Here is a 72,089-nt window from a genome sequence, read left to right on the forward strand (position 1 = left end):
TCACTTATCTTGGGCACCGAAACATTCGCCATACAGCAGCCGATTGTGCATAGCAATCCGACTGAGCCGATACTTGCTATCGCGCCAAAGCACTCGGCTAATGACCATGAAGCAAGCACCAACAGAGTAAAAACGAGAGATCCTAAATACACTCAGCCGAAGTGGTGTCCTCCAGGGCTAACAAAGACACAAAAGAGGAAACTACAGAGGTTAAGGAGTCGAGAGATGGCAGAACAGGAGGCCGAGAAACAAAGGGATAAGTTGTCCAATGACACTCGACCCATGGTTCCACCAAAACAAGTGTTGAGGCCTAAACAAATACGAGATACAACAGCTTCTTCATCTATCACAGCAATACCTACATCACCAAAGGAGGACGATGCAACAGATATGGCATCGTCTGCGACACTTCTTACTTATCCTTCACTCGGACAAATTTCAGAATCGGTGGATGCACTCGAGGAGGAGGCTGATATGTTGGACTATGAGTCTACGCCGGTTCATGAAGGTATGGATATCAATATGGTGTACTACTTACCTGCTGAGTTTTGTGCTGTAGATGAAGAAGGGGAGGTGGCTCAGCTGGATTTTGGCCCTAAAAACGCAATATTCGAGAAGCCAAAAGAACCAGTAACGCATCTTAAACCATTATATCTCAGAGGTCATATCAATGGGTTGCCGCTCACTCGGATGCTTGTTGATGGTGGTGCTGTGGTAAATCTTATGCCCTATTCGGTCTTCAAGAGATTGGGTTTGCCTGATGAAGAATTGATCAAGACCAATATGGTGCTCAATGGATTTGAAGGCAAAGAGAAAACTGAAGCCAAAGGTGTGATGTATGTGGAGCTTACAGTCGGAAGCAAAACTTTGGCTACTGCATTCTTTGTCACTGAGGTGCAAGGTAACTACAACGTCATACTAGGCCGCAACTGGGTTCATGCAAACCAGTGCGTGCCATCCACTATGCACCAGTTTTTGATTCAGTGGGTTGATGATGAAGTGGAAGTTATTCACGCGGATAACTCGGCCATTGTTGCTTTGGCCGATGCATCGGTGGATTGGCAACATCCCAATGCTACTTGCTTGACGGGACGTGACTTATCAGAATTTGATTTTCTCAGCGCAACCAAGAATGGTTTTGTGCCCGTCTCTTTAAGCCGAGTGAATGCAATCGGCTCCAAGGTATGATATGTTTAAATGGATCCTAATTCTGAGTGGTTACAAAAACGTCTTGTAAAGTATCGGTCCAATGAGAACGATATGTATGAGTCTATAGAGGAGTTGGATGACATGGATAAACTTGGACAAGGTTTTACATCAGCCGATCCGTTAGAAGAGGTAGATATTGGAGATGGTTCAGTTACTCGACCGACATTTATAAACAAAAATTTGAAAGCCGATTGTAAGGCTAAGTTAATCGAGCTATTGAAAGAATATGTTTGTTGCTTTGCATGGGAATATCATGAGATGCCAGGATTAAGCCGAGAGCTAGTGGAACATCGGTTGCCTATAAAGGTCGGTTTTAGACCTTATAAACAGTCGGCCAGAAAATTTAGTCCGAAAACGTATGACCGGATCAAGGAAGAGATCGGTCGACTGCTTGATGCTAATTTCATTCGACCTTGCAGGTATGCCGAGTGGATTTCTAACATTGTCCCAGTGGAGAAGAAAGGGTCCGGTAAGTTGAGGGTGTGCATTGACTTCAGAGATTTGAATAGGGCTACGCCCAAAGATGAGTATCCTATGCCAATAGCCGATATGCTTATTAATGATGCTTCTGGACATAAGGTTATTAGCTTTCTAGATGGTAATGCCAGATACAACCAAATTTTTATGGCCAAAGAGGACATGTACAAGACATCTTTTCAATGCCCAGGTTTCCTTGGTTTATTCGAGTGGACAGTGATGACATTCAGATTCAAAAATGCTGGCGCCACATATCAAAGGGCTATGAATTTGATTTTTCATGATTTACTCAGTGTCATACTTGAAGTTTATATTGATGATATTGTTGTCAAATCGGATGCTTTTGAATCTCACTTGGCCGATTTGCATTTAGCTTTTGAAAGAATGAAAAAGTATGGACTGAAAATGAATCCTTTGAAGTGTGCTTTCGGCGTGTCAGCTGGCAAGTTTTTGGGTTTCATTATTCATGAAGATGGTATAGAGATTGATCCCAAAAAGATAGAGGCTATACAGAAAGTGGAGGCTCCAACATGCAAGAGAGATATGCAAAAGTTCCTTGGCAAGGTCAATTATTTGAGAAGGTTCATAGCTAATCTATCAGGGAAAGTTGATGCATTTACTCCTATCCTTCGGTTAAAGAATGATGCTGATTTCACTTGGGGGGCAAAACAGCAAGAAGCATTTGATATGATCAAGAATTATTTGTGCACTCCTCCGGTGATGAGAGCACCCAAGCATAGGGAACCCTTTAGACTTTAAATTGCAGCAGAGGAAGGAGTTATTGGTGTTGTTCTAACTCAAGAGACTGAAGGAAAAGAGCATGCCATCACTTATTTGAGCCGCCGCTTATTGGACGCAGAGACAAGGTATACATTTATTGAGAAATTATGTCTATGCTTATATTATGCTTGCACAAAACTGGGACATTATTTAGTGCCGAGTGTTTGTGTAGTAGCTTGTCAAGCCGATGTCATTAAATACATGTTGCATAGGCCAATTCTTAGTGGTAGAATTGGCAAGTGGGCTTATGCTTTGATTGAATATGATTTGGCTTATGAATCTCTAAAATCCATGAAAGGCCAAATTGTTGCTAATTTCATTGTTGAACATCGGGTTAATAACAAGCATGATGTTGATATGAACCTTGTTTCATTAGTACCATGGAGATTATACTTTGATGGTTTAGTTTGTAGCAATGGCCAAGGTGTTGGTATTGTTTATATATCTCCTCATGGTGCTGTTTTTGAAGCCTCATGCCGCTTAGAATATTTTTGCACAAACAATCAAGCCGAATATGAAGCATTGTTATTCGGCCTAGAGATGTTACTTGCTATAGGTGCTACACATATTGAGGCTTATGGTGATTCGTTACTAGTGGCGCAGCAAATATCCAAAGTTTTTCAGTGTTTGGACGAATCACTTAATGTTTATCTTGATAGATGTCTAGATATAATTTCTACTTTGGATTGCTTTAACATTGCTCATATATCTAGACATGTCAATTGGAAAGCAAATGAATTGGCACAACAAGCATCCAGATATCATGTTGATCATGGCATGTTTCATATCTCTCAAAGACTGATGTCTTGTATTGCCAATATGGGAGAGGCCGAACCTGAACCCACTAATTCGGCCATTAACAAAAAGTCTAGTGCAGGTGACAATCCCGACTGGAGGAAGCCCATTGTTGATTACTTGTGCAATCCGAGTGAAAGGGTGGACAGGGTTGTTCGGCGTATGGCTTTCAAGTATACAATAAGAGATGATGGTCTTTATCGGCGAACCGTCGATGATGTTATTCTAAAGTGTTTGGACGAGGACCAGGCAAGAGTTGCTATGGGAGAAGTACATGAAGGTATTTGTGGCACTCACCAGTCGGCTCCCAAGATGAAATGGTTATTGCGACGTGCTCGGTTTTATTGGCCGACTATGATTAATGATTGCTTCAGATATTATAAGGGGTGTGAGGCTTGTCAAAAGTTTGGTGATATTCAATTGGCTCCTGCTGCTATGTTACATCCTATTATCAAACCGTGGCCTTTCAGAGGTTGGGGTTTAGATTTCATTGGACAAATCCATCCGTCTTCCCCAAAAGGGCATCGGTTCGTATTGGTGGCAACCGATTATTTCACTAAATGGTCTGAAGCAGTACCTCTCAAGAACATGACGCATACAGAGGTAATTCAATTCATAACCCAGCACATTATTCATAGATTCGGTATTCCTCAAACGTTAACTACAGATCAAGGTTCATCTTTCATGTCACACCAAGTCAGAGAGTTTGCTGAATCTTATAACATAAAGTTGCTCAATTCTTCTCCATATTATGCCCAAGCTAATGGACAAGCTGAGTCTAGCAATAAAATTTTAATCAAGCTCATCAATAAGAAGATTGAGGATAATCCAAGGAGATGGCCTGACTTGTTGTCTGAGGCATTATGGGCACATAGAATCTCAAGGCATGGTGCTACGAAAGTGACTCCATATGAGCTAGTATATGGTCAGGAGGCTGTTTTACCGATGGAAGTAAATTTTAATGCTTTGAGAATAGCCAAAGAAAATGATTTATCGGCAATAGACTTCTATAACTTGATGATGGACAACATTGATGAGGTTGCTGATAAACGTTTGGCTGCTTTGAATGCCATAAAGAGAGATAAGTTGAGGGTGGCAAGGGCTTACAATAAGAAAGTCAAGTTGAAGAATTTTCAAGTTGGTGATCTCGTTTGGAAAGTGATTCTGCCGATTGGTTCAAGAGATAGAAAATCTGGGAAGTGGTCTCCAAGTTGGGAAGGTCCTTTTAGAATTACAAGAGTTGTTCCCGGAAATTCATATTTGGTGGAATCAATGCAAGGGGCATTGTTACCTCGAGCTCTCAATGGCAAATATTTGAAGAAGTACCACCCGAGTGTGTGGCAGGAAGCCTAAGTGGGTAATGGCCGATATATGATTATCGCCCTTAGCACAAACATGGCCGATACATAATTATTGCCCTGAGAAAAATAAATGGCCGATGGAGTGTTGATATCGTCCTTAGAACAAACACTATGCATATTATTTTTCGGCGTGCAAGCTTTGCCGAAAAACAGGGGGGCATGTGTTGACACCTGATTTTGGCAAGATACAGATTGCAATGAAGATGGTCTTGAGTGAATGAGTTTTCAGCATAAAAATATTCACGTCACCGAGTGGAACCACTTTGATGTTTCGGTTATATTCATTCGAATTTATCTTACGGACCGAAACTATATTCCGAGTGGCATAGTTCAATGTTCCGAGTGGTTTTTGGCCAATCACGTCTTCAAGATGACCTCGGATGAAGGAGCACTCTTAAGGAATTGTCTTCGTCTCGTCGAAGCAATCGATTTTGATATATAAATCATCTCAATACGAGTTCATATGCAAAAGTTAGAGGCAATATACTGCAGACTGAACCTCAACGGAAATATGGCGCGAGGTGCCAGACACTTGTCTGATAGGTTGCGCGAGTAATTCGGCCATCAATACGGCCTTGAATCTAAAAACCTTCAACATGGAGAAGTTTCGTCTCATTGAGCCGATCGATTTTCATATATAATTCGTCTCAATTCGAGATCATATGAGGCCTGGAGAGACAAATCAAGATCGGGCTATGTTTTCAGTCGGAAATCCGAGTGAAAAGTTTACCATCCGAGTGAAAGTTTACGGTCGAGTGAAATTGTACGGTCGAGTGAAAGTTTGCTGACCGGATGAACTTATTATTATCCAAGTGGAAATATAATCATCCGAGTGAAAATATGATCATCCGAGTGAAATTGTCGTCCAGGTGAAAATATTCCGAGTGAAAAGATTACCATCGGGACAAAAACTTGCCGATTGAATAAGATAGTGCATTCCGAGTGGAAATATAGTCATCCGAGTGGAAATATAGTCATCCGAGTGGAAATATAGTTATCCGAGTGAAAGATTGTTTTCCGAGTGAAAAGGTCCAATCGGACGATCCGAGTGAAAGTATCTAATATCCGAGTGGATGAGCTCAAGTCCGAGTGAAATTGAACATGTGCTCGAAAGTTTATCAAAATGACCTTGGATGAAGAAGTGTTCAATACAGAAGTTGTGCGTATCATCAAGACGGTAAATTTTGATTTTGGAGTCATCATCATCAGAGATAATATATAGCCTACAAATTCACTACGAGACTCGGATAATCTAGTCTACTGCGAAACCGAGTCCGACTGGAAGATAAAGATGACCTCGAAAAGTATTCAAGATGGCCTTATTTGAAAAAAATGATCAACATGAGAGTTGTTCGTATCGTCGAGGCGCACAAGTTTGATATTTGGGCCGTCTTGATCAAAGATCATATGCAAGCCCGGCGGCCCGCGCAAGAAGGAAGGCAGAGTTTGGGCCAGATTCAGACTGAATCCGAGTTGGAATAGAATTAGGACTCTAGGACATGAATTGATATAATTTTTCTTGTAAGGAAAGCCTAGATGAATCCTTTACTTGTACGGGAAGTCCAGCCGCCTCTTATATATGTTGGGGGTGACGGCCGATTGAACAACACACAATCGAACAAATCAATATACTACTTTTTCATCTACGTTTTATCTCTCCACCGTTTTTCTCTCTCGTTATTCGCTGTTCTTCGTGTTTGAGAGCTGCGAATTCTGAGGCTCTAGGGGCGAGAGAATCGACCTAGGGCAGCCCATAGCCGCCGCACTCCCTGACGGGGTCCCTCCCGGGGGTGTGGGGTTTTCGGGTCTACAAAAGCGCCTGTCGACTGTCTTGCGTATCATGCTGTCGGTCGGGTCTCCTTCGATGTGAGCTGCGGTGCATCACCCCCGGCGTCGAGGGTACACGTGACGTGTTCGTGTGTCAACAACGACATGTACTCCTCAGCACCCGAGCCGCCAATCCCCGTCGCAGCTTGCTCCCCTGCATCGTCACCTGGGGCGAGCTCGGCACCGGCAGTGAAGATGGGGACCACGATGACGGGGTTCTCGCGAGGCCCCACCAAGCTGACTGGGCGCAGCCCCCACTCATCAAAGGAAGGCATGTTCGCAGAAAATGTGGCTTTGTTCTCGCAGCGGTACAACATGCAGCTGTTCCTGGGCATCTCGACTGGCAGAGGGACACCTGACAGGACCTTGAGCACAGTCTGCCGCGCAGCGAGAGGAAGCCCCTCCTCCTGAAAGCTCATGTAGTCCTGGCTGCTGAGCAAGTCCCACATCAGGAGAGAGTGGCGCTAGAGAGGAGCAACTCGACACCTGATGAACTCCCTCACCACCATGGGCGTAATCACGCCAAGGTCCTTCAGCCGCCTCAGCCTGGCCCAGACGGGGGCAAGGCAGGGGCTCGTGAGCTTCTAATGACCCTAGCCGGAGTTTGGAATAGCAGGCACCACCGGAGCTTGGAGCAGAGGGTTGAGCACGCCAGCGTCAACAAACACCCAATGTGTATGGAACTCGCTCGTGGATGAAGGGATCTCGAAGTCGATACCCATGCCTGCTGTCGCAGCCACGGCCTGGAAACCCATGCACCTAGAGTTCTGCCGGGGACCGGTGAGATGCAGTGAGAAGAAGTGGCGGAGGAGTGCCACGGAGGGGGCGATGCCCACCATGGCCTCGCACACGAAGGCAAAGACTCCGAGAAGGGTCACAACTTGCGGATCGAGATGGAGCATGTGAATCTGATAGTGCTCGAGCAAGGAAGCAGGCCAGCCCAGAGGGCGTCAATGAAGATCGGAACCTCGGTAACAGCCTGAGCCATGCTGCTGCGAGACACGGGCCAGGCCGGCATCTCTCCTCACTCGTTGAAGCTGGAGGTGAGCATGGGGCGCACCTTGTCCATGGCCTCGTCGTTGAGCACCCGAGGCCGGCCGAGCGCCGGCTCGAAGGATGGAGGCGCAATTGGCGAGGACAATGGTTTCTTCCCCATTTTGGCTTGTTTCGGCACCATGGCAGAGAAGCGGGCGGAGCACAGGTCGGACTGAGAAGGTGGAGCAGGGCGTCGAGGCAGCAGGGAGATTGGAAGAGCTGGGCGTGGCGGAAGAAGAATAACTGTGTAAGAGGCGGGGCCGCATAGCCAGGCGGATTCAAGGGCAGCATGGGGAAGCGGAAACGCCCATGTCCAATCAACCGCCATGCGTCAATCGAGGCCGCAGGCTTTGGGGGCCCGTGGCGCTTCATACTTGGCCCTTGGCTTCGCCACGAAGCCAAGCTCGAGCGCACCTTGTGTCGGCGTTCTGGGAACGGCGGTCCCCAGACTTGCCTGCCTGCGGCCCACGACGTGGCTGAGCCAGCAGGCCGTACGACCCATCTTCACCAGCAAAGCATCCAAGACCCTCACGAGGGTCCGAGCCTCGCGAGGCGGAGGACACAAGACCTCCTCTGGAGTGGCCTGGCTAGGCAGGCTCGCGAGGAGCGGAGATATCAAGGCAGGGCAAACCTCACGAGGCCCTCGTGACGTGAGCCATGACGCATAACACCAGGCGGGCGCTAGTGCGCGCAGCGTCCTTATTTCCTCTTTGGTGCTAAGGAGGCAAGCATAGGCGAAGAGTACCGATGCATTAGGCAAAGGTTGCTATATTGGTGCAACGAGACCAAGACCAGGAGGACGGCAAGATGGAGGTCATCGTGGAGCCCAAGACGACATCACCACCAGAGCTTTTGGCACGCGAAAACCACCTTTGTCAGGATAGCTTGTACTAGCTGCCCCCCTTCAAATTAGCCCGCCATTGTTGGCTCCCTTCCTGCTCGATATTTGGAAAGAGGACCAGGGCTTATATAATTAGAGCTAGCCACCATAGAAGGGACGAGGAGAACATGACGAGACAGAACACGGAGAGAGAGAGAAGGGACGGATCATTCAGACCATCTGAGGGAGTCCTGGATTAGGGGGTGTTCGGATAGCCGAACTATACCTTCAACCGGACTCCTGGACTATGAAGATACAAGATTGAAGACTCCGTCCCGTGTCCGGAAGGGACTTTCCTTGGCATGGAAGGCAAGCTTGGCGATACGAATGTTCAGATCTCCTACCATTGTAACCGACTCTATGTAACCCTAACCCTATCCGGTGTCTATATAAACCGGAGGGTTTTAGTCCGTAGGACAACATACACATCAACAATCATACCATAGGCTAGCTTCTAGGGTTTAGCCTCTCTGATCTCGTGGTAGATCTACTCTTGTACTACCCATATCATCAATATTAATCAAGCAGGACGTAGGGTTTTACCTCCATCAAGAGGGCCCGAACCTGGGTAAAACTTCGTGTCCCTTGCCTCCTATTACCATCCGGCCTATACGCACAGTTCGGGACCCCCTACCCGAGATCCACCGGTTTTTACACCGACATTGGTGCTTTTCATTCAGAGTTGCTCTGTGTCGTTGCCATCAGGAAGGATGCCTCGCCCATTCTTTAAAGACGGCACCGTTGCTAAGGGAGCTTTGGCTGTCGGCCAAACCCTCCGGCTAGGTAGTTTTCTTATGACCGCCTGTTCGGCTTCTGCATCGATGATGACCTCTCGAGCCATCGGAAACAATCTTCATGTCAGTTCGGAACTCGCCGAGCAGTTAGATCCAATGGAGCTTTCCTTCATAAACGAGCTCTTGGATTGCTTCGCCGCCCTAGGAGTCGCTCCGGATTACGACTAGATTGGGCCTAAAACCGATCTGAGAGAGATTAACTCTCCCCAAGTCACCCATCACGTTGTCGTGGTAGAGGGACAGTGCGGCGACCCTTCGTCTATCTCAAGGACTCGCTACGTCCGGATTCCCAATCCCTCCAAGCCAGATACCCGCGGAGGGGAGGATATCACTCAAGACCTGAACTTAGAGTCAGGCGACGGGCTGGATTCATTGGACAACACCCAGGGATCCAAATTTTCAAGTTCAGAAATTCCTCGGCCTCAGAGCCTCAGACAGGGTGAGGCTTTGGATTTAACTCCACCCACCCACCCCAACATAAGCGATCTATCCAAAATCAGGCAAGAGCCCGACGAAATAGTACATCATTACTGGGCTAGATTCCTCCTAGTTAAGAACAGGCTAAGGGACTGCCGCTAGGAAGACGCAATCTTAATCTTCTGCAATAATTGCACGGACAAGGGAATACTCAACGCCATAAGTCACCGTGATATCACACGCTTTGCTGACTTGGCGTCAATTGTACAAAAGTATTGTGCAATGGAAAGTGCTGGAAAACCAAAATAAAATTTTGGGACAATCCGGCCCTATATACAAACCCAGTCCGAAATAAAAGGGTGCAACATAACCAGACACCCGGGTCAAATACCAAAAAGCAAAAACCCTCTATAGGGCATAGAACCGTACTGGAAGGATGGCTTAATGGACCCTGTAAAATTCACAGTACAGATGACGCCACACCAACTCACAACCTTAGAGCATGTTGGATACTCCGGCAGGTGGCCAAAATTGGCGAAAACCTCCTAATTCCGGAGGCCACAGAAAGCCACCCCAGAGACACCCATACGGTATTAACAGTCTTCGAGACTTTCGCATCAAATAATATGCGAAAAAGGACACTCCGCAGCCTTGCCGAAGTCTACCAAGTAGCAACAATAAACCCATGGAGTGACACGGCTATTACCTTTAACGCCAGTGATGAACCTAAATTCCGAACAGCCCGAGCACCAGCCGCATTGGTCCTCAGCCCAATAGTGGACGGCTTTCGTCTTACCAAGGTACTCATGGACGGCGGCAGCGGATTGAACCTCATTTACGAGGAAACCCTTCAAAAAATGGAAATAGACTGGAATCGCATTGAGCGAAGCAGCACAACCTTTAGAGGAATAATCCCCAGTCGGGAAGCGCGCTGCACAGGAAAAATCACACTAGATGTGGTGTTCGGCACGCCGGATAATTACAGGTCCGAAGAGATCACGTTCCATGTGGCTCCATTCAGCAGCGGTTATCACGCTCTGCTAGGGCGGGAAGTGTTTACAATCTTCCAAGCAATACCCCATTACGGGTACATGAAGCTCAAAATGCCCGGGCCTAACGGAATCATCACTCTCGCTAGTGATCCGGACATAGCACTCCGTGCCGAAAACAAGACAGCCGCACTGGCCCTCGAGGCACTATCCGAAGCCCTAGCGGCTGAGGAACTGACTGCGCTGCGCTCTTTGGTGAATAGGGACGATGTGGTACTCGACAAAAGATCCAAGTCCACCTCCTTTAAACCGGCGGACGAAATAGTCAAATTCCAAGTCCATCCAACGGACCCAAATAAAACAGCTTCCATCGGGGCATAGTTAAACCCTGATGTAGACGCCGCACTACGAGAGTTCCTACGAGAAAACTGGGACATTTTCGCCTGGCACCCTTCAGACATGCCAGGAATCCCACGCAGGCTGGCCGAGCACAGCTTAAATATCCAAACAGGATTCAAACCTGTCAAACAGGCTCTTCGGCGTTTTTCCGAACCTAAGAGACAGGCTATGGGAGAGGAGCTAGCAAAGCTATTGGAGGCCGGATTCATCAGAGATATAAAACATCCGGACTGGCTAGCAAACCTGGTGATGGTACCAAAGAAGGACAAATCCTGGCGCCTGTGCGTTGATTTTAAAGACCTTAACAAGGCTTGCCCAAAGGATCCCTTCCCCCTCCCCCGCATCGATCAAATTATCGACGCTACCGCAGGACATGATTCGTTGTGTTTCCTCGACGCATATTCTGGCTACCATCAAATCAAGATGGCAGAATCTGACCAATCTGCAACGGCATTTATCACACCATACGGCCCATTCTGCTTCAACACAATGCCCTTCGGGCTCAAAAACGCCGGCGCAACATATCAGCGCATGATTCAGACACGTCAGGCAAGCCAGATCGGCAAAACAGTGGAGGCATATGTAGATGATGTGGTCGTCAAAACAAGACATGTCGAATCTCTAGTAGACGACTTGAGGCTCACATTTGTAACCTCCGAACATACGACATCAAGCTCAACCCGGAAAAATGCGTTTTCGGCGTTCCAGCCGGAAAGCTCTTGGGCTTCATTGTATCCGGTAGAGGAATCGAAGCAAACCCGGACAAGATCCGAGCTCTGTCGCAACTGGATATCCCAAAGGACCTCAAACAAATACAAAAGTTAACCAGATGCGTGGCGGCTCTAAGACGCTTTATCTCCCGCTTGGGAGAAAAGGCCCTACCCCTTTACCGCCTCCTTCGGCGCATCGAACACTTTGAATGGACAGATGCAACCACGGCCGGACTCGAGGAGATAAAAGCCATACTTGCAACAAACCCAGTCCTAGCCGCGCCAAATATTGGCGAACCAATGCTATTATACATTGCAGCAACACATTAGGTTGTAAGTGCAGTGCTCGTCGTCGAACGAGAAGCGGACGGACACAGATTCCCCCTTCAAAAGCCAGGCTATTATGTGTCCACTGTCCTCACTCCTTGAAAATCACGGTACCCGCATTATCAAAAGATCGCGTATGTGGTATTCATGGCATCCCGGAAGCTACGACACTACTTTCAAGAGTGTTCAATAACAGTAGCCTCAGAAGTACCACTCAACAATATTATAAACAACCGTGACGCAATGGGCCGGATTGCAAAATGGGCCATTGAGCTCCTCCCGTTCGACATAACTTATAAGCCACGGCGAGCCATCAAGTCGCAAGTCTTGGCCGACTTCGTCGTAGAATGGACAGAGGCCAAACTCCCTAAAGAGTACGGCACATATTCAAATTGGATCATGCATTTCGACGGCTCCAAGATGTTGGCCGGACTAGGGGCTGGCATCGTTTTGACGTCCCCCACAGGAGACACAGTTCAATACGTACTCCAACTTATGTACACGGACTCCAACAACGCAGCCGAATACGAGGCCCTATTACATGGTCTCCGGATGGCAGTGTCCATGGGCATTCAACGCCTAGAGGTGCGCGGGGACTCGAACCTCCCTATATCCCAAATAAATGGAGACTTCGATGCCAAGGATCCAAAAATGGCAGCTTACCGCAACGCCGTCCTAAAAATGTCAGCTCGGTTCGAGGGGCTTGAATTTCACCATATAGCCCGAGAAAATAATTAGGCAGCAGATGTCCTGGCATGCATCGGCGCAAAATGCGATGTAGTCCCCCCCCCCCAACATCTTCCTGGAGAGGTTGTTCAAGCCATCCGTAGTATGGGAAGGGGAGCCGAACAATAACACCCCGGACCAAACCGCACTGCCCGACACCGAACATTCTGACACAATCGGAGGCTCTGCCAATGAAATAACACCTTCCGCCCACGTAATAATGGCCGTCATCGTCCCGTGGACAGAACCATTCCTCGCCTACCTCACTATGCAGGAACTCCCCGAGGACCAAAATGAGGCATGCTGCATAGTGCGGCGATCCAAAGCCTACAGAGTCCACGAGGGAGAGCTTTATAAGAAAAGCACTACCGGAGTCCTTCAAAGGTGCATCTCCGAAGAGGAGGGGCGGAACCTCCTGGCTGAAATTCATGCCGGACTGGGCGGTCATGACGCTGCAGCTCGGTCCCTCGTAAGCAAGGCCTTCCGTACAGGCTTTTATTGGCCGATGGCCCGGGCAGACGCTCAGGACTTAGTTCAACGATGCACCGGTTGCCAGCTCTTTGCAAACCAAAGCCATATGCCACCCACTGCCCTCCGAACCATCCCCATTACTTGGCCCTTCGCGGTCTGGGGGCTTGACATGGTTGGACCCCTTAAAGGCGTAACCCACAAGCAAAAATACTTACTGGTCATGGTGGATAAATTCACCAAATGGATAGAAGCCAAGCCTGTTAAGACGGCCGAATCCGGACCGGTGATAGACTTTATATCCGAGGTCATACACCGTTATGGCGTTCCCCACAGCGTCATCACTGATAACGGCATGAACTTCACGGCTGACGAGGTAAAACTGTGCAAAAACATGGGCATCAAGCTCGACTATGCTTCCGTCTATCACCCACAAACTAACGTCCATGTCAAACATGCAAATGGTCTTATCATGAGCGGCATTAAACCCATATTAGTGTGGTCCCTCAAGGAATCTAACACGCACTAGGTAGAGGAGCTCGACTCCGTACTCTGGGGGCTGCGGACCACACCGAATCGCACCACCGGATACACACCATTCTTTATGGTGTACGGCGCAGAGGCAGTGTTGCCCTGCGACATAATCCATGACTCACCTCGAGTGCGCATGTACGAAGAAAGAGAAGCCGAGCTCGATCGGCAGGACAGCTTAGACGCATTGGAGGAGGAGCGTGACGTGGCAAAAGCCCGTTCCGCATTCTATCAACAATAGGCTCGAAGATATCAAAGCAGAGAAGTACGGGCCAAAAATTACAACGTTGGCGAATTAGTTCTACGACTACTGGACAAGAAAAAGGACAAACTCAAGCCCAAGTGGGAAGGTCCCTTCATAATTGACCAAGTCCTGACTGGTGGAGCGTACCGCCTGCGAGATGCATCGGATAACCGGCTCGAGCCGAACCCATGGAACGCAGCCCGTCTCCGAAGATTCTATGCCTAGCGCTGGACTCTATGTTCATCTCCTTCCTCTGTCCATTTTTTATATATTTTCTGTCTTGCATTTCTCTTCTTCTATTCTCTCTCTCTCTTATAGCTCTTAAAGGCTCATACAGTGACGCGCCATCCGCGCTCATTAAACCTGGGGGCTTCTTTAAACAGAAGCTTATTCATACGGGCTTCATGCCCAACACATGCGTCACACTTCCGCATGTACCTTTTATTCACCATTATATGCATCGATATGACTTAAGTTTTGGCCAAGCTGGGTTGCCTGGCTCCTGTGCTTACCCCTATATTCTCGATTGTTCGGCTAGGTGGTAAAGGGAGCACCTCTGCGATTGTTACTGTCGGGTCAGTCAGACGTGTACCTCAGACTGGGTGAAGTCGAAAGCTAGCGTTCTTAAGGGAATATTCGGTCGGTGAACTAAAGATGATCTTTTTTATTTTATCTATACGCCCCCAGATGTTTTTCCTGCGTTTCTTTTCGCAGCATGGACATGCACCTTAGGGCATGCCTCCCAGGGAAAGGAACCCCTAACGGAACTATTCTCCCTGGAAGATGTTTCTTACTAACCATGTAATATAACATAACTAGTCGGGCACTTGTCTATTCACGCACTAATGACCCCTACGCCTGGTCTCCATGCATTCCCCGGTTCCTATATAACCGCATGGGAATTCGGACACACTCCGGACCGTCAGGTCCCGAGGCTGAAGCGAAAAGGTCGGCCATGACAAATGATCTACAATCCGGCTAGAAGGCATTATAAATGTCAACTAAATTACATAGTCATTTTGACTGATCGTATTCCTCTTCAATACCATCTAACAGGCTGTCTAATTTACAGTCCTGCTGGGAATACTTTGCGGCCAACTCTACTTGGCCGTATACTAAGCTTACAGGGATCTCCTTCCCATCGGGCCCTATAGGACCGACCTCGGCCATGTGGTTGGGGTCAGCCTTTGCGTACCGCGTCTTCACCATGGCCCAGGCCTCCCTAGCGCCTTGACGGCAGGCTGATATCTTCCACAATCGGAAGCGCCGCCGTGCTCCTTTTAGCTTCTCCGCAAGCTCTCCAAGACCTTCGGGCATGGAGACGGATGGCCACAGGGCCTGGGCGACGCCTCGCATCGCCTGCCGAACTCGATCGAGCAGTTGCGAGAGCTCGGGAAGAAGGTCACCCGTAGAACCGGGCATCTCCTCTGCAGGACGGCCTGTCAGCACACCTACAGACATTGCTCTGTTAGTCGACTTCCCCGCCGAACTTTCTTTCAAAAGGTTCGTTCAAGCACTTACTAAATATGCCGCGCCGAAGCCGCTGATTCTCCTTCACGGAGTCTGACAGCTGGGCACGAACATCTTTCAGCTCGACGCCCAGCTTGGTGTTGGCATCTCGGAGATCGTTCTTCTCCCCCATCACCTTTAACAGCACCCTCTCACCAGCCTTTAGCTGGCGTAGGAGGTGTTGCCTTTCCGGATCCAATCCGGCGCCATCTGCAATTTCATTTGTCAGATTCGCACCAAAGCCGTGCTTCGCAAAATACTTATCTTTCGAAGTGTATATTACCAGAGGGGGCCTCCTTAGGCTCCCCTGCCGCGGCTAGTGCGGCCTCAAGTTGGGCTTTGCACTCTTCCAGCTCCTTGGACAGTAGGGAATTCTTTTCTGTAAGAACCTGCATAACAAATGATCCTTAAATCAGTTATTTTAACTGTTTCAAGTCTCGGGGGCTACTGGTATATATATAATTACCAAAATTTTCTTACCCGTATGTCTTTTACATATTGCTCCGTGGCTCTGGTTAGACCATTTTGAGCGGCACGGAGGTACGCATCTCCCGACTTAAAGGCATCTAACGCCTCTTGGGAGAAACAAGCGTCGCGAAGAATTGTCCGGCGACGCCTGTGGTTCATGGCACTCTCCACCTCAGAGTTGGTGGCAGACAACCTGTCCACATCCTCCGTCGGAGGAGCGTCCGGTGCGCGCCTTGTGTTCGGCCCCGCTTCCGGGCCAGGCTTTGGAGCCTGGCTGGTGGAGGCGCGATTGGCGGTCTCTCCGAATATAGTTCGGCGAGGTCTCTTTGTCCTGAAGAGGGCACAAGTGTTAATATGCCCTGAAGGTACGACACCTGGGATAAGGGGGTGCGCCATACCTTTGCGCTGACGCCCCGGTCCGGACTGCACCTCTTTTCTGCCCACGGGGCCCTGCGGCCCCTCGTTGGCTTGTCGCCGCAGGTTCGGCCTCCCGTTTCTGGGAGGCCGGGATTAGCCCTGGATAATCGGCCGTAATGGCCACCAGGGCGTTGTCCTTGCTCAATTGATGGAACACTCCATCAATCAGATCCACCGAAAGCTCCGGATCCTCTTGCGAGTCCGGGTCGAGGGACCGTCCTGGGTCCTCGGGTTGTGGAGGAGGGCTGTTTATTTCTTTAACAGCCTGGCGCAGTTCCTGCGTCGAAATCACTAAGATTAAATATTTAACAATGGGGATATAAAACGGATGGGCAAGATGTGATCACTCACCCAGCTTGGAGGATTGTACATGGAAAATCCACCCTTTGGGTCAACGCGGAGAAAATCCTCCTCTTCTCCCTTGTACAAAGCGGACAAGGTCTTTATTAGAGCCGCAGCCGAATCCGGCCCCTTACGGCCGTAGCGGGTGGTGTCGTCCTCCCCGTTGAAATCCCACATGGGGTGGCCTCTATACTGTAGCGGCTGCACCCCTCGCATGATGCATGCGGCCATGACCCCGATCATGGTTAGTCCGGAATGAGCTAACAATCTTATCCGGCCCATCAGGTAAACAACGTCCCTGTCACTTTCCCTCTGAGGGCTCCGTGGGCGCCAGCTTAGGCGCTTCTTTAAGGGAGCATTGTTGAATTCAGGGAGGCCGATCCGGACAGGATCCGGCAGCGGGACGTCTTCTATGTAAAACCATTCCGAGGGCCAGTCTTCGGACGCCTTCTTTGGGGTTCCGGACAGATAGCCGGTCCCGGCGATGCGCCATACTTCGGCTCCGCCCACTTGATACATAGACCCCTTCTTGGAACGGGGCACGAGGCAAAATAGCTCCCTCCACAGTCCGAAATGAGCTTCAACACCCAAGAACAGCTCGCAGAGGGCTACAAAGCCCGCGATATGCAATACTGAGGCAGGCGTGAGATGATGTAGCTGGAGGCCGTAGAACTCCAGCAGCCCCCGGAGAAATGGATGGATTGGAAATCCGAGCCCCCTTATTAAATAAGGGACGAGGCACACCCGCTCTCCTTTGGAGGGATTAGGGGCGCTCTCCGCTTGCTCTCCGCCGTTATAGACGGCAAGACCGGCTCGAACCGGGATCATATAGGCCGGGGGGAGAAATCCCTTGGTCTGGAGCGTCACTAACTCGCTATGCGGGATGGAGCATCTTTCCCAATATCCAGGCTTAGGGCTGGAAGGGCGGGAGGAGGAGTCGCGACGGCTGGCCATGGTGGAATGGATCTTTGTCGAATGCGCTCTGATGAACACTCGCGAAGGGGGAAGGTGTGGTTTGGATCTAAATCCTCGTCTCCTTAAATAGGTCAGCTTGTTTACGCGGCTAGGGGTGTGAATGTAAAAACACTCAGACCTTTCATATTCGTTTGACACGTGGGGAGCGGCCATTATTGGGCGCAGAAGCCAAGGAGCGCAACATCTACAAGAAACCGGACTTTATTCAACAGGTACATGGAATTTGGAGGAGAACCCGCCTTGCAATGCCGAAGACAATCTGCGCGCCGGACTCATCGTCATTGAAGCCTGGTTCGGGGGCTACTGAGGGAGTCCTGGATTAGGGGGTGTCCGGATGGCCGGACTATACCTTCAGCCGGACTCCAGGACTATGAAGATACAAGATTGAAGACTCCGCCCCGTGTCCGGAAGGGACTTTCCTTGGCGTGGAAGGCAAGCTTGGTGATATGGATGTTTAGATCTCCTACCATTGTAACCGACTCTATGTAACCCAAACCCTATCCGGTGTCTATATAAACCGGAGGGTTTTAGTCCGTAGGACAACATACACATCAACAATCATACCATAGGCTAGCTTCTAGGGTTTAGCCTCTCTGATCTCGTGGTAGATCCACTCTTGTACTACCCATATCATCAATATTAATCAAGCAGGACGTAGGGTTTTACCTCCATCAAGAGGGCCCGAACCTGGGTAAAACTTCGTGTCCCTTGCCTCCTGTTACCATCCGGCCTAGATGCACAGTTCGGGACCCCTACCCGAGATCCGCCGGTTTTGACATCGACACCATCCTCACACACACAAGCTCACCGAGCTCAAGAACACCTCAACCTCAGGAGGCTGTTCTTCCCTTGTACTGTTCATCATCAGCCCTAGAGGCAATCCACCACCATCACACTGGAGTAGGGTATTACACCACAACGGTGGCCCGAAATAGTATAAACCTTGTGTCTTTCTGTGTTGCGAGTTTGTCGAGTTCGTCCGCGAGATCTTAGTGAGCTAGGACATAGATTAGTAGGAGGGAAAGACTTCGCGCGCACCCCAGTGTTCGAACCTTAAGGGTTTGCCTGAACCCCACATCCGACAAGCACAGTCATCGTTGTGGAACGCAAGGAAGAAGGCAAAGCACTACCAGTCCAGAGGCCGGTGTATTACCTGAGTGAAGTGCTATCCACCTCAAAACAGAACTACCCGCACTATCAGAAGATGTTCTACGGCGTACACTTCGCCGCCAAGAAGCTGAAGCCATAATTCCAGGAGCACCCAATCACTGTTGTCTGCACTGGTCCTCTTGCCGAGATCATTAGAAGCCGGGATGCTTCAGGCCAAGTGGCCAAATGGGCCATAGATTTGGCTCCCTGCACCATCTACTACTAGCCTCGCACCGCTGTCAAGTCACAAGCACTGGCCGACTTCCCCATCGACTGGTCCGAGACCCAATACCTGCCGCCAGCACCAGACTCCACCCGTTGGCGGATGCACTTTGATGGTTCAAAGATGCTCAACGGTTTGGGAGCCGGCATCGTCCTCATCTCACCCAAAGGCGACAAGCTCATATATGTGCTACAAATCTACTTTGCCGCCTCCAACAACGTTGCTGAATATGAAGCACTCATTCACGGGCTCCGGCTTGCCAAGGAACTCGGCATTCGTCGTATCCTGTGTTATGGAGACTCTGACTTGGTGGTCCAGCAGTCGTCAGGCGACTGGGATGCCAAAGATGCAAACATGGCAAGCTACCGCTTCCTCGTCCAGCAACTCAGTGGATACTTTGAAGGATGCGAGTTCCTACATGTGCCGAGGAATGACAATGAGCAAGCAGACGCCTTGGCACGAATCGGCTCCACCCGGCAAGCAATACCAGCTGGCGTCGCCCTGCAATGCCTCCTTAAGCCGTCTGTCAAGCCATCACCAGAGTCAGATTCCATCTTCGTGCTGGATCCCCTGAAGGAGTCGGATCTGACTTGAGGACCTCAACAGCCGGCACGGGGAATTCGACAGGTGGCCCGGGGACTGTAGCAGCCGCACCCGGCCCGGGGACTTCAGAACCCGGCCCGGGGACTGCTGCAGTCGGTCCGGGGACTTCATCGACTCAGCAAGCAACAGCCGACTCCAACCCGCCACCTCCCGGCCCAACCGCCCTCGTGCAAGTTGCAGTTCTAGCAGTCAAAGAAATAGCAGCACCTTCATGGGCACAGCCGATCCTCAACTTTCTGGTGAACAAAGAGCTGCCGACTGATGAGATCTCAGCCCGGCAAGTCCAACGCCGGGCAGCAGCATACACCATTGTCAACAAAGAACTTGTGAGGCGTAGTGTCACTGGTGTGTACCAGCGCTGCGTGGAGCCAGAGCAAGGTCAAGCAATCCTCAAAGATATCCAGCAAGGCGAGTGTGGCCACCACACGGCTTCAAGAGCACTTGTTGCCAAAGCTTTCTGCCATGGGTTTTTCTGGCCAACTGCTCTAGAAGACGCCAAAGGCTTGGTCCAGAAATGCAAAGGGTGCTAGAAGTTCCACTCCAAGCCACATCAGTCGACTTCGGCACTCAAGACCATCCCCATCGCCTGGCCCTTCATTGTCTGGGGGATGGATATGGTGGGACCATTCAAGACAGCACGCGGTGGCATGACTCATCTGCTTGTCGTGGTGGACAAGTTCACCAAATGGATAGAAGCAAAACCAATCAAGAAGTTGAATGGTCTGACTGCTGTGACTTTCATCGCCGACATCACCATCCGGTATGGCATACCACATAGCATCATCACCGACAATGGCACAAACTTTGCCAAAGGCACCTTGGCTTGTTTCTACGCGACGCAGGGCATCCGATTGGACTTAGCGTCTGTTGCCCATCTGCAGTCAAACGGCCAAGTGAAGCAAGCAAACGGCCTCATTTTGTCCGGCATTACGCCCCGACTGGTCGAGCCTCTGGAGCGCTTGGCCAGTTGTTGGCTCCATGAGCTGCCGGCCATCCTATGGAGCCTGCGCACAACTCCGAACAAGTCAACCAGCTTCACGCCCTTCTTCCTTGTCTACGGTGCCAAAGCCGTCATCCCGACGGACATCGAATTCAACTCCCCTCGAGTCACCATGTACACCGAAGAGGAGGCAAAATAAGCATGAGAAGACAGCGTCGATCTACTGGAAGAGGGCCGGCTGCTGGCGCTCAGCCGGTCCACCATCTACCAACAGAGTCTACACCGATACTACAACCGTAAGGTGAAGCCAAGATCCTTCGAAGAGGGAGACCTTGTGCTCTGGCTGATCCAGCGAATAGCCGGCCAGCACAAGCTCTCGGCACCTTGGGAAGGCCCTTTCATCATCAGCAAGGTGTTGGGCAACGACTCCTACTACCTGATCGATGCTAAGAAGCCTCGAGCACGCAAAAGAGACGACTCTGGCAAGGAGACGGAACGACCATGGAATGCAAACCTCCTCCGAAGGTTTTACAGTTAAATGCAGTATGTACCAAGCCAACTTTTGTATTAAGTACGAAGACTCCGGGTCCCCCGAGAAAAAACTCGGGGACTGCCCTCCTTTATCTATATTATAAATATTATGCCTATAAATGTGTTAGTCCGCCTGGCACCGGGTTCGACCAGTCGACCAGGGGCCTCGCTGCCTTGTACTATGTAATGCTTCCAGCAGCCAGACAAGTAATATGTTGGCACTTAAGCCCTCTCCTGCCAAAGCCGTAGCTTGCAGAGCAGCCACCCGATAGGAAAGGGTGCCCACATGAAAAATGGCTAAGGACCCAAAAGCATGCGCATAGTTCAGGCCGGCTCCCCGCCTCACCGACCGACTGCTGCGCAGCCGGCCGGCTTCTACTTAATTTGCTAAATGCTCTAGTCGGCTGAGTACTTGCCTTCCCAAAGTGGCTAAGTACTTGACCCAGCCACAGTCCTCAGAGCAGCTGTCCGGCTAGCAAGACGGCAACTGAGGGGGGCGGCAAAGGAAAAATGCCAAGGAGCAGAAAGCAAGAAGAGATAGAACTCGGCAAAAATATTTACATAACAAAAGGCCCTTGGCCAATATTCAACAGAAGTTTGAATACACCCCGCGGGTGCAATTGTGCGAATCTAATAAAGTTTGTCGAGACTGATAAGTAGGTAGAAACAAAGATAAATTGGTAGCCTAGGGAGCAGCGGACGGGTTCGGCGGAATGACAGAGTCGGTGGTGCTGGATGGTGGAGCGGCCAACTAGTCAGTTTCCGCTTGGTCGCCTTTAGCAGGAGTCGGCTCGCTCTGGCGTGGCTCGTTGCTGGAGGCGCGGTCGAGCTGAGGCTGGCCGTCCGCTTCGACCTCTGGCGCTTCGTCTTCACCTTCCTCCTCCTCCTCGTCTTCTCCCTCGTTGCTGGAGTCGATCACTTCGGCCGAGTCCTCGCCATCCTCCGGGTTCAGCCCGAACCACTCTGTTGGCACCTCAGCACCATTCTCAGCCAGCTCCGGGACGAAGACGTTGGTGTTGGTGTACTCGGTGATCGCCGCCGCTCGCTTGATGAGATCACGCTCCACCGCCACCAGCTCCTCTTGGGCCTCTAGTCAAAACATGGTCAACTAGGATAGATGTAGCCCAGGGTACCATGCCTTGACGAACTCCAGGACCCGGCGTGTGCCAGCCCGGGCCGAGGAGCCCTTCCAAGCCTCAAGACGGCCAGCCGCCACTTCGAGCCAGTCGGCGGTCCGACTGGGAGTGCGCAGAAAGGGCATGCCTGGCCATAGGGCGGAGATCGCCTAGGCCCCGACACGCTGAAGACGGCGCAGCATCCAATGAGCCGGTCGAAGGCTGGCCTGGATGCTGAGGAGCTGCTCGCTAAGGGTCCGGGGGGCGTCAGCAGCAATCTGTGCTCCTTCCGCCCTCCGTTCCTCGCGATAGGCCTTAATAGCCTGGTTGGTGGCGCCGGAGTGGCCAGGAAAGAAGTCTCCATGAGCAAAAAGCAAGTAAGGCAGAAGCCGGAAGCTAGAAGTCGGCCTGGTCGGCAGCCGGTAGGACAAAGAAAGAAGAAGGAAGAAGCTTACCATCAACCATGTCCTTGATCTCGCCGAAGCCGGCAGTCAGCATGGCCTCCTTATCGGTCCAGGCGGAGCGTTCGGTCTCGAACTCGGCAAGGAGACCAGACTCCTTCGCCTCCGGCTCTTTCTGAGCCGTCTTGAGAAGCTCCGCCTGCTCAGCCAGCTGCGTGGCCAGACGGTCGCGCTCTTCGGCCAGCTTGCTACACTCCGCCTCCTTGGCGCGCAAGGCGGTGTCGGCCTCAACGAGCTGCTGCTGCAGGGCGGAGTTGGCCTCTGCAAGAAGGGAGAAAGGAAGGGGTTTCAGCAGCCAACAAAAAAGAAGAACAATCGTCTGGGAGATCCGGCCCGACTGCTCAGCAGTCGGCCCGAATCTCCAGGACTGCAGCCCGTGGGTGCGCCAGCGCGTCCCCGCAGAGAAAGGAAGCAAGGACTTACTCCGGCTCTTCGACAAGTCGACAACCCGTCGGTCCAGCTCTCGGACGTTGGAGTTGAAGGCGATTGCGCGGAGGTTGTGATAGTCCTATAATGAAGAAAACAGATGAAGTTAGTACTCGAAGCTCGCCAAATTAAAAAGCTCCGAGCCGCTTGCTTGGCAGCCGGCCCGAAGCTCGGGGACTACACAAAGTGAGTTTGCTGGTGCGCCCATACAAAGAAGTATAAGAAATTCAAAAATCAAAGATGAAGAAACATACCCGGACGACCACTCGCGACTCCAGGAACGCCTGGTTGCACTGCTTCAGGGCATCGGCTTCAGCTTGAAGCTTGCCTTGGACGTCCAAGATCGCCCGGTTCAAAGGGCCCGTCCCGCCTCTTTGCACCCAATCGGCGGGTGCGGCGCAGGTCGCCTCGGCATCCAGGATCGATGAGCTCGCGGCACCGACTTCCAGCGGGCGCGATGCCGAAGCCGCCATTGCAAACCGGCGGTGTGATGGTGTGCGGACCTCAGGAGTTGGGCCCGTCACCATCTCGCTGCCGGCTGGTGGCACTGGCGGGTCGACCGACTGCTTGTCCCGCGCTGCTTCGGACGGCGGTGCTGGAGGCACGACTACGTCCAGCATGACGAAGTTGCCACCCTCCATCTCCATGCCCGGGTGATCGTCGCTGGCACCCCCAGTCGGCACCACAAACTCTGGCGGCGGCACCGCGGAGTTCAGGGGGAGGACGAAGACCGGCTCCTGGCGGCGTGCGGCTTCTTCAAGCCGCTTCTTTGCGGTGGCATCGGCCTCGGCCTCCGCCAGCTTCATCAACGCGACGGCCTCCGCCTTGTCTGCCTCCGCCTTCTTCCGGCGGGCGGCTTCCTGCTCCTCGTGCACCTCATGCGCGTTTTGCTCCCGTGCCTCCCGGAGGTCGGCCGCGAGATCGATTCGCCGGCTGGTGTGGAGGCCTCCGCCGACCCAATAACGGAGGCGGCGGCCGACTTCTCGAGTGAGAGCGGAGCCCTAAATCAAGAAGACAAGGAGAAGAAGCTCAGATAAAATCAACAAGAAAGGAAGGCACGGGAAAAAGATACTTACGCCGACACCACGGGAGGCGCCTTCGGGAGTTTTTGGAACTTGGCCGCCTTCGCGGCGGCCTCCTTCCGCCTGGTCGCGGCGGTCGGATTCTTGGCCTTCTTCGGCGCGCTGCCGAACAAGGCGGCGCCCTGTTTACGCTTTCGCGTACTGCCTCGAGCAGTCGGCTCGGCGGAGGGGCGCGCGTCTGCCTTGACGGCGCCTCGAGAAGGGTGCGGCTCCTCCTCGTCGTCGTCAAAATTGTCCGGCCACGACTCGATGCCGACCCCCTCATCGAAGCCGCCCGCTCCGTAGACGCTGCTTGTGGTGTCATCTTCCAAGGCGGCCGCCCCCAAGTCAGGGTCGTCCACGTCGCAAACGGCTCGGTCCGACAGGTAGGGGCCGCCTGTCCCCATGACGGCGGTTGCCTCCTCGGACATGTAGATCTGTTTCAGAAAGTAAGAGGCCGACTGGTCAGATCAGCAAGACGGATTCAAGATTAAGCGCGAAAGAGGGAAAAAGTTGAAGATCTTACGGCAGGCGGCGAGTCTGCGCGGGAGTATGACTGCTTGCCGAATTGCCAGGACCCGTCCAGCTTGAGGTCGGAGATCTCGTTGACCAAGTTCGCCACCTCGGCGGCCAGCATCTCTTTGGTGCTCAGCCGGCACGGGGCGCGGTGCCCACTCATCCGGCAGATCAAGTGAGGCCGGCCTTGGAGCAGGAGAACCCGGCGCGCGACAAAGGCGACCAGCAGGTCGGATGCTTTGAGGCCTTCGGCTTCCGTCAGCACCCGGAGTCGGTCGATGGCAGCGGCGCCGTTTGTCGACACCGGCTTCGGCTTGTAGCCCCAGTTGGCCTGAGGCTCTGCTGGCGGGCCGGCTTCGTAGGCCAGCAGGTTGAGGAAGTCGACGGCCGGGTCAACGTTCTCCACATAGAAGTAAGATTGCTGCCACATCTTGACCGATTGTGGCAGCTTGATGGAGGGGAAGGCATTTCGTGGAGACGGACGGCGCACGCCGGCGAAGGCACCGCACTGAGCAGCCACCTCCCGGACTGAGGTGCCCAACTTGGTGTAGAAGAATGCTCCCCACAACTCGATGGTGGGGAGGATGCCGAGGTAGCCTTCGCACATGGTGACAAAGGCGGATAAGAGCATCACGGTGTTGGGTGTGATGTGGTGAGGTTGGAGATGGTAGAAGTCGAGGAACGAGCGGAGGAAGCCGCTCGCCGGCAGGCCGAAGCTGCGGATGAAGTGCAAGTGGAAGACGACCCGCTTGCCCTCTCCCGGCACCTGCGAAATCTCCCCCTCGGGAGGCACGCATGCCTTCACGTAACCGGCACTGGGGAGACGCCGCGTGTCGCTGAGGAAGGCCATGTGGTCGTCATTGATGTTCGACCCGTCCCAGTCTCCTCCCCGCTCGCGCACCATGAAGAGCTCTACGAAGCGAATGGCGCGGTAGGGGAGCTGAGGATCGAGGCAGGTCCCAGAAGGTCTCGGGGCGGAAGAGTTAGGCGGAAACGGGCGACGGCAACTCTCCGGCGGAGTTCGAGGGCACCGTGGCGAGAGGAGGAAGAAAGAGGCAAGAGTAGGGGCAGGAGGGCGCGCGTGCTCCGCCGCTCCCCTACTCCCCCTACTTATAGCCGTCGGGCTACGAAGCCGAGGGGGCGAGCGTGGGATCGTGGGATTAACTAAGCCCACGACCCCACGTCCCCCCGTTTATCACGCGAGTTACCACGTGTGGTAACTCCGTGGGAAAGCTCAATCGGCCGCCTTGGCCGCGGCAGATCCGCTCATGTGCCGAGGCTCGATAGTGGCGGGCCCAGCCTGCTGTCATGTCAAATCGCGCGCATGGGCTGGCAGGCTGGCCCGGTTGGTTGACGCCAAGTGGCGTTTCGACAACAGGCGGCGGCTTGCAGGCTTCGCTAATAAGCCCCCTGGTTCCTGCCATCGCGTTCAAAGTTTTCGGACGAGTCCGACTGGCGGTGGCCGACTCCCTCCACTCGGCATGCTAGAAGTCGGCCGATGATTCAGACTAGAGCACTTGGAGGAGGAAACTGTTGAGGCTTCTTGCCTTACTAGCTGCGATGCCTCACCAGTTTCGGGGACTACTGTCAGAGTAATGGGCCACAGGTAGCCCAACCCGGGTCCCTGAGCCTTTCAAGACATCGGGGCTGGCTGCGCCCCTCAAGACATCAAGAAGAAGTGTCGCCTTCTGGTGGCCGGCTGTCCCAAGCGGTCGACTGCCATAAGGCGGCCGAGTTCAAGAAGGCGGCTCCAAGACGGGCTGACTTCCTGAGGGCAGCCTCCAGAGAGGCCGGCTCCTGGCAGGCGTCCCATCGCGCTCTCGGAGTCTGGGCTCCCACTCAAGAGGACGAGACATGGCGAGGCTACAGTGTAGCCCATCCCCCCATATCCAGGGCTGGGCGTGGCCACAGTGCTCCGTACGGGCGGAGATCTCTGCCTGTACGTAACACTGTTGCCACTCCATCCCTGAAGTCCCTGCTGGCAGGCCAAGCCCTGTTCCCACCTCGACCTGTTGGTACGGCCTGCAGGCGACGGGCCCTACCGGGCAGCAAGAGCCCGGAAGTTGGCGAAGGCTTGACCAATCGGGCCTGAGGGGGGCCAGCTCCCAGCAGGCGGCCCGTTCCCCCCTCGGGGGCCCGTGCACCATTAACTAGATGAGACAGGGAGTGGCTACAGTGATCTCCCACCAGACGGCGGGACTATAGCCACGCTCCCCTGACCAAGCATGCATCATTAGCGCCACAACTACAGTAATCAGCAGCCGGCAGGACCCACGAGCGGCGGGAGCGGCCTGTCGGCTCCGTACCAAACTAGTCGGCGGGGCCCACTAGGCGGCGGGGCCCAGCAGCCGACGGAGAAGCCGGCGACCAGAGACAACTGACAGCCGAGCCCTACACCCGACCAGATAACCGTTGTACCCCTGGGGGGTAGGCATATATAAACCCCCCCAGGGCACCCATGCAAAGGGTTCCCAACCTGTTAGAACTAGACTCATACCTAGAGGAAGGAAAGAGCGGGCCTGCCTTCTCCTACCTCTAGCATACAGCTCGAGGAGCACCATTGTACTCACTTGCGCCTTAGTGATCATGCGGAGACCCCGCAGAGCAGGACTAGGGGTGTTATCTCCTAGGAGAGCCTCGAACCTGGGTAAAGTATACCGGCGTTCGTGTCTACGCCTCATCCCGCTTACAGGCACCAGCGACGTTCTACTCGCTCCCACCATGATAAGCCATCCATTGGCATATGTCGCACCCAACCCCCGACATCTGCCGTGGTTCGCACTCCTCCTACGTACTTCGCCGACATGTGGGAGAGCCAGCATCCGAGTCGACGAGTCATGCACCAGATTAGAGTGCGGAACGGAAGGGGGCATCACCCTGGTCATACCGCCAGTAATTCATGACTATAGTGAGTAGTCATATCACATGTCTTTCCAGCAGAAACACGCTGTCAAATCGGACAGTCCGACCTTTCCAGCAATATGTAAGTTGAATTCGCTACTCCCTCACCCTCCTCGCCTCTCTGTCAAACCGCCTACACGAAAACTGCCGCGCGTAGTGCCCGAGAAAAGCCCCTCCCTCAACTTTTAACTACGCGAAAATAGTTTGAGCTTGTTCGTTCAATATTAATACTAGTACTGTATGTTTATTCACCCATGGGGTTGGTCAATGAATGGAGGGCCGGGGAGCACAAGTGAACAATACTACTACTACTACCTCCGTCCTAGTTTATTGGTCCCCATTGTATATTGTGTCAAATTTTGACTATAGATTGAACTAACAAAACGTTCATGCATGTTACAAAAAATTATATCATTGATAACTATGTTGAAATACGAATCCAGCGATATAATTTTTGTTGACATGCATTAACATTTTGTTAGCTAAATATTTGATCAAAATTTGGCACGTACTACAAAGGTGACCTATAAACCAGGACAGAGGTAGTAGTAGTAGTAAGTATGAGTCGTACAATTACTCACCTTAAATAGAGAGTTTCTTTTCTTTAATGCCATGTACACAAATTGAAACGCTTGATGTGGAGAGAAAAAGATAATCACTCCACAATATATGTATGCCGGGGCCTGAGCGCTTACTTTACCAGGGTTACTCTCTTTATTCTCTCTTCCTCTCTAGATCTAAACAAGACAACAGTAGCGACATTTTCTCTCTACTCACTGCTGGTCACAGATCCGGTCGGATCCCTTTGGCTGGTGTGTATAGAGGACTAGGTGCATCGTTCACGCGGTCATCGCCGGTGAGGGAGGAAACCCACAACTGCTAGAGGGGCCCGATCCTCTACCCATGCCATTCTCTCTGACACATCGCCGGCTCGGGAGGTCCTCCGACCCTTCTTCCTCCCCGCCGTATTGTGCGCAAATCTGACCTGCCGTCGCCGACATTCCGACGACCCTCAGGTATAAGTTCTTCAAAAGTGGCCTTGCTCTACTGCCTCAGCTCCCCACGTGTCTGCATGTGCATCTTTTTCTACTCCCATCAGCTCTTCCAAAGCCACCTAAATTTTTAGTATTATTAGAGGTAAAGCTACTTCATGCATTCGAAACTAGGACTTGGTTCAAACAACAAAGAAAGGGGGGAAAGTTGTAGCATGAATCTAGGACTTGATTCAAAGAGGAAATAATATGGTGAAAGTAGTAAAGTCCGGATACCCAACCGGTCTCTTGGTTGAAAAGGGAAATAATGGGAAAACGCAGTATATAAGGAACATATCTATTATTGGTTGAAAAAGGATAGAAAGTGGCGGCTGGTGGACAAGTCAACAGAGTATGTCCAGGATTAGATTTGTTGCCCTCACATAGTAAAAGGTCTCCAGGATTAGAATTGCTAGCCTCACATAGTAAAAGGTCTCCAGGATTAGATTTGCTGCCCTCACATAGTAAAAGGTCTCCAGGATTAGAATTGCTGCCCTCACATTGTAAAAGGTCTCCAGGATTAGATTTTCTGCCCTCACGTAGTAAAAGGTCTCCAGGATTAGGTTTGCTACCCTCACATAGTAAAAGGTCTCCAGGATTAGATTTGCTGCCCTCACATAGTAAAAGGTCTCCAGGATTAGATTTGCTGCCCTCATGAACAAACTCGGCATCACCACTTTATGCCTCCTTGTAGGTACATTGTGTTGATGCGTCCACTGTCGCATGTCCTTATACCAACCTTTTGCTATTGTTAATGTAAGGGCACATGTAAGATGAAGCGATCGCACTATTACCATAGGGACATGTCTAACCAGTGTTATTGTTAATCTAATGCCTCCAGTGATATGATGCAATTAAACTGTGTTACAAATGGTACTCCTGCTGTTTTCCCCAGTATGATAGGTAAGTTGCTCCTTTACGATGCTGAGTGTCTTGGTGTCCCCACGGTCCCATGCCCTTAAACCAACTCTTTAGCTGCTGTCGATTTACTGTATTTGGTAAACAAGCAATGCCACCATTAAATTAATCCCATATTTGACGAATGTCATTGTTGATCGTAATGCTTCCGGTAACATGAAACATTGCTGAAGTTTTAAAATTTCTACTATCCTTGCGTGACTGCCATGAACATAATTAAGATGCTTCTTTTCATTTCGTGTATGTTTCGTATATTCTTATTGACCAGCAACTGCTTACTTTCTATCTTTTTTGCAGATAGGGATATCCATTTCACCTTGTTGCTATTGTGACCTTTTGGTGAACTGCACAAAACACTCTAAAAGAGTGTTTTGTGTAGTTCAACTAAAATGTCATGTGGGCAACATCTCTCAATTTTGGTGGAACTGCACAAAATGGTGATTGGAGTTTCCAATATCTCCGTCAAATTCTGCTGGTAATCTCGTGCAACATTTTATTAGCCTTTGCAAGATGAGCCGTCACTGTCACCACAATGGCACTTTATTTTAGTGGGACTGTACAAAAGGATTAGCAAATTATAGTTGCACCTTACATGAGCAGGACAGCCAACCTTAATGTTCCTCAATTTTAGTGCAACTACTAACGAACCTGCCAGCTCATGAGAGCAAGTACTTCTTGCTAGCTGAATGATGCAATCTTTGCTTCATTTTAGGTGAACTGCAGAAAAAGGTGCATGAATTGAATCATGGAAGTCCAGGCAGGCCTCACCCGAGTGGAGCTGCAGGTTGAGTTCAAGGAGTGCCACAATTATAGTAATCAGCTCTTCTTATTTGTGTTGTGCAAATAGTAATACTCAACTACAGATGTTGTGACGGTCAAGAGCATTCGCCAAGTTCTTTGGTTGTATGACATGGCTAGCCAAGATGGATTTAATCCCGATATTCACTTTATCAAAAGGCTCTAATGGGTTGGTTTTGAATCTTGCAAGCTGGGAATCAATGAGATGCGTAGGCATATTTGTTGTACTTATGATTTGAATGTTATTTGTTGGTTATGAATTTTACAAGCTAGGAATCAATGAGATGTGTAGGCATCTTTGTTGTACTTATTATTTGGATCTTATTTGTTGGTTCTGAATCTTGCAAGCTGGGAAATACGGCATGATGATGCAGAGGACAACAACCATATCAAATAGTTCAAACTTCGTAGTATTATTTGTGTGAAAGTGCCAATACGGACCCGCTCGTGAACCGATGTTTGGCTGGAGTAGTTTTCTTAATGGAGGCGTTTGAATGCGCCGAGGGTGCATCTTTTGCCGGGCTTGCAGCAGGCGAGGGATGGGTAGTAACTATTGTCGCCTGTACACACTCAGTTTACTGTTGAATCTAGTTCCCCAAGAGCTAAAAAATGAACTGCTGCCGCCGCCTACCCACTTGTTAACTTAAAGAGACTCCAATGGCGATCCGAGGGGTGAGCCTGCTGGATATGGACTTCAGCAAGGACTTCCCCTTTGAGTTCGCCATTCAGTCCTATGGCTGCACCAAGTTGAATGTGATGTATACCAACGATCCGGAATCGGTGAAGCTCTGCCTCTCCGAGTTCAACCAGTGCCTACAGGACAAGAAAACACAAGGTTGCATGACTTAGACCTTGTGCCCATCCATTCATCTCCTGACAGGGACCAGCGGATCGTCGTCGCCCAGGTATATGTGCAGGACGAGGTTCTTGTCTACCACTGCTGTAGGACCATCAGAGGTTTTCGAGCTTTCGTCCGTTCCATCGGCAGCGCCGACTGCACCTTCGCTACGGTGGAGAGAAGGAAGAACGCGACGATTTGGCCATTTGGTGTAACAAGCTTGTCGACATCCAAAAGCAATACAAGATCATCCGCAACATGCAGGAGAAGAACTATGTGGTTGACCTCGCCAAGACCATCATCGACCCCTGATACGCCAACATGAAAGAAGACAACGATACCAAGGACCTGAACACGTGGGAGGTACCTCTGAATCTAGCCTACATAACCTACGCAGCCAAGGACGCATACGCATGCTACGATAGGTACAGGCGGATCTTGGACATGAGGGCGTGTCTGCTTCCCGTAACCGACGAGTACATGGACAGCCGCAACGTCATCATGATCAAGCGTGCCAGGAAGGTCTAGATGTTGTACTTTATCTGTTTATAAGCACCTTTATCATCTGAGTGTTTCATGCATTAGCCTATGTGTCATAATTATCTGTTTTGTCCGAAATATTTCTTTTAAGAATGCATTAACCTGTTTGCTTTTTAGTGGCTATTTGCTTATGTATGTAACTAGTTCACTTGTCTGTTAAAAAACTAGTTCACTCGGCTGCCGCGCTTTGAATCTCCTTCCTGCCAACATATTCCCCTTCTCAGGTGGACCCAGCAGGTCTCGTACACATACATATGGGACCAACCACCTATGCATTTGTAGTTCTTTATTTTGTTCAATCTTTCTTCCTCTCCCTATAAAGTGGCTGGCCATCCCTCTACTCCCACACATTGTCCGGCGGTGGCAGCTCCACCGGCCCACCCTACACCCGAACAAGTCAACCCTCGTACTCCCCTCCGCCTGCGTCTTCCCCTGCTCTGATTCGTTCGGTCTGAGGTCTCGACGTCATCCTCCACCTTGGTGCTCTCGGCGCGGCGCCGCCGTCTGTCGTTCCCAACATGGTCAGCAAAACAAGAGGAATCGGGAGACAACTGTTCGTCGAGAGGCTGACAGTCCCGGGCCCACTAGGTCCATGGCCTAGGTTTTGTTGTTTAACATGGGCAGCCCATGACATGTTTCAACATTTTTTGGATCCAGCAGGTATCAAGCAGCCTTCCAACCTAGCTTGTCATCAGCTGCCCAAGTTATGTTTGTCTTTTCAAGACGACGCACAACTTAGTTCTATTTTTCTATAATAATGCAAAACTGAACCTATGTTTTCTATAAGAATGCAAAACTGAACCTATATTTATATCTTATTTTATTATATATATATAATAGAAACAACACAAGGATCCGTTAAACCTGTCATTCGTCCAACCATTTTATAGACCTTCCCACTTCCTTTATTTTTCGTTTTCATTAATCCTACATCTGAATTTTCTCCCACTTTATTTTTGATGTATACTGAGTTTTCTCCCAGTACTTTCCCTAAACCAACTCGACTGTCCCACGTGTAGCCTAAAAAAATAATACCCCATGCCCTATTAACTCATCAAATTAAAATGATATTTTATTTCATAAACTGAAAGTTCTTACAAAATAATAATAATAATTGTTTATATATAACTTGGCAAGTTAACTCCTAGTGATTGCGTATATAAGCTTGCAAAGATTTTACTGAGCAATGCAGTAATAGAGCTTGCAAAGATTTTACTGACCAATGCAGTAATAGACGTGCAATCATGTGTTTATGTTTTTATAACATTTCTCCATCCAGCCCAACATGGTATTTTCACCCAGCTCAGCAAGTCTGCAGATTTCGAGAAAAATGCAAATGGGCTTTAAATTCTACCATATATATAAACGGGCTGCATAGATGCTACATCATTGTTTCACCCAGCCCACCAAATGGACTAAAAAACAAATGGACTGGTTGACATGTGGGCCAGTAGGTCGAAGCCTAACAAGGCGTTGGATTTACATCCAACGGCCGTCATTCGTCTTCAATCTCTCATCTTCTTCCCCCAACGCTACCGGGACCGCGTGCTCCTGCCTCCGGCGTCCAGCAACGTTGTTTTGCGCGCCTCAGCGAAACACTACCCCGCCGACGGCCAGGCCATCCCTCCACTCCGCACCTCCTGTTATTCTCTAGCGAGTGTAGGCCCACCCCGCACCTGAACCAGTCAAGTTTCCCACTCCTCTCCCTCTGCGACTCCACTGCCGCATCTTCCCCATCTCCGGATCGTTCAAGTCTGGGGCCTCGCCATCGTCCATCACCTCGCTGCGCTTGGCGTGGCATGTTCAACAAACGAGAGTCATCGGAAGAGGACTGTACTTGGAGAGCCTGACGGCTAGGACCCACGAGGTCCATGGTCGCACGCAAGAAAAGTTCCTCCTTATTAAGCTGTTTCCTCCCCCTGACAGCTGGGACCTACCAGCTGTATCTTTGCACGGAATGAAGTGCCTCCTTGTTATGTGAAAAAAATTATTCCTCCTGTTGACAGCTGGGACCCGTCAGATTTGGTTGCTGACTTGTGGGCCTACTAAGAGGACGTGTACGCAGGGCTTTGTCAACTTAATCAACAAATGATTCTAGCAGTTGGACCGTTGGATGTTAATCCAACAGCCGTGCTCCTTCTTGAACCTCTATTCTTGCTCCTGTCTCCCGTGGGCGGTACCACGGTAGTGCTGCCGCGCACCCAAACTAGTCAAGTTTCCCACTCCTCTCCATCTGCTACTCCACTACCACGTCTTCCCCATCTCCGGGTCGTGCTAGTCCGGGGCTTCGCCGTCGTCCACCGGCCTTGGTGCGGTCGGCACAATGTGGTCAATGTGGTCAACAACCGAGAGTCATCGGAAGATGATTGTACGTGAGAGGCTGACAGTGGGGAGACACCACGCCCATGGACACATGCATGCAACTGCATCCTTTTTATCCTGAAAAATAATGTTTTCTCCCCCTGACTGTTGGGACCCACCAGCTACATCTTTGCACGCAAGGAAGTGCGTCCATATTATGGGGAAAAATGATTCGCCCCCTGACTGCTGGGACCCACCAGCTACATCTTCGCACGCAAGGAAGTGTCTGATAGTCGGGACCCTCCTAGTCGAAGTGTACGTAGCATTGTCATTCTGGTCGCAAACGTGTATGTATATACGATCGGTCTGTCTGCAGGCTGCATCGATCAACCGTGGCCGTGCAAGGAAGGGCATGTGTCATAGTAGAGGTGCGCACGTGTCGTAGTAGAGGCGCGCATGAGCATGTACACGTACGTACAACAGCCAGGGTGCAAGAAAGTAAATACGGCCACATACGTACATACGGGCGGGGTCTCGAACGCCTACTCACGCATACGTACGGCCAAGGCTCATGTACATGGCTGTGGCTGGGTCAGAACAGAGAAACTATGCCGTCGTCGTCGTGCTCATGGGGAGGCAACGGAATGCGTCATGTTCATCAGGAGGCAACGTAACGTGTGCTATTCATCAGGAGCCAACTGGCTTGGACGGAACAGGTGATGGAAACAAGGCTTGGCGTACCGCAGAACGGAGGAAACAGCCTTGTGTTCGACCGGCCACGGTGGAAACGGGATCCTGTTCATCGGGAGGGGTCTGGCATACCACAAAACGGAGGAAAAGGGCCTCTTACGGTCGAAATGGGGTCCTGTTGATCGGGAGGGGTGTGGCGTACCGCAAAACGGAGGAAATGAACTTGTGTTGGAGCGCTATAGTCAAAACGGGGGTCCTGTTCATCGGGAGGGGTGTGTCGTACCGCAAAACCGGACTCCACGGGATACTGTTCATCCCCACCGTCGACTGCCTCCACGGGCTACTGTTCATCCACCGTTGACCTCCTCCAGCCTCCACCTCCGACTGTGCATCCACGGGCTCCTGTTCATCCAGCCTCCACCGCGCGCTCCTCCACCGGCTATTGTTTAACTAGCCCTCTCCACGGGGTCCTGTTCAACCACCCCTCCACAGGCTACTATTCATCCAGCCCTCCACCGGCTACTGTTCAACCAGCCCTCCACTGGCTACTATTCAACCAGCCCTCCATGGGGTCCTGTTCATCCAGCCCTCCCCGGGGTCCTGTTCATCCCGGCTCGATCAAACAAGGTATTGTTCATCCAGCGGCAACGGCCTCTAATACAACGGGGTCCTGTTCATCCAACGCCCACTAGGAACTGTTCATCCAAACCCCCAACAACGCTCACTGTTCATCAAGGGAAGGAGGCGGCAGTGTTTGATCGGCTTCAGTTAGCAGTAGTAGCGAAGGAATCACTCGGGTTCAGTTAATAGCAAGGGATCGATCGATCGCTCGGGTTCAGTAACGCGTAGCCTGCAGTGCAATCGCTTGGGTTCAGTTAGAGCCCAACGCCTCGCTTGGGTTCAGTTAGAGCGCAACGCCTCGCACACACGTGCGTACGTACGAGAGAAACGCGCATCACTCGGCCCCCGACCACCCACCGTAATCGGAACTCCCCCGATATTTTCCTCGCCCTCGCTTCTACCATGGTTTTCTCCGTCATGGAGGGCCCAAAGAATGTCATGCAGCTGCGTCTCCGGCCCGCCCAGGACAAAAAGCCCATTTTCTGTCATGATCTTTTGTCATTTAAGTAGGATCCCACCACATCTATGATGATACCGGGTTTTGTCACAATTATCGTCATAGAAGTGTCATAAGTATGACATGATTTTTTTCCGTTTGGCCCAAAATGTCACGGATGTGTCTTTTTTTTGTAGTGTCCGATATGCATCAAACAATTTCAGATTCATAATACTCAATCCAACACAAAGAACCTCAAAGAGTGCCCCAAGATTTCTATCGGAGAAACAAAGACGAGAACGTGCTTCAACCCCTATGCATAGATTACCCTAATGTCACCTCAGGAATCCGCGAGTTGAGTGCCAAAACACATATCAAGTGAATCAATATGACACCCATTGTCACCACAGGTATTCATAGCAAGATATACATCAAGTGTTCTCAAATTCATAAAAGTACTCAATCGGATAAAAACAAAATCTCAAAGGGAAAACTTAATTCATCACAACAAAATAGAGAGGAGAAAACACCATATGATCCAACTATATTAGCAAAGCCCGTGATACATCAAGATCATGACATCTCAAGAACAAGAGAGAGAGAGAGATTAAACACATAGCTACTGGTGCAAACTCTCAGCCCCGAGGGTGGACTACTCCCTCCTCATCATGGTGGCCGCTGGGATGATGAAGATGGCTGCCGATGATGATTTCCCCTTCCGGCGGAGTGCCAGAATGGGGTCTAGATTATTTTTTCATGGCTACAGAGGCCTATGACGGTGAAACTTCTGATCTAGGGTTATTTCTGATGGTTTCTTTATTTATAGGATATTTTGGCGTCGGTTTCACGCGAAGATGGGCCTCGAGGTGAGCACAGCCCACCATGCCACAGGTTGGGTTCCATGCACACCCCGGTGGGTTGTGCCCTCCTCGTGGTTCTTCTTGCCCTCCCACAAAGCTTCGAGGGTCTCTTTCGTTCAAAAAAATCATCAAAAAGTTTTAGCTCATTTGGACAACTTTCATTTCTACACGAGAACAACACCATGGTAGTTCTGCTGAAAACAACGTCAGTCCGGGTTAGTTCCATGCAAATCATACCAAAACCATATAAAATTGTTGTAAACATGGCATGAATACTTCATAAATTACAGATACATTGGAGACGTATCAGCATCCCCAAGCTTAATTCCTACTCGTCCTCGATTAGGTAAATGATAAAAGAAATAATGTATGAAGTGTGAATGCTAGCACAGTGCATAAGTTTGTCAATGATAATTTCAATCAATTTTCCTAGCATCATAAAAGTAACTCTTTACCATAGAACTCATCATGACAAAGTAGCAATTAATTCACATGTTAAGGTTCAAACAATGAATTCTCTTAAAACTCAACAACCTATATTCTTAGTCATCAATCAATTGCAATTCTTCTTATTCAACAAAGTCTAAGTAATAGCTCCACATACTCAATCATCATATAGTCTTCCATGATTGCTAGTGCTCAATGCATATTCTTAGAACAAATGGCATCCATCAAACACAAAGAAAGGTAGGGGCTTAATGCTTTGCCTCCCAACTCTTTTATCAAATAGATAATTGTCAAAAATAATAAATCATGATCAAATATATTTGATTGGCCATATGTTCCTAGATATTTCCCCACCACATGATGCTTTCCAACTAGAGAATAATTGAGGTTGAAATGAGAATGCATACTATTGACTCTTGCATAAAAGTAAATACTAAAAAGTAAAAGATAGGCCCTTCGCGGAGGGAAGCAGAGGTTGCCATGCGCCTTTTATTTTTGGATGCCCAAGCTCTTAATGCAAAGGAACGTCACATTATATTGCCCCTTATGAAAGCAACCTTTATTATGCAGTTCGTCGCTTTTATTACTTTGCCATCACAAGTTCGTACAACACTCAATTTTCCCTTACAATAAAAGATCAAACATATTTAGGAGAAATTTTCATTGCTTTATGCACTGGTGACAACTTACTTGAGGGATCTTATTCAATCCATAGGTAGGTATGGTAGACATTCATGGCAAGAAACTAGATTTATGGGTTTTTGGATGCATAAGTAGTATCTCTACATAGTATGAATTTTTGGCTAGCAAAAGATCCTAAGCAAACACCACATGTTGGAGGATCCTTGACAATATAACTTCTATGCAAATATACCCAAACATAACTCATTACATTGTCTTCCTTGTACAATTTCAACTAATTTGCTCATGTTTGAAAATAATTAATGGGTATTCAGAATCATAGAAGATGTCCAAGATAATATATTTGCATGTGAAAGTTCTCTTCCTTATACTAATCATTCATGAATTGCTTATATGACCAATATTGTGATTGTCAAGCTTCAAAAGATTTCACTTTTTAAACCCAATGTGAAGCTACCACTAGTCATGGTATGAACATATAGTTTCAACTTCATGATATTCAATTCGTTCAACAATTTACTCATAGGATATAGGTGAAGCACAAGAGTAAAAGGCAAACTACACCAAAAAGATATAAGTGAAGATCAAGCGAGTAGTTAAGTAAATGGGTAGCTAATTGAGGACTCTCTTTTATTTAAAAAACTTCTAGATCTAAGTATCTTATTAAAACAGCAAGAAAAATAAAATAAAATAAAATGACATTCCAACAATAGCACACATCATGTGAAGAAGCAAAAGCATAGGCTCAACCGAGACTAACTGATAATTGTTGAAGAAGAAATGTGGGATGCCAACCGAGGCATCCCCAAGCTTAGATGCTTGGGACTTCTTGAAATGTTATCTTGGTATGCCTTGGGCATCCCCAAGCTTGAGCTTTTGTGTCTCCTTAATTCCTTTTATATCACAATTTCCCTAAATCTTAAAAACTTCATCCACACAAAACTCAACAAGAACTCGTGAGATACATTAGTATAAATCAATGCATAACCTTATCATTCTCTACTATCGAAAATCACTGAAATTATTGTTTAACATTGCATACTAAATGCCTCTGCATATTTAATATTCCTATCCCCAAATAGAATCATTAAACAAACAAACACATGCAAACATAACAACAATCTGCCAAAACAGGATAGTCTGTAAAGGATGCTAGAATATCAATACTTACTTAACTCCAAAATTCTAAAAATTTACCACATTGTAGAAACTTTATTATAGCTTGTTGTGCAAAAAAATTCAACATTTTATCACATTCTATATTTTATCAAGAATTGACGCACTAGCGGGCAAATTTCTGTTTTCAAACAACCACATATAGACTTGAAAAATAAGCATGGAAAAGGCTATACTTGACATTTTTATTGAAATAAAAGATACAAAAAATTATTATAAATAACAGCAAGCAAATCCTAGCAAAATAAAATGACGCTCCAAGCAAAACTCATGTCATGTGACAAATGAAAATATAGCTCCAAGTGAGGTTACCGATAATGTTGGAGACGAAAGAGGGGATGCCTTCTGTGGCATACCCAAGCTTAGTTGCTTGGATCCTTGAATATTACCTTATGGGTGCCTTGGGGATCCCCAATCTTAGGGTCTTGTCACTCCTTATTCTCCTCATATCGATATCTCATCCAAAACTTGAAAACTTCAATCACGCAAACCTTAACGGAACTTCATGAGATGGGTTAGTATGATAAAGAAAAACCATTCACTTTGGTACTATCAAAGATTAGATTCATATTTTTTATCACACAATGCGTACTGTACCTTATCATTTCCACAATTTATATTGAGCAATATAATCCATAGAAACTAGAAAACAAGCAAACTATGCATTGAAAACAGAATCTGTCAAAAACAAAATAGTCTGTAGTAATCTGTACTCCAACCATACTTATGTAACTCCAAAAATTCTGACAAATTAGCACAATGTAGGCAATTTGTATATCAATCTTGTGTAAAAAATTTAGAAGCTTTTGTCAATTCTGTGACTTTTGAAAATTGTTTTACTGGACGCAAAAGTTTCTGTTTTCCAAGAAGATCAAACCAATTATCACCAAACATAATCCCAAAGGCTTTACTTGGCACTTTATTGAAACAAAAGCTATAAAACATGATTACTATAGTAGCTTAATCATGTTAACACATAAAAATAGTAGGGGTAAATGTTGGGTTGTCTCCCAATAAGCGCTTTTCTTTAATGCCTTTTTAGCTGGTCATGATGATTTCAATGATGCTCATATAAAAGATAAGAATTGTGTCAGATCACGGGTTTCGGCAAACCCTTGCAAGGTTTGAACTCTGGGGTGCGCACGAAGAATACTCTCTCCCCGACTTGCTCGCTCAACAATTCCATGGCCTAGCTCGGCGAACCCAAAGAACAAGAGACACGGGGGTTTATACTGGTTTGGGCCACCTTGCGGTGTAATACCCTACTCTAGTTTGTGGGTGGATTGCCTCGAGGGGATGAGGATGAACTAGTACAGTGGATGAGCAGCCTCAGGAGGTGAGGTGTTCTTGAGCTCGATGAGCTGGTGGGTGTGAGGGTGATCTGAATGATCCTCTCCCTCATCTACGGTGTTCGCCAAGTCCTATTTATAGTGTCCTTGGTCCTCTTCCAAAATGTTTAGGTGGGAAGGGATCCCACAATGGCCAAGTTTGAGGGAGACAACTAGTACAAGTTATCCTGACAAAAGTAGTCTTTGCCTGCAAAAGGCTCTGGTGGTGACGTTGTTGTGGGCTCCGTGATGACCTCCATCCTGCCGTCCTGCTGATCTTGGTCTTGTTGCACCGATATGGAAACCTTTGCTTGATTCCTCGGGACTCCACGTCAGTGCCTTCCTCCTTAGCACCAGAGAGGAAACTGGTACACTATGCCCGCTGGCGCTCGCCTGGCCTTGGTCGTCATGGATCACGTCACATGAACCTCACGAGGTGCCCCTTGCATAGAGATCTCTGCTCCTCAGGAGCCAGCCTAGCGAGGCTGCACCCCAGGGAGGTCTTGGTGTCGTCCGCCTCGCGAGGGTCTTGAGTTGTCGCTACTGAAGCTGGGCCGTACCAGGCCATTGATGGAGCCACGCTCCGGGCCGTAGGCAGGCAAGTCTGGGCACCCCCGTTCCCAGGACGCCGATAGTAGCCCCCGGGCCCAAGGCGCGCTCGAACTTGGCTTCGAGGCGAAGCCAAAGGGCAAGTGCGGAGCACCGTGGGCCCCAACCGCCTATGGCCTTGATTGACGCGTGGTGATTGACAGTGCGTGGGTGCCTCCGCTATTGGCGTCCTGGGAACGGGGGTACCCAGACTTGCCTGCCTGCGGCCCAGGGCATGGCTGCACTAGCGGCCTGGTACGGCCCATCTTCATCAGCAACCATTCAAGACCCTCGCGAGGTGGATGGCGCCAAGACCTCTTCAGGGGCAGCCTCCCTATGCTGGCTCCCGAAGGGCGGAAATGTCTATGCAAGGGGCACCTCGCGAGGAGCACCTGACGTGAGCCATGACGACCAAGGCCAGGCAGGCACCAACAACCTCTTTGGTGCTAGAGGGGCAAGTAGGCGAGGAGTCCCGAGGCATCAGGCAAATGTTTCCATATTGGTGCAACAAGACCAAGGCCAGCAGGACGGCAGGAGAGAGGTCACCGCGGAGCCCACAACGGCGTCACCACCGGAGCCTTTGGTAGGCGAAGACCACCTTTTGTTGGGATAGCTTGTACTAGTTGTCCCCCTTCAAATTGGCCGTTGTGGGTGTGATGCCCCGAGAACGATGTGCCAGGTGTCTCCCAGTTATTCGCCGTCGTGTCATGTCATTTGCTTGCATGTTGCATCTTGCCATGTCATCATGTGCATTGCATCATCATGTTTTCAAAACATGCATTCGTCCGGGTATCCCAGTTCTCTTCGTTGTCCATTTTGAGCCCACACACACTTGCACGCGCTCGCAGCACATCCGAAATATTAGTTTATAAGTGGTCAGAAAATGTTCTTGGAATGGGTTGAAAGTTGGCATGCGGTGGTGTTATAGTGTAGATAAGCTGTCTGCCAAGTTTCATCGCATTCGGAGTCCGTTTGACGCCCCAACGGATAACTATAGCGGCGGTATAGCTGGTCTAACGTCAGATGTTTTCGGTCTCCGGAAACAGTCGCCGGGCCTCTCTCTCTTCTCTTCTCTCAGCTCCAGCCCTTCTGCGCAGCCCACAAGTTCCAACCGACCCCTCACGTGCGTGTCCGAAACTCCCCCAAACCCGACCCGGACAGTCGTCACCGTTGGATCCGGATCATCCCCAAACATCTATAAAACCTCACCATTTTCTTATTTGGACTCCCTAGCCTATTTTTCCTGACTGTCTGATTTTGATCGGAGGGACGAGATAGCCCCTAATCTAACCCACAACGATAAATATGAGTATAACCCTAATTTTGAGGAGAGCTGTCCCATCCTCCTCCTCGCCGCCGCCATTCCAAATCCACTTGGGATCCTCGTCCGATCCACTTCGTTTTCCCCATCCCCCCAAATGGGAGCCCCACCTCCCCTTCCGACTCACCTCCATCGATCCCAACACCACCAATCCGCCTCAGCGGACCTCGCTGGAGCTCCACCGTCTGCCACCACCTGTAGCAAGCAAAGCCACCACAGCTCCTTCCTCTTCCTCCTCCGCCCGAGCTTGTCCTCAAGAACAACGCGCCCCTACCCAGCACCGGTGACCAGCCAGGAACTCCCCTGCGGTCTCTGTTTTCTCTCCTGCATACTCCTTCTCCTCGTGCCCGCATCCCTCCGAGCTCCTCTGCGCGTGCACCAGCGCCCGAGCTCTCTGCTGCTCGTCAATCCAACCACCGTCGGAGGCGTCACCGGCAACCAGAGGCCTCCTCGTCACCCCCGAGCGGGAGAGCTTCTCCACCCAAGAAGCAGCAGTTCCGAGCCCTAGCTGCAACCATCTCGACCAGCGCTATCTTCCCCGTCAACCACCTCGAACGTGGGCCTCGTCGAACCTCGCCGTCCCCGAGCTCTTTTTCGGCAGGATCCGCCCCAACGACGTGGGTTCCCCGGCACCCCGGACCTCCCCTGCTTCGCCAAATTCGTCGCTGCTCGAGCTCGAGCACGCACCCAAGAACCATGGCGCCCCTCCCGTGCGCGCCTCCACTCGTCCTCCGCGCCCACAGCAGCTCGAGGGGAGGATCCCCTCGATCCCGTGCTCTTCGTTGACTGCAGCTCCGGATCAGCTCGACCTCACCTTTCCTGCACCTCCACCTCCCTGATTCGCGCCGCTCAGCCGCCCCTTCTCCGGCCCCTGCCCGCCGGAGCAGCGTCTGCCCGTGCCTCGCAGCCGTGCCACGCCTCTTCTTCGTTCGAGCAGAGACGAAGTGAGTGTCTCGCCCGCGTCTCACCTTCGTTGACCGCATCCTCGACCGTGCCTCTCCTAGCTGCGTGGGCCGCAACCACGCAAGATCGATCTTGGCCCAGCCGCACCTCATCCATCCACCGACCAGGCCGAGGCCTAGATCTACCAGCTCCCCGGAGCCCTATGTGAGCTGCCCGTTCCACCAGATTCAGCCCAGAGTCTATTTTTTAGGATCTGCGATTTGTCTATATTCCAGTGTTTTACCTGTTTTGCAGAAAACCCCCCAAGCTTCATGCATATAATTACACACAAACGATGCATCATATTAAAAGAAATTATATATGTAAAATGCTTAGATTTTTGTGTAGATTATTAATTTGCAACTTTCATCCATGTTTAAAATGTTGTTTGCTTAAATTTGCTCAAATGCCATGCTAAAATGCTTTAATTCAAAACTAAATAACCGTAGCTCCAAATTTAATAAACTTTATATGTAAATGGGGTAGAAAAAATGCCTAGTTTAACATGGTGTACTTGCTTTGCATGTTTAACAACTCTAAAATATGGTTTAGGGCAGAACAATACCTAACCTAAAATATGCACATGAGGAGTTTCCGGACTTGTTGTTTGTTGTTCCGGCCTCATTTAAACTTGCCTAGATAGGTAGTTTTCATTATGCTTCACCTCTTGCCATGCTAAACAACATTTAATATTGTTGAGTACCTAAACAAGAGAGAACTAAATAAGTCACGTGGTGTTTCATCAATATGCAACTCCATTGCATATTGAGCTCCACTTAATTTGTAGTATTGCTTGTGCACTTTGCCATGCCATGCCTCATTAATCCGGACATGCATCATACTTGGTTGTGCATCATGCCATGCTTATGTGATGGTTGTTTACTATGTGGTTTGCTTATTTCCGGTGTTTCTTCTTCGGGTTGGTTCCGATAACATCGCGTTTGTGAGGATTCGTTCGACTTTGTTCGTTTGTCTTCTTCATGGACTCATTCTTCTTCCTTGCGGGATCTCAGGCAAGATGACCATACCCTCGAAATCACTTCTATCTTTGCTTGCTAGTTGCTCGCTCTTTTGCTATGCCGCAATACCTACCACTTGCTATATCATGCCTCCCATATTGCCATGTCAAACCTCTAACCCACCTTGTCCTAGCAAACCGTTGTTTGGCTATGTTACCGCTTTGCTCAGCCCCTCTTATAGCATTGTTAGTTGCAGGTGAAGATGGAGTTTGTTTCATGTTGGAACATGGATATGTTGGGATATCACAATATCTCTTATTTAATTAATGCATCTTTATACTTGGTAAAGGGTGGAACGCTCGGCCTTATGCCTGGTGTTTTGTTCCACTCTTGCCGCCGTAGTTTCTGTCATATCGGTGTTATGTTCCTTGATTTTGCATTCCTTACACGGTTGGGTGTTATGGGGACCCCTTGATAGTTCGCTTTGAATAAAACTCCTCCAGCAAGGCCCAACCTTGGTTTAACCATTTGCCTCACCACCACCTACTTTTCCCTTGGAAGTCGCGCTCCCGAGGGTCATCCTTATTTTAGCCCCCCCGGGCCAGTGCTTGTCTAAGTGTTGGTCCGCACTGAGCTGCCTGCGGGGCCACCTCAGGGAAACTTGAGGTTTGGTTTTACTCGTAGCTAGTCTCATCCGGTGTTGCCCTGAGAACGAGATACATGCGACTCCTATCGCGATTGTCGGCACATCGGGTGGCTTTGCTGGTCTTGTTTTACCATTGTCGAAATGTCTTGTAATCGGGATTCCGAGTCTGATCGGGTCTTCCTGGGAGAAGGAATATCCTTCGTTGACCGTGAGAGCTTGTGATGGGCTAAGTTGGGATACCCCTGCAGGGTTTTGAACTTTCGAAAGTCATGCCCGCAGTTATGGGCAGATGGGAATTTGTTAATATCCGGTTGTAGAGAACTTGAAACTTAACTTAATTAAAATGCATCAACCGCGTGTGTAGCCGTGATGGTCTCTTTCTGGCGGAGTCCAGGAAGTGAACACGGTTTTCGGTGTTATGCTTGAACGTAAGTAGTTTCAGGATCACTTCTTGATCACTTCTAGTTCACGGTCATGCTTTGCTCCTCTTCTCGCTCTTATTTCCGTAAGTTAGCCACCATATATGCTTAGTGCTGCAGCTCCACCTCATTACCCTTTCCTACCCATAAGCTTAAATAGTCTTGATCTCGCGAGTGTGAGATTGCTGAGTCCTTGTGGCTCACAGATACTTCCAAACAGTTGCAGGTGCCGATGATACCAGTGCAGATGACGCAACCCAGCTCCAGTGGGAGCTCGATGAAGATCTTCTTTGTTATGTTGTTTTGTTTCCTGTTGATCAGTAGTGGAGCCCAGTTGGGACGATCGGGGATCTAGCATTAGGGGTGGTCTTCTTTTATTTTGGTTCCGTAGTCGGACCTTGATTGTATTCTGGATAATGTAATGCTATATGTATGTATTGTGTGAAGTGGCGATTGTAAGCCAACTCTGTATCCCTTTCTTATTTAGTACATGGGATGTGTAAAGATTACCCCTCTTGTGACATACCTACAATGCGGTTATGCCTCTAAGTCGTGCTCCGACACATGGGAGATATAGCCGCATCATGGGTGTTACAAGTTGGTAATCAGAGCCTTCCCTGACTTAGGAGCCCCCTACTTGATCGAATCGCTGGCGTTGTTGAGTCTAGAAAAAATGTTTTGAGTCTTATAGGATTATATATATCGGAGAGTAGGATTCTTTTTACTCCCCAGTCCCTTCGTCGCTCTTGTGAGGCCTCCTGGCGTAGAGTTTTGACTCTTCTCTCCTCAAATTTCACAAATTTTTTTAGGATCACGCGGGTATCTTGGAATCGTTCCGATGGTTTTGTGATGAGAACATTGTTCTTGGTGCCTCCTGATATTTAGGGGTTGTGGCAATGTCCCGGGGAGTTGAGCTCCGAGGTGTTATCGTCACAATTTTATTGTTGCAGTTCTGGAATACCTGAGTTTCGCCGACATCGAAAATCTCTTTTATGCAATTGTTGGTGAGATAACCTCGACGCCACCCAGTACTGGGGCGGGAGTTCGGGAGTATTGCCATAACTCATATAACGGATGCTTTTCGAAGGTTGAGGTAAATGATTTCCGAAGGTTTCTTGGTTATGTGTTGAAGGATGGATACAACTGGATGTAGGTTTTTGCTAGTTTTGGGTGAGATATTATGCTTCCCCTGTATCCCCAACACCTGATTGCATAACCAGAAAGTTTCGGGAGTTTATAAGTGGGAATTCAAGTAGCTCCTAGGATATCTTTTCGACAGATGCATGATATGAGATTGGGGTTCGACGTCTAGTGGTCCGCCCATCCACGGTTGGTCTTACAGTGGTCTCGTTGTGTCTTAAAGAGTCCTTGGCTATGCTGACTCGGGGACACTTCGTATGTCATGTGCACTACATTGTACATGATGGTGTTGTACGATCGAGCCCGTGTGGGCCCCACCATGAAAACTTCGGATGAAATCTCTATCATATGTTTGTTCCGGCTTATTTTTCAAGCCAATCCTTTGTTTTGTTTTGAGTTGTGGTATTCGAGTTGTTTCAAAGTCAAATGTTGATTCCATACCTTTTCCTAAGCGGTGTTCTCATATTTCTATGTGAATACTAATCCTTCATGATAATCGAGATTGTCATGTCAATCCTTTTCAACCGGTGTGTTTTCACTTCAAGTGGATCCGATCATTTTAACATCCGCAAGATCACGTCTCATTTTTCCCAATGTTGTTCGTTTCATCTGTCCCCAAGTTGCCTTTGTTTTTCCCACCCTCCCACCCCTTTCCTTCAAGAAATCAGATTTCTTAATCTAGTATCCATTTTCTGATGGGAAGTCTCTTCATTCTTTTCCGTCAATGTTCTTACCCAGTGGTTCTCATGAAGATGCTCTGCAAGTTCATCATTCATCATTCTTTTTCTATGGTGGATTCAATTCAAGCTTTGTCGATCATATCTTTTCCTTGTTTCAAATCTTTTCCCATGTCGGCGCACCTCTTAATCATTCACCTCTCGCTATTCATTTGTTTCGGAGTGCTGAAGATGTCTCAGAAGGTTCACGTTTCCATTATCAATCCGTTCCAGATATCTCGAGGTTGTTATGTCATTCTAGCCATTTAATTCAACTGGTGCAATCTTCCTTTCAAGCAATCGTTTCAATGGTGTATCTTTTGAGTGGCCCCTAACCCGCAGTCTTTTCCCAGGATCTTACCTGAATCTTCTAATCTTCCCGGAGTTACTCTCAAATTCTTTTCCAAGTTTGATGTAAGAATGAGTTATCATCAGTCAAATGCCTTCTCCAAGATCTTGCACATTCTTTTCATCATTGGTTCAACCATTCTAATTTTCCATTCCGGAGTGACTCAACAATTCACGGTGGTGTTTCTCGTCGTCATTCTCAGATTTTTGAAGACCGAAGAAGAGTTTTTCCTCCAAATCTTATCCGTTCTCTCAGAGATGCATAGTTCAAGCTTGATACCATCCTCTCATAATTGTTTTTAATTGTGAGAATTCTTTTCATCCATCCGGAGCAATTCATGAGTCTTTTCAGTTTGATTCTCCGAAGGCCATCATTTCAGGTTTATTCATTCTCAGCTTTCAGCTCTCTTTCTCTAAATCTTACCGGTGCATCGCTCACACATCCTCTAATCAGTTCATGATCTCTTCACTCACTTGTTTCTAAATTCCCGTCAAGTATCTTCATTCGTTCTCTAATTCTTCCCGGTGTTTCTTTATCTTTTCTTCAACCATTTTCAATTCTTACGGTGGTTCTTCCAAGATTCTTCTTCCTTCGTTTATCATATCAATTTATTCGTTGTTTCAATTCTACCGGTGGTTCATCGAAGACCTTCTCAAGTTTGCACCATATCTATCTTAATCCTTTCTACGAGAATAAGTAGTATGCCAAATCCATTGTTTGTCATCAATTTAATTGGTGAAGGATGAGCATAATGTAATTCTTATTCTTGTTTCATCAAGTAAATTCAATTCCTTATTCCGGAGGTTCATCAAAATTCTTGATTTTATTTGTTCATCTTTCTTTCCGGAGTTCCAAGTTTTCTTGGTTATATCATTTCGAAGCTTCATCTAATCACTACAAGGCTTCTCCCGGAGCCCTTTTCAACTTTCCCTTTTCGTTTGATCATTATTTTATTACCAGAGTTCTTCATGGAGGCTCTACATGTTGGTTCATCAACGACTTAATTCTTGCTCGAAGTGTTCATCAAGATTCTCTTCAGAGGAGTTCAAACATTCTTCATCTTACATTCCAAAGTGCAATTCTTTCTACCTTATCTTTTGGGATGGTGTTATGTCATTCTTAACAATTTCTTTCGTGTTTCATGATTCGCAAGTTTTCAGGAATGAGATAGTTAAACCCATCAATTTCTTCGAGCATGAGCTCTTCTCAATCCATCAATCTCTTCGTTGGAGTATCTTGGTTTAGATTTCACCGAAAGCCTTCCATTGGGAATGTTGCTATTTATGGTGCTAATAAATGACCCAAGTTCTTCATTTATCCTCCCAGTGAAAATAAGTTTCTCGTCTCCTTGTTGATATCAATCCAATCTATCGTTTCTGTAGTGGCAGAATTTCACCTCAAGATTTTGAGATGTTTTCCATAAGGCCACAACAAGCTTATCCTTTCGTTGTTGATAGTCCAACAACTCCGTTCTAGCATCTCGTGTAAGCGTGCTCTTTTAAGATTTTGTTTTCCTCCATTCAGTAAATTCATTTCTTTCATTTCTTCCGGAGGCATTGTGATGATGCTCTCTTCGACCCATCATTCCATTTGTTGTCAAAGATCATGTTCTTTTCGTGCTTATACATTTAACCGGAGTGTCGTGCCCTCTTTTCATGTTCTCTCATCTTATCAAGTTTTGCCTCCCTTCTCAACCAGAGTGCCGCCTGAAATCTTTCTTACCCCTTGTGCCATTATTTCAATAGTTCCGGAGGCAGTGTGTTGTTGGTTTCATCAAGTATCCTCTCATCTTGTCAAAATCTTGTTCTATTCCTTCCATTTTTAGTCGGAGTGTTGTCCTAATTATATCATTCTTATTCCTTCTCTATCTTGTTCTAACTGAAGTGTTGTGTCTATCATTCCTCTTCTAACTGGACTCTCATCCAAGTGCTTTCATTTTGCCAAGCTCATATTCTTTACCTTCTTTCTCCAACCGGAGTGTTGTCGTAATTGATCCTTATCGTTCCTTGTACATCTCGTTTTAATCGGAGTGCTTGCATGTACTTCTTGTCCATTGCAACCCTTTTCTTATGTCTTTCAACCTACAAGGCTCTAGTAATGTTCCGTGTTCCTCTTTTCTAACGGAGTGTTTTCAATTTCGATCATCTCCGTTGTTTTATTTTCTCAAATGGTTCAACCTATCAAGGTTCATGGTTTCACTCGTTTTTCAAAGAAGCAAATTAGTTTACCTCTTCTCTTCCTCTTCATTTTCCCTCCGGTGCCATCCTACATCTCGGGACGAGATCCTCTCGTAGTGGTGGAGTGTTGTGATGCCCCGAGACCGATGTGCCAGGTGTCTCCTAGTTATTCGCCGTCATGCCATGTCATTCACTTGCGTGTTGCATCTTGCCATGTCATCATGTGCATTGCATCATCATGTTTTCAAAACTTGCATTCGTCCGGGTCTCCCAGTTCTCTTCGTTGTCCGTTCTGAGCCCAGACACACTTGCACGCGCTCGCGGCACGTCCGAAATATTATTTATAAGTGGCCGGAAAATGTTCTCGGAATGGGTTGAAAGTTGGCATGCGGTGTTGTTATAGTGTAAATAAGCCGTCTGCCAAGTTTCATCGCATTCGGAGTCCGTTTGACGCCCCAACGGATAACTATAGCGGCGGTATAGCCGGTCTAACGTCGGACGTTTTCGGTCTCCGGAAACAGTCGTCGGGCCTCTCTCTCTTCTCTACTCTCAGCACGAGCCCTTCTGCACAGCCCACAAGTTCCAACCGACCCCTCGCGTGCATGTCCGAAACTTCCCCGGACCCGACCAGGACAGTCATCACCGTTGGATCCGGATCATCCCCAAACATTTATAAAACGTCACCGTTTTCTTATTTGGACTCCCTAGCCTATTTGTCCTGACCGTCCGATTTTGATCGGAGGGACGAGATAGCCCCTAATCTAACCCACAACGATAAATATGAGTATAACCCTAATTTTGAGGAGAGCTGTCCCATCCTCCTCCTCGCCGCCGCCATTCCAAATCCTCTCAGAATCCTCACATGATCCACTTTGTTTTTCCCCATCCCCCCAAATGGCAGCCCGACCTCCCCTTCCGACTCACCTCCATCGATCCCAACACCACCAAGCCGCCTCAGCGGACCTCGCTGGAGCTCCACCAGCTATCACCACCAGTAGCAAGCAAAGCCACCGCAGCTCTTTCCTCTTCCTCCTCCGCCCGAGCTCGTCCTCGGGCACAACGCCGCCCCTACCCAGCACCGGCGACCAGCCAGGAACTCCCGTGCCGTCTCTACTTTCTCCCCTGCATACTCCTTCTCCTCGTGCCCGCATCCCACCGAGCTCCTCTGCGCGCTCACCAGCGCCCGAGCTCTCTGCTGCTCGTTAATCCAACCACCGCCGGAGGCGTCACCGGCAACCAGAGGCCTCCTCGTCACCCCCGAGTGGGAGAGCTTCTCCACCCAAGTAATAGCAGTCCCGAGCCCTAGCTGCAAACATCTTGACTGGCGCTGTCATCCCCGTCAACCACCTCGAATGTGGGCCTCGTCGAACCTCACCCTCCCTAAGCTCTTTTTCGGCAGGATCCGCCCCAACACCGTGGGTTACCCGGCGCCCCGGACCTCCCCTGCTTCGCCAAATTCGTCGCTGCTCGAGCTCGAGCACGCACCCAAGAACCATGGCGCCCCTCCTGTGCGCGCCTCCACTCGTTCTCCGCGCCCACAGCAGCTCGAGGGCAGGATCCCCTCGATCTTGTGCTCTTCGTTGACCGCAGCTCCGGATCAGCTCGACCTCACCATTCTTGCACCCCCACCGCCCGGATTCGCGCCGCTCCGCCGCCCCTTCTCCGGCCCCTTCCCGCCGGAGCCGCGTCTGCCCGTGCCCCGCAGCCGCGCCGCGCCTCTGTTTCGTTCGAGCATAGACGAAGTGAGCGTCTCGCCCGCGTCTCACCTTCTTTGACCACGTCCTCGACTGCGCCTCTCCCAGCTACGTGGGCTGCAGCCACGGAAGATCGATCTTGGCCCAGCCGCACCTCATCCATCCACCGACGGACCGAGGCCCAGATCTACCAGCTCCCTGGAGCCCTATTTGAGTAGCCTGCTCCACCAGATTTAGCCCAGAGTCTATTTTTTTATGATCTGCGATTTGTCTATATTCCAGTGTTTTACCTGTTTTGCAGGAAACCCCCCAAGCTTCATGCATATAATTACACACAAACAGTGCATCATATTAAAACAAATTATATATGTAAACTGCTTTGATTTTTGTGTAGATTATTAATTTGCAACTTTCATCCATGTTTAAAATGTTTAAAATGTTGTTTGTTTAAATTTGCTCAAATACCATGCTAAAATGCTTTAATTCATAACTAAATAACCGTAGCTCCAAATTTAATAAACTTTATATGTAAATGGGGTAGAAAAAATGCCTAGTTTAACATGGTGTACTTGCTTTGCATGTTTAACAACTATAAAATATGGTTTAGGGCAGAATAGTACCTAACCTAAAATATGCACATGAGGAGTTTCCGGACTTGTTGTTTGTTGTTCCGGCCTCATTTAAACTTGCCTAGATAGGTAGTTTTCATTATGCTTCACCTCTTGCCATGCTAAACAACATTTAATATTGTTGAGTACCTAAACGAGAGAGAACTAAATAAATCACGTGGTGTTTCGTCAATATGCAACTCCGTTGCATACTGAGCTCCACTTAATTTGTAGTATTGCTTGTGCACTTTGCCATGCCATGCCTCATTAATCCGGACATGCATCATACTTGGTTGGGCATCATGCCATGCTTATGTGATGGTCGTCTACTATGTGGTTTGCTTATTTCCGGTGTTGCTTCTTCGGGTTGGTTCTGATAATGTCACATTTGTGAGGATTTGTTCGACTTCTTCCGTTTGTCTTCTTCATGGACTCGTTCTTCTTCCTTGCGGGATCTCAGGCAAGATGACCATACCCTCGAAATCACTTCTATCTTTGCTTGCTAGTTGCTCGCTCTTTTGCTATGCCGCGATACCTACCACTTGCTATATCATGCCTCCCATATTGCCATGTCAAACCTCTAACCCACCTTGTCCTATTAAACTATTGTTTGGCTATGTTACCGCTTTGCTCAACCCCTCTAATAGCATTGTTAGTTGCAGGTAAAGATGGAGTTTGTTCCATGTTGGAACATGGATATGTTGGGATATCACAATATCTCTTATTTAATTAATGCATCTATATACTTGGTAAAGGGTGGAAGGCTCGACCTTATGCCTGGTGTTTTGTTCCACTCTTGCCGCCCTAGTTTCAGTCATACCGGTGTTATGTTCCTTGATTTTGCGTTCCTTACACGGTTGGGTGTTATGGGGACCCCTTGACAGTTCGCTTTGAATAAAACTCCTCCAGCAAGGCCCAACCTTGGTTTTACCATTTGCCTTACCACCACCTACTTTTCCCTTGGGAGTCACGCTCCTGAGGGTCATCCTTATTTTAGCCCCCCCGGGCCAGTGCTTGTCTAAGTGTTGGTCCGAACTGAGCTGCCTGCGGGGCCACCTCGGGGAAACTTGAGGTTTGGTTTTACTCGTAGCTAGTCTCATCCGGTGTTGCCCTGAGAACAAGATACGTGCGACTCCTATCGGGATTGTCGGCACATCGGGTGGCTTTGCTGGTCTTGTTTTACCATTGTCGAAATGTCTTGTAATCGGAATTCTGAGTCTGATCGGGTTTTCCTGGGAGAAGAAATATCCTTCGTTGACCGTGAGAGCTTGTGATGGGCTAAGTTGGGACACCCCTGCAGGGTTTTGAACTTTCTAAAGTTGTGCCCGCGATTATGGGAAGATGGGAATTTGTTAATATCCGGTTGTAGAGAACTTGAAACTTAACTTAATTAAAATGCATCAACCGCGTGTGTAGCCGTGATGGTCTCTTTCCAGCAGAGTCCGGGAAGTAAACATGGTTTTGGGTGTTATGCTTGAACATAAGTAGTTTCAGGATCACTTCTTGATCACTTCTAGTTCACGACCGTGCTTTTCTCCTCTTCTCGCTCTTATTTGCGTAAGTTAGCCACCATATATGCTTAGTGCTGCAGCTCCACCTCATTACCCTTTCCTACCCATAAGCTTAAATAGTCTTGATCTCGCGGGTGTGAGATTGCTGAGTCCTCGTGGCTCACAGATACTTCCAAACAGTTGCAAGTGCCGATGATACCAGTGCAGATGACACAACCCAGCTCAAGTGGGAGCTCGATGAAGATCTTGTTCGTTATGTTGTTTTGTTTCTTGTTGATCAGTAGTGGAGCCCAGTTGGGACGACCGGGGATCTAGCATTAGGGGTGGTCTTCTTTTATTTTGGTTCCGTAGTCAGACCTTGATTGTATTCTAGATGATGTAATGTTATATGTATGTATTGTGTGAAGTGGCGATTGTAAGCCAAATCTGTATCCCTTTGTTATTCAGTACATGGGATGTGTAAAGATTACCCCTCTTGTGACATACCTACAATGCGGTTATGCCTCTAAGTCTTGCTCCGACACGTGGGAGATATAGCCGCATCGTGGGTGTTATAGTGGGATCCCTTCCCGCCTAATATTTGGGAAGAGGACTAGGGCCTCTATAAATAGGACTGGCCACCACCATAGAGCAGGAAAGAGGATCACCAGACCATCCACACACACACACACAAGATCATCGAGCTCAAGAACACCTCTCCTCAGGTGGTTGTTCATCCCTTGTACTTGTTCATCCTCAGCCTACAAGGCAATCCACCACACCACACTGGAGTAGGGTATTACACCACAATGGTGGCCCGAAGGGTTCGGTGAGCTAGGCTTAGAGATAGTTGCGAGAGTGGGCTCCCGGGGGAGAGAGATCTTCGTGCACACCCCAGTGTTCGAACCTCAAGGGTTAGCCGGAACTCGTAATCCGACATTTGGCGTGCCAGGTAGGGGTGCGCTGAAGTTCCGCTCCTCCGCCGGCTCCACTTCCCTGTTCGGTCCCCATGGCTAGGGCTGCTCCACCAACTGGATCGACGGGCGACCACAATGGCGCCAGGGGGCTCAGGGCCTTCACCCCCGCCTTATGACAAGTGCGGTGGCTGCCAAAGTTTAGGCCGGAGATGACGCCTCACTTCGAATGTGCGGCGGATCCGTCGACCTTCCTGCTGGCTACGAGGAGGCCGTCCTGGATGCGGGAGGCGACAACAAGGCCATGGCTAACTGGTTCCCCATGGCCCTCGCTGGAGCACCGCGCACTTGGTTGCTCAACCTACCAGGATCCTCTGTGGCCTCTTGGGAAGAGCCGCGCGGCCTTTTTGTCGCGTGCTTCACGGCACCGGCGCCTGTCGTCGTCACGGCGCTCCTCGGCGGCTCGCAAGCACCACCCACGGACCGCCACGTCAAGCAGTTCTTCCGCCAGATCGACGCCGCATCTGTACGGCAGGGGGCCCTCCAGGATGGGCGCCGCCCAAGGCCGACCTCACCTTCGACTTAGGGGATCACCCCGCTACCGCTTCCGGCTCAGGCGCGCTCCCAATACTCTGCACGCTGACCATCTGCCACATCGCCATGACCAAGATAGTCATCGACGGTGGAGAAGGCCTCAACGTGCTATCCGTGGAAGCTTTCGGCTTGCTTCACGTACCGTATGGCGTGCTCCGCCCCACCAAGCCTTTTCCGGGGTCGGCTACGGGTCCACCAGCCCTCTGGGGCAAATACGCCTTTTGGTCACCTTCGGTACCCGGGACAACTACTGCACAGAGCTGATCGACTTCGGCATCTCCCGCATTGACCTACCGTACAATGCCATCCTTGGATACCCTGCCTTAGCTCAGTTCATGGAAGCGACCCATCCAGCCTACAACCTCATGAAGATGCCGGGCAGCAGTAGCGTCCTCACCGTGGCTGGGGACACCAAGAAGGCACTGGCGGCCCTCAAGCTCGCCTTTAGGGCCACAACGGTAGTGCACCCGGCAGACGAAGTCGCCCCGGGGGTTAAGGAGGCCGCTGATACGTCTCCAACGTATCTATAATTTTTGATTGTTCCATGCTATTATATTATCAACCTTGGATGTTTTATATACATTTATATGCTATTTTATATGATTTTTGGGACTAACCTATTAACCCAGAGCCCAGTGCCAGTTTCTGTTTTTTCCTTGTTTTAGAGTATCGCAGAAAAGGAAAATTAAACGGAGTCCAATTGACCTGAAACTTCACGGAACCTATTTTTGGAAGGAAAGCAACCCGGGAGACTTGGAGTCCACGTCAAGGAAGCTTCGAGGAGGCCACGAGGTAGGGGGGGTGCGCCCACCCCCCTAGGGCGCGCCCTCCACCCTCGTGGGCCCCTCGTGGCTCCCCTGACGTACTTCTTCCGCCTATATATCTCCATATACCCAAAAACATCTGAGAGCACAATAGATCAGGAATTCCGCCGTCGAAAGCCTCCGTAGCCACAAAAAGCCAATCTAGACCCGTTCCGGCACCCTGTCGGAGGGGGGGAATCCCTATCCGGTCTCCATCTTCATCATCCCGATGCTCTCCATGACGAGGAGGGAGTAGTTGTCCCTCAGGGCTGAGGGTATGTACCAGTAGCTATGTGTTTGATCTCTCTCTCGTGTTCTTGAGGTGATATGATTGAGGGAGTCCTGGATTAGGGGGTGTTCGGGTAGCCGGACTATACCTTCAGCCGAACTCCAGGACTATGAAGATACAACATTGAAGACTTCGTCCCGTGTCAGGATGGGACTTTCCTTGGCGTGGAAGGCAAGCTTGGCAATGCGGATATTCAAGATCTCCTACCATTGTAACCGACTTTGTGTAACCCTAACCCTCTCTGGTGTCTATATAAACCGGAGAGTTTTAGTCCGTAGGACAACATCATCATACAACAATCATACCATAGGCTAGCTTCTAGGGTTTAGCGTCCTTGATCTCGTGGTAGATCTACTCTTGTAATACCCATATCGTCAATATTAATCAAGTAGGACGTAGGGTTTTACCTCCATCAAGAGGGCCCGAACCTGCGTAAAACATCATGTTCCTTGCCTCCTGTTACCATCCGGCCTAGACGCACAGTTCGGGACCCCCTACCCGAGATCCGCCGGTTTTGACACCGACATTGGTTCTTTCATTGAGAGTTCCTCCGTGTCGTCGCTTTTAGGCCCGATGGCTCCTTCGATTATCAGCAACAATGCAGTCTAGGGTGAGACTTTTCTCCCCGGACAGATCTTCGTCTTCGGCGGCTTCACACTATGGGCCAATTCACTTGGCCACCTTGAGCAGATCGAAAGCTACGCCCCTGGCCATCAGGTCAGGTTTGGAAGCCTAAACTACACGGCTGACACCCGCGGGGACTTGATCTTCGACGGATTCGAGCCACAGCCAAGCGCGCCGCACTGTATCGATGGGCATGATATAGCTCTGCCGCCGAATAGTGCCTTGGAGGCCGCACACGCACCGGTTCCGACCATTGATTCGGAGCCTACTGCGCCGATCGAGGATCAGTGGTTGGACGCTGCCTCAGGGGCTGCGATCTCAGAGGCGATCAAGCCGAACTCCAGCCCCACACTCCACATGGCCCGTGACTCCGAGGAGCCAGATTCCATTCCGAACTCCGAGCCCCCCACGCCCCTGCCGATCGAATCCGATTGGGCCCCGATAATGGAGTTCACCGCCGCAGACATCTTTCAGCACTCGCCCTTCGGCGACATCCTGAATTCGCTAAAGTCTCTCTCTTTATCAGGAGAGCCCCGGCCGGACTACGGTCAGCAAGGATGGGATTCGGATGATGAAGAAATTCAAAACCCACCCACCACCCACTTCGTAGCCACTGTCGACGACTTAACCGACATGCTCGACTTCGAATCCAAAGACATCGACGGTATGGACGACGATGCACGAGACAACCAAGAACCAACGCCTATAGGGCATTGGACAGCCACCTCATCTCACGATGTGTACATGGTGGATAACACTAAAGGGAGCAACAACGAGGAAAACGGGGACGGAAAGAGGGATCAATCTCTCGAAAAACAATCAAAGCGTCGGCGTAAACGCCGACCCAAGCCCCGCCTCGATAAAGACCCAGCCATAGAGCAGGATGAGCCGGTAGACGACGAGCATGCCTTAGAGCAACCGTCCCAACAGGACAACCCGGATAGAGAAACCAAACATCCCTCCCCTGGCGAAAATGGCATTCCGGACGACCCTACGCCGGACAAGCCCACGAAGCAGAAGAACCTCCACAAATGGCTCATTGCAACCGCACGCAGCCTCAAAAAGCAGAAGCGAAAGCTAAAAACTACGGAAGATGCACTCAGGATCAGATGGAGCAAAGTAATCAATACCATAGACAAATACGACGACAGTTGCCGCACTAAAAGCTATCCGAAGAGAAAGCTACTGCCTGAATTCCACAAGGAGGCCTTAGAGCCCTCGCATTCCAAAAGTGAGAAAACCACACAGTCGGATAGACGACCCCATGGCCAGCATAAAGCGGCAAGCAGCGCCGCACTTAAGCCGGCATGCGACCCACTTAAGGATTCGCATCATGGCCCAGCCAGGTCCATTTACGGGCCAAGAAAGCAAGCTCTCGTAAGCAATGCAATAAAGCCATTATCAGAATCCGGGACACCCAAATACAGGGGTGCCACACACCCCCTATGTTTCACCGATGAGGTCCTGGATTATGAATTTCCAGCGGCATTCAAACCCGTAAACATAGAGGCATATGATGGAACAACAGACCCTGGAGTCTGGATCGAGGATTATATCCTCCACATACATATGGCTAGAGGAGATGACCTCCACGCCATAAAATACTTACCCCTCAAGCTTAAAGGGCCAGCCCTGCATTAGCTCAAAAGCCTTCCTGAAAACACAATCGGAAGTTGGGAAGAGCTCGAGGACGCTTTCCGAGCAAATTTTCAAGGGACCTATGTCCGCCCTCCGGATGCAGACGATCTTAGTCACATAAATCAACAGCCCAGAGAGTCAGCTCCGCAATTCTGGAATAGATTTCTTACTAAAAAGAATCAGATAGTCGATTGTCCGGACGCTGAAGCCCTAGTGGCTTTCAGGCATAATGTCCGAGATGAATGGCTCGCTAGACACCTCGGCCAGGAAAAGCCAAGAACAATGGCCGCACTAACAAGCCTCATGACCCGCTTTTGCGTAGGAGAGGACAGCTGGTTGGCAAGATGCAACACCAGTGACCCAAGTACATCCGAAACTAGGGATGGAAATGGAAAACCGCAACGCAATAAGGACCATCGCCGGACTAAGGAAAAAAGTCCAAAGAGCACGGCAGTAAACGCCGGATTCAAAAGCTCACGACAGAATCAGAAAAAGCCGCCCCTCCAAGATAACAGGGATGACCTATCCAACCTAAACAAAATCTTGGATAGGATATGTTAAATACACAGCACTCCCGGAAAGCCTGCTAACCATATCCATAGAGATTGTTGGGTTTTCAAACAATCCGGCAGACTCAACGCCGAACACAAGGGGCTCAACACACCAAGCGAAGACGAGGATGAACCCAAAAGCAGAGTACCAGGAAACAAAAGAATTTCCCACAAGAAGTAAAAACAGTAAACTTACTCCATATAACAAAACGTGCGGCGCCCATAAAGGTACGCGCCCCACGGCCTATCCCAAAGGAAACCCTCCACTGGTTGTCAAAACCAATCATCTTCAATCATCTGGATTATTCTAGAAGTATCAGGAACCCAGGCTGGACTGCCCTGGTACTCGATCCAATAATTGGCGGACTCCAGTTTTCAAATGTCCTTATGGACGGTGGCAGCGGACTCAACCTGATATATTAGGACTCAATCCACCACATGGGGATCGACCCAAAAAGAATTCGCCACAGCAAAACCTCCTTTCAAGGAGTAACGCCAGGTCCAGACACCCATTGCATGGGTTTTCTCTGGCTCGAGGTTATTTTCGGCTCTGCCGATAACTTACGTCGCGAAAAGCTGACTTACCACATCGTCCCATTCTCAAGTCGCTACCAAGCACTACTTGGACGCGAAGCTTTCGCCCGCTTTAACACAATACCGCATTATGCATCTCTTACGCTTAAGATGCCAGGTCCACGCAGCATCATCTCCTTAAAGGGGAAGCAGTGAGAACACCTCCCCCAAGCGGAGGATTGTGCGGCCGCTTTAACAGCCCCACAATACGATAGCTTCACCAGCTAGAACATCGGAACAAGTCATTAATACCACGGACGCGGATAGACGAGTCCGGCACAAAAGTATCACGGATAAAGGCTTGGTGGCCATATCCCCCTGCACTAGGGGCTTCACACGCATAAAATAAGAGACAATAAAGCTCAATTTTTCATATTTTACTTTACACTTTGTTTATTTCATATAACTTTTGTTCGGCACGCCCATTTTTCAACTTAGTTTCTCTCTTTTTACAGATGAACGTCGTGCTGCGCCCGTCTAGGATACGGCACAACGGACACACAGGCGCAGACGTGCAGTAGGGACCCGTTCCAAGGATTCTTTTCAGATTAAGACCCTGTGTAAACCTTTTTTACTATTTCTTGTTGACACCTGGTTCTATGACCAAGGAGGAGGCTGGCGTCTTGGCATGTGGCCACGTCAGAATTCTTGCGCGTACCTGGACACTAGGGGCTTATACCTCAGAGCGTTACCTCGCCCGCTCTCATAAAGACCGAATACCTTAGGGAGTGTTTGGCGTCGCGAGTTTGGCCTTATATGCATTAGCTCCGAGTCATGATTTTGGTCAAATGTTGGGTTGCCCGGCTCCTGTGTTCGGCCGCCTTACATTCCGCTCTATTGGCTAAGGCGGCACCAGGAGAACTACTGCGATTGTGCCCTGGTTCGGCCAGGCGAGCACCTCAGTAGAGAAAGCCGAAAACCGATTGTCATGATATGGTGTAAGACTGGTCAACCACTCGATGACTCTTTGAAATCTGTAGGATTCCTCCGCATTAACGAAGGGCCGTTTCCCGGCCAGGCACATATGCGCCCCGAATTCGGGTGAGCGCAGTCGCCACCAGGGGCTACCTAAATAGTCCCATTGTCAAGCTCCTATGGCTAAGTGAAAGTGTTAAAGCATTATAGTCCGGTTGCCTAGCTCGCTGCGCTATCACCTCCTTTGTAGGACCAAGACGTTGGATTAAGTGTGAAAATGCGCCTTCTGCGAGCACCCCCGCGCTATGTGCGCGGGGGCTGAAGCCAACGACTGCAATCTTTCAGATTTTGTATATATATCTTAAAACGGCCGCACAGGAGGTGTTCCAAATACTTGAAGGCACAAGTATAAAAGGCTACTACAATTCATCAAAATATTGCTTTATAATTACATATGCTATCAGAACATAGCATCCTTCGAGCACTGCGCCTCTATTGCACGGGCGCCTTCAAGGACTTCCTGAAAATAGTGCTCGGAGGGTACTCGGCTTTTGTCCGAATCTTGGGATGCAACAACGATGGTCTCCATCTCTGCCCAGTATGTCTTGACACGGGCAAGAGCCATCCGTGCGCCCTCTATGCATGTTGACCTCTTCATCGCATTGATACATGGCACCGCGTCAAGGAATTGTTGCACCAAGCTGAAATAACTTTTCGGCTCCGATCTCACCGGCGACAGATGACCCATGTTGTACTTCATGGCGAGTCCGGACAATCTATTCAGTTCGGCCCATTGAGCCAGACGATCGTCCACTGCTAGTGGACGCTCTGGATTTTGGAACTGCGACCAGAAAAGCCTTTCCACTTCGTGATCTTTTTGATCTCGAAAGTATTCGGTCGCATCAGCAGCACTCGCTGCCAAATCCAGATAGGTGTCCTCCGCACTCCACATCCGGTCCAACGGAGCAAACTTCAGATCGCAAAACTTCCTCCGCAGCATAAAGGGCTTTCCAGCCGCAATTTGTCCGGCCTGACGCAGCTCCTCCTTCGCAGCTCTCATCGCAGAGCGAGCGTCCTTGGCATCAGCAACGGCCTTCTCTAAGTCCGCCTGTCTCGCCCGGTCTTCTTTCTCAAGAAACTTGCAACGGTCAGCAGCACTTTTTAACTTCACGGCCATCTCGGCCATCTCCTTCTTGCTTCGGCAGTGAGCAGCCTGTTCGGCTCTCAGCTCTTCAAGGGCCTTCTCGGCAGCCGCATCACTTTTCCCGGCTTGTTCCTTAGCTCGGGCAAGTTCCACCCGAAGATTCTCCATGGCGGCCGCACCATTTGCGTCAAGCACACACATTGTAAGATACTGGCATAAAGCTCCTCTTACCAGATGCCGCCCGAGGAATTGCATACCTTGAGCCTCATCAAGCCGCTCGTTGACGAGCGCGATGTCGGCATCTGCCACGTCAAGTTGCCGCTTTAGTTCGGCACAATCATCAGTTCGGCTCGATTCCGGACACTTAGCCACCTATATACAAAGGCGACATTTTAGACCTGGGATTATGATCCTTTGCACGCTGTCAATTTTGACAACGCACAGAGTCTTAGGGGCTACTATCTACACAGGGCACATCTTGTTTATGCGCAACTGACAAAGAAGTACTTTATCAAACGTACCTCAAAACCCGTCAGCAAACTTCTGACGGCCTCATGCAATCCGCTTTCCGCGGACGAAATCCTTCCAATCACCGTACCCATCAATGCACGGTGCTCCTCTGAGATAGAAGCTCACCCCAGCAGAATCATCAGCTCCTCCCGTGCATCGGATGGTGCCAGACTCGTCCTATGACCTCCATCGAAGGCCGGACGCGAAGAACCTTGGGGGGGCATATGGCTACCTTCCACCCCTGCCGGATTTGGAGAAACCCTCCGCGACGACACCTCAGGGTCGCCCGCCTCGCCAGGCGGTACGGCAGGGGGGAGGCGTTCCACTCTCCATCATCTCCGGAAGAAGATCCCCTGAAGACGAGCTCTGCTGAGAAGGGCTGAGGTCCGAGCTACAAAGTAAAATTTCGGTTAATCTTCTCAGATAAAAAGCAAGGATTTCTCTCATCCCTCTAAAGGAAAATCTTTCTCTACTTACGGCTCACTGGAGGGCTGATCCCTTTGAGGGTGTAGTTCGGCCGAGGATCTCCCTGGCGTCGGACCCTCTGACGAGGACTTTTTCCCCCGCTTTGAGGCCATGGTCTCCGGGTCGTCACAGGCGGCCCTCTTCTTCCCCTTAGGAGAGGAATTGTCGGTTCCTCCCTTCGGAGCAGCCTCCTTTGAGGAGGCCATAGTTTCCTTGTCCTCCCCCTCACTTCCCTCCAAAGGCACGATCTTCAACATCCTAACTAGCACGGGATCCAGCCTGGTCTCAGGAAGGGGAGCCGGACACCTGATCAGCTTTGCCTTCGCTATCCACTCCTGTTTCAAATGACAGCTCTTTTAGGGGCGAATTTATGACAATTTTATGGATAGCGAGTCTGAGCACAAGGTTACTTACTTGAGTATCCGGGCGATTGCAGCTTAAACCTGCGTCCTTGGTCAAATCCGGACACATTGCTTGTGATCTGAAGAACCTTTTATACATCTCCACGGGCGTTGCGCCCATAAAATGCTGGAGAGCTCGTGGTCCCTCCGGATTAAACTCCCACAAACGAAGGGAGCGACGTTTGCCGGGCAGTGTTCGGTGAATCAGCATGACCTGCGCCACCATGACCAGGTTGAGGTCTCTTTCTAAGAGATCCCTAATGCGGCCCTGCAACAAGGGCATGTCTTTGGATAACCCCCGATCTAATCCTTTGTTGACCCATGACGCTAGCCGTGGTGGGGGACCCGAGCGAAAGGCAGGAGGCGCCACCCACTTGGTGCTCCTAGGAGCGGTGATATAGAACCACTCTCGTTGCCACAAGCCGAGCTCCTCTTGAAAGGAGCCCTCGGGCCATGGAGCATCAGCATTCCTACTTATGATGATAGAGGTGAGGGTCCCGATCTTTCTATGAGATGATAACTATCGATTTGGTGGAGACGACTTTGACGATCCGACTACAAACGTGCACGACGTTGCGCCTTAGCAATCGCTAAACCAATCTCCTGAGGTTACTGACGATGCTGGAAGCACGGTCAGCCTGACCACGAAGGTCTATTCCTGCAAGCAATCGAAGAACGAGCAAGAATATGATAAAGCAATCTGAATATTGCAAATATATATGAAGTATTGATAATGGTGGGGATCCGAAGCGGTCTTGGTCTGGTCGTTGGACACAAACGAAGTACATGAAGTTGCAATGGCTAACTTTTAACTAAACAAATCCCCAGGAAAAAGCTAGTAGATAGATCTACTTATATAGGAGCAAGGGGTGGCGGCCAAGGAGGTGGGAGGACGTCCCAAGGCAGCCTAAAACTAACCCTAGGTCATACAAGGCTCATGGGCCCAAGTGGAGGTGATGCAACACCTTTGGGCTTGTAGTTTGACTCGGATTCTGCTGCAACGTCATATTGTTTCGTCCGTAACTCAACGCTCCGGACGAATTTGAAGGTGAATCCAATTGGGATGGAAAGAGCAAGAAATCTAGTTTCCAACAAAAAATGAATCACCCAATTCAGAGTCCGTATGAAAAAGTTGTTGGCGTTTTGAGTCAGGTATGTCTGTGCAGTCCGAATCTGAATCCAGAACGTGAGAGACTTGGACTCTATCTTATCTTGGCCCAAAAGTGACGTGAGAGGACTTTTTTAACACAACCTAAACATCTCCTTTTCCCTTATCTTCATATGTGGATTGTACAAATGTCCCATACACCTGCAATTAGACAAAACACAAAAGTGTGTGAAGTATTTTTGTTCTGGATAACATAAATAGACTATTGAATAGTTTGCATTAGAAATCACCTGACAAATATGCATGTATGCAATATTTTTGGTCATATCCAAGGTAGTCATGTCCTCATCATCCTCCCCTTTTTGAAAACAAAGCCGTCCTCGGCATTGCTTAATCTGAAATGTGGCTAACAAAAGAGACAAGGTGTACATGTTGTATATGTATATGTCATCCATTTTAATTTCCCTTGATTTTTGCACATATGTCACATGTATACATGAGTAACTTTCATTGTTCATAAAATCTAAAGCCAAAAAATTATCACAAGAAGTAGAAGGCATGAAAATATTGCAACTCAGTTTGCACATATAAGTGAAGCTCTTATTCACTTCAAAAGATTGGCAATGTTCATCATTAAACCATCCTAACTTCGATGAATAAACCTTACTTGCATCAAATTTACATGCCACAACATGCTTAAATAAGCAAACATGCAATAAGTCATTGGACACAGAATCATCATCAAGATTAGAGGTCATATCAAAATGATTAAACATTGGTTCTTTTGCATCAACAGTTAATTCAATGGGTGCACTCAAAATTGTTGATATTTCAGTTGTTTGATCACATGACGCATTCATGACAGTAACAAGAGTCTCTAAAATAGGTGGTGTGCTCAAATCAACAGGTAACTCAACACATTATGGATTCAAGTTAACTAGGCATGCTTCATTCTCATGTGAAGTTATATCATCAAGACCTTTATTGTTACCTCGCAGAGATGTAGCTGATGTAGGTACAGACGTTGACAATGTACCATACTCTTGAGATGATATCGCACTCACAATCCAAGGTGGGGCTGCTCTAGTAGGTGCAATAGTGGAGTAACCAACCGGCGGTTGTGAGCATGAACTGGAATAGTAGTTGTTGTAGTCACCCAATGCATCCTCCTGTATTTGTCTCTCAAAGGTACAAGCACGGACATACATACCAATAATGCAACGAGGAATATACTGAAATCTTGCCTGAATATCATGGTTCAAACCACCAAAAAATCTATTCATTGTATCATCCTCAGATTCTTCTATGTCACAATGATGCATATAAGATTTGAACTCTTGGTAGTAAGCATGAACAGTGTTACTGCCTTGTTTTAATTGCTCCAATTTGCGAAGCAATTCACGACGATAGTAAGGAGGAAAAAATTGTTGTCTCATTACAGCTTTCAAAACTTTCCAAGTTGTGGGTTGGTTATCAATGTTTTTCTTACAATGTACACTCCACCAAACAGAAGCAAAACCAGTAAATGCTCTAATGGTAGCTCGTACTCTCTCAAGTTCAGAAAAATCATGGTGACTAAAAACTTGTTCTACTTCAAGCTCCCAAGCTAGATAAATAGCAGGATTAAATCTACCCTCAAATGATGGTAAAGAGATAACCTGACCATATGCTTGTGTGTGTTGTCCCAACTCTCGTGATGGTGAAGATGTGTCCGTCATCCAAGAACTTCTATCTCTGGAACCTGTCATGATTAGTAGAAACAAGAACCAAAATTCGAGAATAATGTTCCTATGAACTACTAGGACGTGGTTGTAAAGTGCTCACAGTAAAGCAAATATCAATATCTTACAAGTTCTTACCATGCGGAAGGTGGTGACAGGCAACCAGCGGCGTCAAATAACTCCGAAGATTGTGTAAAACGATTGCCGGGGGAACGTACGTATACACGGTGTAGAAATATGTGGAGCTGGGTTGGCTATATATGGTAGCAAAAGATTAGCAATAATCAATTCAGAGATGCAATGTTGAATAAACGCTTAACGACGGTACTGTGCTGGTCCTAGGCTAGACCAAACTAGAGACGCGAGCCTAGAACACTAATGAGGTCACGTCGTAGCACAACTAGCATCAATAAAGGATATGAAGTAGCTCTGGACAACAAGATATAAGTGAAGATCACAATAGCAGTAGACCTATTTAGAAGCTGATGTTGAGGTGCCAAATACTGAACTAGCTTCTGCAACTATTTAGATGCGGCTCGTCGCTAGCTTTCATTTGAGTACTCGCGGAGCCAAAACAGACTTCATATGAGGAAGTTATGCATGTTTTACTAAACAGTGCACAAAACAGATTCCAATCCGAATTCAACTACGAAATTGAGTCTAGATAGATCCGAATTTTGTTTTTTTTCTCTCTTTTTTTTCCTCACACTTTTTTTTCTTTCTTTCCTTTTTTCTCTGACTTTTTTTCTCTTTTTTTTCTCTCGTTTTTTTCTCTTTTTTCTCCCTCTTTCCAAAACAAACTAGATAAGATGCAGATTGGATCAAGTGAAGATGTGAATGATCTCAACTATTATTATGACAATGAATGGTGGGTAGCACGTGGTGGAAATTGATGGATGGGTGGTGGACAGCGGAAGAGAAAATGATGCAGTGGTGGCGTGACTAATGTGAATAGAACTCGAAACTCTAAATGAACTAGACACTAAGACCAGCAACTCGACACGACGATGCAACCGATAATTCAACTATGCAGGCAATGAAAAGAAAATTGCAAAGGCTCAGACTGGCTTGGACCAAGGATGAATAGCTCTAACTCTTTTTTGTGGCTTTTTCTTGGACAATAGGTAAGAAAATAAATCTAATCTAGGAAAACTGGAAATTCTCACCGAGCAACCTGAAAACTAATACCACTTGATAGAGGTGAGGGTCCCTGTCAGGACCCCGACTCAATGTCACATCGATCTAGCCAGTAACACCTCGTATCACTTTGCGGCCTCACGCACGGTATTCCCACGGGTGTCGCCTTACCTTTGCCCGGGACCGTTTGCGCCTTTTGGCTCACGTATATGATGATGTCGCTAGCATCCATTTGATAAGGAGCCCGGGCTGACATGACTAGTCGTAAACCCAAAGTGGCACAGACTTACAGGGACAGGCATCCATGACCCAACATCGAACGTGTCGGTCATCAGCAAGTGGGTCCGGGCTGTAGCACTGGGCTAGCAGGACTCCGGTAAACCGGGCTGTAGCAGGCTAACAGGGCTCCGGTACTCAATGCGTGACATTTCCCACGAAGGGACAGACACAGGAACGAAGAAGGACACATGCCGGCCAGCCTAAGTGTTCCGGAGCAGTAGCAAGCTACCATGGCTCAATGGAAACACTAGGAGACATTTCCCGGTAAGAGAGGCTACTAAAGATAAACAACTAGATAGTCAGATCCCACACATACCAAGCATTTCAATAACATACACACAATATGCTCGATATGTGCAAATACAACATGGCATCACAACATGACTCTACAACTCAAGTATTTATTCAATAGGCTCCGAGGAGCGAGATATTACAAACATGGGTCTCATGACCCAACACTCAGAGCATACAAGTCAAAACACAAGCGGAAGCTTAACATGTCTGAGTACAGACAACTATAAATGAAAAAGGCTGAGAAGCCTGACTATCTACCAGATCCTGCCGAGGGCACAAGATCGTAGCTGAGGTAACAAGCTAAACGTCGAAGTCCACGTGGTACTACAAGCGAGACTGAAGTCTCTCTGCGAAAACATAAATTAAGCAACGTGAGTACAAATGTACCCAGCAAGACTTACATCAGATCTAACTACATATGCATCATTATCAACAAGGGGATGGTGGAGGTTGACTGCAGCAAGCCAGCTTTGACTCGGTGGCTAACCTGAACTACGACTGCAAATAACTCTTTTGAGGTGGCGCACATGAGTCCACATATTCACCATATCAATACACCACTATGGATCCGCTCCCGCCTCCCTACGAGAACGCCATCCATAGCACTCACGCTTATCTTGCGTATTTTAGAGTATCCACTTTCACTTGTCTATGAACTGTACAAGGGGTCCAAGTTTCCATATCCGAGGAATCCGGCTATTCGAATAGATGATGATAACCCTGCAGGGGTGTACTTCTTCGCACACGCTTTCGCCACTTATCGCCCTGTACACGTCATGTATCTCGGCAACCTTCAAGCGGAAGCCGGGCGAGGGAGTCGGCCACGACCTGACTAACCGAACAAGTCTCTAGTCCAGTTTTATCGCCTATTCGGGTTCCATCCGCAAGGGGATCCGGCCGGGGTGTCGCTCACGGCCCCAAACGATGTGAGCAGGGTTCCCAAGCCCACCTCGACGGGTGGATCTACGCTTGGTACACCGTGCCACTGTGCCTAGTCTGTCCCAAGCCCACCTGTACCGGGTGCCACTTGGTAGACTACTAACACTACCTACAAACACCAGAAACTAGTTGCAACTCCTGGACAGAGATCAAGTTGATTAATAAGTCGAGAGAGCTTGGAGCGCCCGGAGCCCAATGTGTGGTAGTAGCTGTTCATGGATCACAAACACAGAACTCAGTTCCTGAGGACGGCTGCAATGAGACAACCCACCATGTACTCCTACATGGCCTCTCACCGCTACCTTTACCAAATCGTGTTCACACACTTAGCTCACACACAGTAGGACATGTTCACACGCCTCTGATTCATCCCCGATGAATCAGACCTGACTCAACTCTAAGCAGTAGCAGGCATGACAAACAAGCATAAATGAGTAGGCACATCAGGGCTCAAACAACTCCTACTCATGCTAGTGGGTTTCATCTATTTACTGTGGCAATGACAGGTCATGCAAAGGATAAAGGGGTTCAGCTACCGCAGCATGTAACAGTTGAATCGGTGTTGTCCTAATGCAGTAAAAGAGAGCAGGAGCGAGAGAGTGGGATTGTATCGGAATGAACAAGGGGGTTTTGCTTGCCTGGCACTTCTGAAGATAGCATTGAGTCTTCATCAGTGTCAATGATCACATCGTCGGAACCACGTCTATCGAGAGGGGACAACACCGGCAAACACAGAAGAAACACGATCAATGCAATGCACAATATGATGCATGCTATGACATGGCAATGTGAATGTGTTTTGGGCTAATGCACCTAGCTATGATTTAAATGAAGTTGGTTTGAATATATGATTCAAACTCCAACTCCATATATGATTATGTAAATGCCCTTTATTTGTTTTGTCCAAAACAGAGGACAAACATTGTTCAAACATGCATGAAAATGGTACAGATGGATTCCTTGAATTTTTCTGATAATTTTTCATATATAAATTATTTAATTTGGAGTTATGGTTGAATTTCTATGAATTTTAGAAGTTTTAGGCATTTTCTGAAATTATTAAATCATTTAAGATTTATTTAAATCCAGAAAAGGGGTTTATTGCGTCAGCATGACATCATAGTGACGTCAGCAGGTCAATGGGCGGCCCAGGTCAAACCTGACGTGTGGGGTCCACACGTCAGTGACACAACTAACTAACCGTGTTAACTAGTGTTAGGTTAAGCACTAATCTAGGTTAGTTAGCACTAACTAAACCTAACTAATAACTAACAGGGATGGGTCCACATGTCAGCGACTAAGTGGGTTAACTAAAAGTTAGTTAGCGCTAAGCTAAAATTAGCAGGGCTCTGGGCCCACCTGTCAGTGACACATGGGTTAATTAGCAGGGTCATTAGCCCCTAACGACGGCGCCACGTCAGCACGTCGGAGACCAGCCGACGGCGACCACAGAACACGGTGGGGGCACGCCGTACTTGCGCTAGGGGCGTCGGATTGGCGCGCTGAGGGCACCAGGGCATAGCCCTCGCTCTTGCGCATCCAGAGAGCCAAATGGGAGGGGTTGGGGTGGATCGAGCTCGCCGGAGTCGAGCTCATGGCGGCGGCCGGAGTTCGGGTCTCAGCGGTTTCGGCACTTGGGTGCACGGAAAGGGAAACGGGTGGTGGACTTGGCCTTCTGGGGAGCTCCTGAGCACGGGCCTGAGGTCGGACGCGAGCTGCGCTAGCTAGAGCGACGGCGGCGACATGGCCGGCGGCGGTGGGATTTCGGCCTTGGTAGATAACCTAGCTACGGCGCGCGAACGACGAAACAGAGAGGGGGAAATGGACGGAGAGCTCACGTAGACTCTGTAGAGGTGGACGGCGAGCTTGGGGGAGGCCGGACAGGGACGGATTTGACGGCGGCGATCCGCGGTGGCCGAGGAGGGGAACGGCGAAGCTGGCGGCATCCAGGGCTTCCGGCGCCTTCCGTCTTGGTGAGGAGGAAGAGGGGGTCGAGGCGGAGCTCGAGGGCGTGTCGGAGAGGCTTCGGGATGGCTGCGGCCGCGCGAGCGCTGGTCGGCGGCGACGGGCTCCGTTCGGTCGCGGAAGGGAGAGGGAGCAGAGGGGGATAGGGACGGAGGGAGAGACACGGGAGAGTGAGAGAGGGTCGAGGGGGCCGCGTGGCGTCTCCAGGGAGTAGCGGAGGCAAGCAGGAGGTGGCCGGGGCATCGCCAGCGCTCGCCACCGAGCTGCTTCGGGGCGAGGGGAGGAAGATGACTGGCAGCTGGGCTGCACAGTAACGGGCCGCGCAGAAGCTGGGCTGGTTGGTGGCGCCAGGTAGGTAAGGGTCCAGGTGAGTCTCTGTTCTTTCTATTTTTTTTGTTCTGTTTGTTTTATTAATTTATTTTGCCACTGTTTTGAATTTAAAATAATTCAAACAATGCCAAGAACTCCTCTGAATATTTTTATTTTGCTAGATGGACTTTTCCAAAAGCTTATAAAATATTTCAGGGGTATTTGAAATTATATTCTGATTATATGAATATAATTCAAATTCAAATAGCTACTGATTTAAATTCAAAGTCCCAAAAATAAATCCTTAAAAATGTTCAATATTTTGGTTGGGACCAGAACCCTTGCCAAAAATTATCAAAGATTTAAGAAGAGCATTTTGGAACAATGAATGAGATTTTAGGGTTTTTGCCCTTCTATTATTTAAATTTTTAGGCTTCCAAATTTCCTCAGTTCAAGTTTCAAAAATTTAACCATGATGCAAACACTAGTCAGCACCATAAGCTAGGGATGTGACAACTCGCCCCCACTAAACAAGAATCTCGTCCCGAGATTCAAGCTTAGGGTAGGATGAAGGGGAACGCAACTAACGCAATCTTCACGATCCAACTTGCACTTCATAGGAACGTTGATTTGATCACCATCTTTGTCTCGACGTCCTGCTCTGAGAACTCTAGCTAACATGACAACGAGAGGGAAAAAAAGATTCTGGAAGGATCGATCTTCTCAAAGGTCGAACAACTCACAGAATGAGACATAGAACCCTCTCTCGGGTTGAGACACGAGATACACATCAAGAGGGGTGGAAAGAAACGGATGACGAAGGTTCACTAGGTGGACAACAATTCCACACTTAAGAAGGTGGTAAACGATTGTCAACGTAGCGAGGAGTTGAGTTGCCACGATACCATAACGGGGCACCTTAGGGAAGGTGACTTGTGGAAATATCCCCTTAGGTGGCAAAAGGAATTACCTTTGATTCAGAGATCATTGAAACTCTTTAAACCAGCCTAAGGCAATTCTCGAGCGATCGTTTGGAGGGGGTCGGTAGAATGGCATACTCGGACTTGGATGATGTGGATTACCTTGTTGAAGACAACGTAATGGATGAATTTGCTTACCACCGGAAATGGAAGAGACCCATGGTAGAATGGCACAATGGCGGTGCAAGCTGGGAACAAAATGCAAATGCTGGGAATGATTCTGGTAACTGGGAAGGAACCCAATAGTAGAGAGTGAATCCACTTTTTGAAAGGGTCATAGCATTATCGAGGAAACTGAGAGGTATCCAGTTAGTGCCGATGATAACACCTAACGCTTGTGCGTGCTCTCAAGAACTTGAGCATTTCCATATTCATCAAGGTTTTACCAACATCCGTGTCAAGGATCCTGGCAACACAACATACCACCATGATGAACAACGATGGACGATGCAGATGCATAGGAAGATAACATCAACTCAGATTTCACCCTAGCGAGGCCAAGGAGACAAAATCTGGACGATCGACCGAGAGACATTTAGCACTCCGCTCCTAATGTTCTCCTTGATGTGCTAGCATATCCCATTCATTGAAATGGTTTGGTAACTAGAACATCAAGTAAAAGGTCGGACTTCGGGAGCTCAAGAATCCATAAGGA

The sequence above is a fragment of the Triticum aestivum genome, chromosome 1A, assembly GCF_018294505.1.
Source record: "Triticum aestivum cultivar Chinese Spring chromosome 1A, IWGSC CS RefSeq v2.1, whole genome shotgun sequence".
Classification (NCBI taxonomy): Eukaryota; Viridiplantae; Streptophyta; class Magnoliopsida; order Poales; family Poaceae; genus Triticum; species Triticum aestivum.